We start from the raw sequence: 72,089 nt of genomic DNA, 5'->3' as shown, positions 1-72,089 counted from the left end.
CCGCCCCGCGCAGGCGGCTGTAACTCTTCGCGAGGTACCCTCTGTGGCTTAGGGTCTTCGGGACGAAGGGTTTGGCGAAGAAAAGGAGGCGAAAAGGGTCGTGGGCCCCTGCACCATAGGCCGGCGCGGCCAGGGCCTGGGCCGCGCCGCCCTAGGGTGTGGGCCCACCCTGGCTCCTCCTGGCTCCTCCTTCTGGCTTCCTTCGTCATCTTGAAAAATAGGATTTTTGGTATAATTTCCTTCCAGAGTTGATCTTCCGAAATATTGCGTTCTGACGGTGCTTTTTCCAGCAGAATCCTGGCTCCGGTGTTCGATCCTCCAATAATGATGAACGAAAGAACCCTGGTAATCAGGTGGGTATGTGAGCACGCTCTAAATATCTGACACGTGGCTAACAGACGTTTTATAAAACGTTAAGAGGGTACTGGTCACGGACCTTCTGTACCTAGATTCTTATCTCTATGCCTAGCTTTGAAAAGCAAGCGCAGGAACCAGCACACGTCGCACAGCGAACAACAAAGCACCAAGCATCAAACAGTGAAACAAGCATCATTTTTTAGCACATTCAAACCTCGAACCAATCTTGCATGCACGTACAAAACTAGCAGCAGGCTAGGTGGGACCTACGGGTAGAAAAGAAGCAAAGAGAGAGAGCCATGTCCATGCATCTATTAGTTTTGGATTTAAAAGGGCATGGCCCACCATGAATACACTAGTATGAAACTTAGTTTATCTTGCGTTTCCATGCTAATGATCTGAGGCATGTCTCTTAATACTGTATTAGATTGGACGAGTAAGAAGCTACTGCTTGTGGCAGCTTTTTTGTTGAACGCCAGCGAACAACACAGGGCACAGCGGCATATCGCTAGTTGCTTGCTATTTGCTGTTTTGCAATGTACTGGATATGTTGTAGGCTTGGTATAGTGCCTGCGCGCTTGCTAGTCAGAAGCACATGCATACAAGGCGACTCAGGTTGAAAAGGTGAGTTCACGCCGTTTGGTCGCCGTCTATTAAGCTAGAATCTTAAAGCAAATTCGACGATGGATGAAGGGTGCACACGTACACATGTGATCACCAAATTCACTCTCTAATGATGAAACATGCAAAATAGATGAAATAACATAAGTATTGTGTCCCAATATGAAATATATCAATGAATAACAGCAAATTATGATATAAAATAGTGATGCAAATTGGACGTATCACGGGGTTGCCAGAGTGACAGAAACCTAAACCCCCGTTGGTATATCGATGCAGGAGGGATCACAGGATCTCAGAGTTTAAGGCTGTGGTTAGATTTAATTCTTAATTACTTTCTTGTAGTTGCGGATGCTTGCAAGGGGTATAATCACAAGTATGTATTAGTCCTAGGAAGGGCGGTACATTAGCATAGGTTCACCCACACAACACTTATCACAACAATGAAGATTATTTAGCCGTATGTAGCGAAAGCACTAGACTAAAATCCCGTGTGTCCTCGAGAACGTTTGGTCATTATAAGTAAACAAACCGGCTTGTCCTTTGTGCTAAAAAGGATTGGGCCACTCGCTGCAATTATTACTCTCGCACTTTACATACTCGTACTTTATTCAACTGTTACATCAAAACCCCCTGAATACTTGTCTGTGAGCATTTACAGTGAATCCTTCATCGAAACTACTTGTCAACACCTTCTGCTCCTCGTTGGGATCGACATTCTTACTTATCGAAGATACTACGATACACCCCCTATACTTGTGGGTCATCAAGACTATTTTCTGGCGCCGTTGCCGGGGAGTGAAGCGCTATTGGTAAGTGGAATTGGTAAGGAAAACCTTTATCACAGTGCTGATTTTATTTCTGCTCGCTGCTATAAGTCATTATGGAGAGATCTTCTCTTCAATTTCTATTTGGGAAATCTACTACTACTGCAACGGTAGTGGATGAGGCGCCAGGTGAGGAAGTGATACCATATAAAATACCTATGAAAATTATTGAACGTGTTATGGATAACCGCTATGAAGGGGATGGAACTGTCCATCCTGGTGATCATTTACTGTTTTTGCATGAATTATGCGGGTTATTCAAATGTGCAGGTATTGCTATGGATGAAGTGAGGAAGAAACTATTCTCTTTGTCGCTGTCCGGTAAGGCGGCGCATTGGTATAAATTACTGGATAATGGGGATTCTCTTGAATGGAATGATATTGTGCCCCGGTTTTATTCTAAGTTCTATCCTCCAAGTGAAATTCATAAGGATCGGAATCGCATATATAATTTTTGGCCTCATGATGGAGAGAGCATCGCCCAAGCTTGGGGGAGATTGAAGTCTTTAATGCTCAAATGCCCCATTCATGAGCTTCCTGGTAATGTTATTATTGATAATTTCTATGCAAGACTTTCTTTTCAAGACAAGACCTTGCTGGATACTTCTTGTTCTGGATCATTTACACGCAACAAAGAAGAGTTTAAAAGGGACCTTCTTGATCGGATCCAAGAAAATACTGAAGGTTGGGAGAACGACAAGGATAGAGAATCAGGTATAATTTATGATTATAAATGCATTGAAGCTTTTATGGATACTGATAAATTTTGTAATATGAGTGCTATATATGGTCTTGATTCTCAAGTTGCTGTAAATCTTTATAAAGCTTTTGCCTCTCATTATGAATTGCCAAAGAAGAATTTTGATAAGTATCATGAACCGTATAAAGATAAAATTGATTCATCTATTAATAAATGCGTTGTAGTTGAAACTGCTGATCGTGTTATTCCTGAAGCTTATATTGAAAAACTCCTTCCCTGCTAAAATGAAAGAGTACTCTGTTATAAATAGTGCGGTTCATAAAAGTGAAAAGAAACCTGTAGAACCTGAAGAACAAATAAAAGTTGAACCTGCTGTTGCAATAATTAAAGATCTTGTGACTGAAAGTGTGGAGGATGGTCATATTATTTTCTGTGAAGATGCTTCTAATATTGTCTCACATCCTAATAAACCCAAACAAGCTAGTGTTCCTATGCTATCTGTTAAAATTGGTGATCATTGTTATTATGGATTATGTGATATGGGTGCAAGTGTTAGTGCTATTCCGTATGAGCTTTACACGGAGATTATGCACGAAATTGATTCTTGTGAACTTGAAGATATTGATGTGGTTATTCAGCTGGCTAATAGAGAAACTATTTCTCCAATTGGTATTGTTCGAGATGTGGAAGTTTTATGCTGTAAGATTAAATATCCTGCCGACTTTTTGGTACTTGGTTCTGCTGCAAGTGATTATTGTCCTATTATTTTTGGTAGACCTTTTCTAAATACTTGTGGAGCTATTATAGATTGCAAGAAAGTGAAAATTTTGACTAAATTCGCTGGTGAATCTTATGAGTTTAACTTCTCTAAATTTACTAAAACTCCTTATAAAGCTGATTTGCCTAGTAATGATTTTAAAATGGAGCAATGTGCATCTATTGTTCTTGTTCCTAATAATCCTTTGCAGCAACATTTGGAGGATAGCGAGAGCGAAATTTTTAGGAAAGAAAGAGATGAGCTTGAGGAAATTTTTCTTTGCCAACCTATTCTCAAGCATGATTTACCGGTGGAAGATTTGGGTACAACACCGCCACCAAAGGAAGATCCTGTTTTTGATTTAAAGCCTTTACCTGATAATCTTAAATATGCTCATATTGATGATAAGAAAATATATCCTGTTATTATTAGTTCTAAGCTTTCAGAGATTGAGGAAGAAAGGTTATTGGAAATATTGAAGAAGCATCGAGGCGCTATTGGCTACACTCTTGATGATTTGAAGGGGATTTCTCCGTCTATATGCCAACATGCTATTAATATGGAAGATGATGCAAAGCCTGTTGTTGAACCTCAGCGTCGTCTAATTCCGAAGATGAAGGAAGTGGTAAGGAATGAGGTATTACGACTTCTTGAAGCTGGTATTATATATCCTATTGCTGATAGTAGATGGGTTAGTCCTGTGCATTGCGTTCCCAAGAAAGGAGGTATGATCATGTTGTGCCTAATGATAATGATGAGCTCATTCCTCAAAGAGTAGTTGTAGGGTATAGAATGTGCATTGATTTTCGAAAAGTTAATAAAGTTACTAAGAAAGATCATTACCCTTTACCATTTATTGATCAAATGCTAGAAAGATTGTCTAAAAATACTCATTTTTGCTTTCTTGATGGTTATTCTGGGTTTTCACAAATTGCTGTTAAAGCTAAAGATCAAGAGAAAACCACCTTTACTTGTCCTTATGGAACTTATGCTTATAGACGCATGCCTTTTGGTTTATGTAATGCTACTGCTACTTTTCAAAGATGCATGTCTGCTATTTTTCATGGTTTTTGTGAAAGTATTGTAGAGGTATTCATGGATGATTTTTCCGTCTATGGGAATTCTTTTGATAGTTGCTTGCGAAACCTTGATAAAGTTTTGCAGAGATGTGAAGAAACTAACCTTGTTCTTAATTGGGAGAAATGCCACTTTATGGTTAATGAAGGAATTGTATTGGGACATAAAATTTCTGAGAGAGGTATTGAAGTTGATAGAGCTAAAGTTGAAGCAATTGAGAAGATGCCCTATCCGAGGGATGTTAAAGGTATTCGTAGTGTTCTTGGTCATGCTGGGTTTTATAGGAGATTTATTAAAGATTTCTCCAAGATTTCAAAGCCTCTTACTAATCTTCTTCAAAAAGATGTACCATTTGTTTTTGATGACGATTGTAAGGAAGCTTTTGAAACTCTTAAGAAAGCCTTAACAATCGCTCCTATAGTTGAACCTCCGATTGGAACTTACCATTTGAAATTATGTGTGATGCTAGTGATTTTGTTGTAGGCGCTGTTCTTGGACAGCGAGTAGATAAAAAACTGAATGTTATTCATTATGCTAGTAAAACTCTTGATGCTGCTCAAAGAAATTATGCTATAACTGAAAAAGAATTATTAGCTGTAGTCTTTGCTTGTGATAAATTTAGATCTTATATTGTTGATTCAAAAGTTACTATTCATACTGATCATGCTGCAATTAGATACCTAATGACAAAGAAAGATGCTAAGCCGAGGCTTATTAGATGGGTACTTCTTTTGCAAGAATTTGATTTACATATTGTAGATAGGAAAGGTGCTGATAATCCTGTTGCTGATAATTTGTCTAGATTGGAAAATATTGCTTATGATCCTGTTCCTGTTAATGATAGTTTTCCAAATGAACAATTGGCTATAATAAAGGTGAGCTCGCGAGACAGTCCTTGGTATGCTGATTATGCTAACTTTATTGTTTCCAAGTACTTGCCTCCAACCTTTTCAGCTCAGCAAAGGAGGAAATTCTTTTATGACTTGAGGCATTATTTCTGGGATGACCCACACTTATATAAAGAAGGAGTGGATGGTATTATGCGAAGATGTGTCCCTGAATATGAACAACAGGAGATATTGAGTAAATGTCATGGTAGTGCTTATGGAGGACATCACGCCGGAGAAAGAACCGCGCAAAAGGTTCTACAATCAGGTTTTTATTGGCCAACTCTCTTCAAGGATGCGAGAAAGTTTATTTTATCTTGTGATGAATGCCAAAGGGTTGGTAATATCTCCAGACGCAATGAAATGCCTATGAATTATACTCTTGTTATTGAACCGTTTGATTGTTGGGGATTTGACTTCATGGGACCTTTTCCGTCTTCGGAAGGTAACACTCATATACTTGTTGCTGTTGATTATGTTACTAAATGGGTGGAAGCTATACCTACAAAAAGTGCTGATGGTGAGACCTCTTTAAGAATGCTCTTAGATATTATTTTTCCTAGATTTGGAGTACCTAGATATATTATGACTGATGGAGGTTCTCATTTTATTCATGGAGGTTTTAGAAAAACTCTTGCTAAGTTTGGTATTAATCATAGAATTGCTTCTGCTTATCATCCTCAAACTAGTGGTCAAGTAGAATTATCAAATAGAGAGATTAAATCTATTTTGGGAAAGACCGTTAATAAAACTAGAAAGAATTGGGCTAGTAAATTGAAGGATGCACTTTGGGCTTATAGAACTGCGTATAAAAATCCCATGGGAATGTCACCTTATAAAATGGTTTATGGGAAAGCTTGTCATTTACCTTTAGAACTAGAGCACAAAGCTTATTGGGCTGTTAGAGAATTAAATAAAGATCCTATACTTGCCGGTGATAAGAGGTTGTTGCAATTGAGTTCTCTAGATGAATGGAGAAGTGAAGCTTATGAAAATGCTAAACTCTTTAAAGAGAAAGTTAAAAAATGGCATGATAGGAGGATCATCAAAAGAGAATTTAATATTGGGGATAAAGTCCTATTGTATCGGTCTCGTCTCAGATTCTTTGCAGGGAAATTACTCTCAAAATGGGAAGGACCATATGTTGTCGAGGAGGTGTATCGTTCAGGAGCAATCAAAATTAGCTCTCTCCAAGGCAATGCTACGCAAGTGGTGAATGGACAAAGACTCAAGCATTATATCTCAGGTGATTCCTATAATGTTGATGTTGATATTATTCAAGTGGAAACACCGGAAGCTTTCATCAAAGGACAAATTGATAGTCCGCCAGAACTCGACTTTGAATAGGTAACAGTACTGGTAATGAAAAGTATGCAATTTACTTTCCGAACTATATTTTTGCTGTTTTTGGAAAATATGAGAAATTACGAGTTCGAAACGGAGTGGAAAGGACGCACGAGGGTGTGCCACCATAGGGCGGCGCGGCCTGACCTGGGCCCGCGCCGGCCTATGGTTTGGCCGCCCCGTCGCCCCTTTCCGACTCTGGTTCGATCTGGTACTTTCCGTTTGTCGTGAAAAATTTTGCTATATAATCCCCCGGACCCCTGGAGGTCCGTATATCGTTTTCTCGACGTGTTTTGTTTCGAGCTGTTTCTGCCAGGATCTGTTTTTGGTTTAGAAGCACCATGGTCTCCAAGAACAAGGGCAAGGAGTTTCCGGATGAAGATGATCGAGATCTCGGGTGGAAAGAGGAAGACAAGGACGTCAAGGAAGAAGATGAAGAAGAGGTCGAGGAAGACTCGCGCGCACGCCCGCGTGCTACCATCGCAAGCATCAAGGTGGTGGACAACCCTTTTTGTGCAAACAAGAGCGCAAGAATTCGCACTGGAGGAGCAGTCCCACGTCATTACCTAGCTCCGAAAACATCTCCATCAGATCGCTCTAACACTGCAGGAGAGAAGGAGCCTGAGGCTGAAGAGTGGGGAAATAACTCCAAGAGCTGGGACTCGCCATCAGACAGACTCTTTAACCGCGTCGAGCACAATTCAGAGATGATTCGCAATCTCATATACAGGATTGACGAGCTTCAGGAGCTTATTGAGAAGCTTGTCAGGAATTCATCACCACCATCACCGAAGGAGTAATTCATCATCGGTATTGGCATCCCCTTGGTTTGTTCCAAGCTTGGGGGAGTGCCACGGTATCACATTATCACTACCTTTTACTTTTATTGTCAAGTAGTGTCATATCATGAGTAGGGAAGTTATCATATAAGATGGGTTGTGTTTGGAAGTATCTCTCCTTTAGTTGGTTATCTATGTATCCCTTGGTGTGAGTTATCGTTATGGAATATTAATGAGAAGTCTTATCATTTACATATTGCACATCTTATTTTAGTTTGCAATCTCTACTATATGATTCACCTTGTTGTTAGTATTGGTATCACTTTGGGAGCATTGAATAAATCTATTTGGTTTTGGCAAACTTAGCATTGGTCAATAGCAACAACACTTTGAGGTTTAAATAGAAAAGAGAAATACATGTAGATGTTTCATTGTCTTTCTTGTTAGCTCATAGCTTATTATTCTGAAGTTAAAATTGTTTGTACTTACAAGGAAGATGCATGATTGTTTCTATCACATGTATATTTGTTTGTTTCCCTCGACTCTTATGCTTGCTAATTAACCTTGCTAGCCAAAGACCTGTACTGAGAGGGAATACTTCTCGTGCATCCAAACCTTAACCCAAACCTATGCCATTTGTGTCCACCATACCTACCTACTACATGGTATTTTCTGCCATTCCAAGTAAATACTTCATGTGCTACCTTTAAACAATTCAAAACTTAGTATCTCTTATTTGTGTCAATGTTTCATAGCTCATGAGGAAGTATGTGGTGTTTTATCTTTCAATCTTGTTGGGCAACTTCCACCAATGGACTAGTGGCTTCACCCGCTTATCCAATAATTTTGCAAAAAGAGCTGGCAATGGGATTCCCAGTCCCAAATTGATTAAACTAAATAGACACTCCTCCATGGTATGTGATTGATGGACGGCACCCGAAGGATTCGGTTAGCCATGGCTTGTGTAAGCAAAGGTTGGGGGGAGTGTCATCATCATAATAAAGCTAAAATAAAAAGGCACTCCTTCATGGTATGAGATTGTTGGCAGGCACCCGAGGATTCGGTTAGCCATGGTTTGTGAAAGAAAGGTTGGAAGGAGTGCCACACAAAATGAAAATAATATGGGAGCCGCTCTTAGGAGGTTGTCGGCAAGGGGTTAGAGTACCGCTACCGATCGTTGACAACAACAAACACCTCTCAAAATGTTACTTTTATTCTCTTTATATGATTGCAAAAATTGAAAAAGCTCTAGCACATGATTTAATCCTGCTTCCCTCTGCGAAGGGCCTGTCTTTTACTTTATGCTGAGTCAGTAAACCTATTTCCCTCCATCTCAAGCAAGCATTTGAGTAGTTGTGATCAAACCATTATATTGTGATTTGCTACATCATGTCTTTTATTCTTCTTTGTTTAGTACAAGTTTTATCTGAATGAATATAGCTTTGCAAGTTATCAATGATCATGAGAAAACCATTATGATTGAGTATGCAAGTTGTTCCTTATAAACTTTAACATGGGAGCGCTGCTCAATGAGATATAATCTGTTAATTGGGCTCCGACCCCGAACGAAGTTTGCCATCACCAATTATGATTTCTTATGCACCTTTACTTGTGATTACCTTATACTTGTTTCAATATGAGTTATAAGAGATTGTTTACTATAATGTCCTGTGTGAATGAATATGATGCTTCTTGTCCGTATTTTATTCATCGACTCTTCACTCCATAAACATGTGGTCATGTCTATCGAGCTCAGTTTCGCTTGGGGACAAGCGAAGTCTAAGCTTGGGGGGAGTTGATACGTCCAATTTGCATCACTATTTTATATCATAATTTGCTGTTATTCATTGATATATTTCATATTGGGACACAATACTTATGTTATTTCATCTATTTTGCATGTTTCATCATTATTGGAGGATCGAACACCGGAGCCGTGGATTCTGCTGGAAAAAGCACCGTCAGAACGCAATATTTCGGAAGATCAACTCTGGAAGGAAATTATACCAAAAATCCTATTTTTCAAGATGACGAAGGAAGCCAGAAGGAGGAGCCAGGAGGAGCCCGGGGTGGGCCCACACCCTAGGGCGGTGCGGCCCAGGCCCCGGCCGCGCCGGCCTATGGTCCTGGGGGCCCACGACCCCTTTCGCCTCCTTTTCTTCGCCAAACCCTTCGTCCCGAAGACCTAAGCCACGTAGGGTACCTCGCGAAGAGTTACAGCCGCCTCTGCGGGGCGGAGAACACCAGAGAGAAAAGAGCTCTCCGGCGGGCAGGAATCCGCGGGAAATTCCCTCCGGGAGGGGGAAATCGACGCCATCGACACCGTCATCGAGCTGGACATCATCGCCATCACCATCATCATCATCTCCACCATCATCACCGCCGTCATCACCGCTGGACACCGCCACCGCCGTAGCAATTTGGGTTTGATCTTGATTGTTTGATAGGGGAAACTCTCCCGGTATCGATTCCTACTTGTTGTTGATGCTATTGAGTGAAACCATTGAACCAAGTTTATGTTCAGATTGTTATTCATCATCATATCACCTCTGATCATGTTCCGTATGATGTCTTGTGAGTAGTTCGTTTAGTTCTTGAGGACATGGGTGAAGTCTAAATGTTAGTAGTGAACTATGGTTGAGTAATATTCAATGGTGTGATATTTAAGTTGTGGTGTTATTCTTCTAGTGGTGTCATGTGAACGTCGACTACATGACACTTCACCATTTATGGGCCTAGGGGAATGCATCTTGTACTCGTTTGCCAATTGCGGGGTTGCCGGAGTGACAGAAACCTAAACCCCCGTTGGTATATCGATGCAGGAGGGATCGCGAGGATCTCGTAGTTTAAGGCTGTGGTTAGATTTAATTCTTAATTACTTTCTTGTAGTTGCGGATGCTTGCAAGGGGTATAATCACAAGTATGTATTAGTCCTAGGAAGGGCGGTACATTAGCATAGGTTCACCCACACAACACTTATCACAACAATGAAGATTATTTAGCCGTATGTAGCGAAAGCACTAGACTAAAATCCCGTGTGTCCTCGAGAACGTTTGGTCATTATAAGTAAACAAACCGGCTTGTCCTTTGTGCTAAAAAGGATTGGGCCACTCGCTGCAATTATTACTCTCGCACTTTACATACTCGTACTTTATTCAACTGTTACATCAAAACCCCCTGAATACTTGTCTGTGAGCATTTACAGTGAATCCTTCATCGAAACTACTTGTCAACACCTTCTGCTCCTCGTTGGGATCGACATTCTTACTTATCGAAGATACTACGATACACCCCCTATACTTGTGGGTCATCATGGGGGTGCATCCAACTTGGTTGCTCACGAAGACCTAGAGCACTTTTGAGGAGGCTCATCATTGGAATATACAACCCAAGTTCTATAGTGTAAATTCCCCACATAGTTATACTAGTAAAACATGAAAACTCTCTCATATGAATGTAGGTGCTGAACATGAGCACAAATGATGACTATGAATAATGCGGGTGCTAAAACATGAGCACAAGTGTGGATAAAAGATAGTAATGCTGCCCCCTTTTTTCTTTATTCTCTTTTTTTTCTTTTTTTTTTCTTTCTTTTCCTTTTTCTTTCTTTTCATTTTTTCATTTTTCCCTTTTTTTTTTCTTTTTGATGGCCTCCACGGCTCTTTTCATTTTTAGGGGCAACATCCTAATATGACAACACACTTTTTGGTACAAATAACTCATAGTGAATGAAATATGATGTATGAAACTGTATGCCTCTGCCGGTGTAGCAGGATGTGCAATGATCTAGCGTAACATGGGTAAACCACACATCAGCTGTATATGATCATGCAAAGCAATATATAAATAATAAATGACAACATGACATGTAATGTAAAATGGATGTTGCATGGCAATATATCTCGGAACAGCTATGGAAATGCTATGGTAGGTAGGTATGGTGGCTATTTTGAGGAGATGTATGGGCTTATGTGTAGGAGAACAAGAGAAAGTTCTCCCACGGGTTTGGATGTACCGGCGAAGTATGCACAATTCTCAATGTGAGCAAAAGGCAATGCACAAGATGCTAAGAGGCTAGCAAATTTGGAAGGTGGAAGTGCCAAAAACCGTAGCTTAACATTAGTCAAAAAGAACTCACAAACTTATTGCAAACAACTAGCAGGTTCATCATTAAGAGCATGATTAAAATTTACTCCAAGGAGGGCCGTTCACGGTGGCACAAGTACCCCGCTAGCTCCCTCGACCTTCAGCACAACTTAGTTATTACGATGAACTCTCAGACATGGAAAGCTATCAAGTCCAACTACGCCTTCAACTATTTAAATAGAGTTTGTAGTACGGCACAAGCTTAAAGACAACAATCCACTACTAATTTTAACTCATTTATCCAGCAAGCCTTACCATCTAAATATCTCAATTTTTTTGCAAAGAATCAAGTTATCAAAGCTCAATGTTCTACAAGTATTTTATTATTCACTACCACATGCAACATTTCCCGTTTCCAACCATATAACAATTTAACGAAGAAGAAACTTCGCCATGAATATTATGAGTAGAGCCTAAGGACATACTTGTCCATATGCTACAGCGGAGCGTGTCTCTCTCCCACAAAGTGAATGCTAGGATCCATTTTATTCAAACAAAACAAAAACAAAAACAAACCGACGCTCCAAGAAAAGCACATAAGCTGTGATGGAATAAAAATATAGTTTCAGGGGAGGAACCTGATAATGTTGTCGATGAAGAAGGGGATGCCTTGGGCATCCCCAAGCTTAGACGCTTGAGTCTTCTTAATATATGCAGGGGTGAACCACCGGGGCATCCCCAAGCTTAGAGCTTTCACTCTCCTTGATCATGTTGTATCATCTCCCTCTCTTGATCCTTGAAAACTTCCTCCACACCAAACTTAGAACAACTCATTAGAGGGTTAGTGCACAATCAAAATATACATGTTCAGAGGTGACATGATCATTCTTAACACTTCTGGACATTGCACAAAGCTACTGAAAGTCAATAGAATCGAAATATCCATCGAACATAACAAAACTGGCAATGCGAAATAAAAGGCAGAATCTGTCAAAACAGAACAGTTCGTATTGACGACTTTTATCGAGGCACCAGACTTGCTCAAATGAAAATGCTCAAATTGAATGAAAGTTGCGTACATATCTGAGGATCACTGACGTAAATTGGCATAATTTTCTGAGTTACGTACAGAGAATTTTGTCCAGATTCGTGACAGCAAAGAAATCTGTTTCTGCGCAGTAATCCAAATCTAGTATGAACTTTACTATCAATGACTTTACTTGGCACAACAAAACACTAAACTAAGATAAGGAGAGGTTGCTACAGTAGTAAACAACTTCCAAGACACAAAATAAAAACAAAGTACTGTAGTAAAAACCATGGGTTGTCTCCCATAAGCGCTTTTCTTTAACGCCTTTCAGCTAGGCGCAGAAAGTGTGTATCAAGTATTATCAAGAGACGAGGTATCGTTATCACAAGCTCCCCCATCCGTAGTGGTACTAAGGGCTTTGTCAATTTTAGGCCTATAATAATATTTCTTTGGTTTAGGCACTTTAGAGACATACATAAACTTTTGCTCCTTACCCACATAAGCTTTCTCCTTATATTTAAGAGAAGAAAATGTTGAACCCAAGGTTCCCATAGCTTTTTCAAGTTCGTCAATCCTATTGGTTTGATCATCATGGACAACACAAGTTCCTAGGACACTAATTCTTTCATCAATTCCTCCTAAGGATTTATCAAGTTTATCAGTTTTATCAAGTAACATTTCCAATTTAGTTTCAATACTTGGAAAAAATTTCTCTATGGTTTCCAATTTTTTAATAACATCTTCAAGAGAGATTTCAGTTTTAACTTCATCAACAGGGGGTATTCCAAATAGACTCTCAATGATACAGCTAGCTTCTAATGCAGGAGTACTTAGGAAGTTACCTCCCGCGAGACAATCAAGAACATACCTATTCCAGCTAGAGATACCAACATAAAAATTCCTGAGTAAAATAGTGGTGTAGTGTTTCTTAGTGCATCTATTATGGGCATTACTAATTCTACACCAAGCATCTCTTAAACATTCTCCCCCTTGTTGCTTAAACGAACGAACTTCGACTTCAGGATTACTTATTTTTGCAATAGTAAATAAAACAAACTAGATAAAGTAAATGCAAGTAACTAATTTTTTTTTTGTTTTTGATATAGCAAACAAGATAGCAAATAAAGTAAAACTAGCAACTAATTTTTTTGTATTTTGATTTAGTGCAGCAAACAAAGTAGTAAATAAAACTAAGCAAGACAAAAACAAAGTAAAGAGATTGCGATGTGGAGACTCCCCTTGCAGCGTGTCTTGATCTCCCCGGCAACGGCGCCAGAAAAAGTGCTTGATACGCGTACAGCACGCGTCCGTTGGGAACCCCAAGAGGAAGGTGTGATGCGTACAGCGGCAAGTTTTCCCTCAGTATGAAACCAAGGTTTATCGAACCAGTAGGAGCCAAGAAGCACATTGAAGGTTGATGGCGGTGAGATGTAGTGCGGCGCAACACCAGGGATTCCGGCGCCAACGTGGAACCTGCACAACACAAACCAAGTACTTTGCCCCAACGAAACAGCGAGGTTGTCAATCTCACCGGCTTGCTGTAACAAAGGATTAGATGTATAGTGTGGATGATGATTGTTTGCAGAAAAACAGTAGAACAGTATTGCAGTAGATTGTATTTCAGTAAAGATAATTGGACCGGGGTCCACAGTTCACTAGAGGTGTATCTCCCATAAGATAAACAGCATGTTGGGTGAACAAATTACAGTTGGGCAATTGACAAATAGAGAGGGCATGACCATGCACATACATATTATGATGAGTATTGTGAGATTTAATTGGGCATTACGACAAAGTACATAGACCGCTATCCAGCATGCATCTATGCCTAAAAAGTCCACCTTCAGGTTATCATCCGAACCCCCTCCAGTATTAAGTTGCTAACAACAGACAATTGCATTAAGTATTGCGCGTAATGTAATCAGTAACTACATCCTCGAACATAGCACCAATGTTTTATCCCTAGTGGCAACAACACATCCATAATCTTAGAGATTTCTGTCACTTCCCCAGATTCACGGAGACATGAACCCACTATCGAGCATAAATACTCCCTCTTGGAGTTACAAGCATCTACTTGGCCAGAGCATCTACTAGTAACGGAGAGCATGCAAGATCATAAACAACACATAGACATGAATTGATAATCAACATAACAAGTATTCTCTATTCATCAGATCCCAACAAACGCAACATATAGAATTACAGATAGATGATCTCGATCATGTTCGGCAGCTCACAAGACCCGACAATTAAGCACAATGGGGAGAAGACAACCATCTAGCTACTGCTATGGACCCATAGTCCAGGGGTAGACTACTCACACATCACTACGGAGGCGACCATGGCGGCGTAGAGTCCTCCGGGAGATGATTCCCCTCTCCGGCAGGGTGCCGGAGGCGATCTCCTGAATCCCCCGAGATGGGATTGGCGGCGGCGGCGTCTCAGTAAGGTTTTCCGTATCGTGGCTCTCGGTACTGGGGGTTTCGCGATGAAGGCTATTTGTAGGCGGAAGGGCAGGTCAGGGGGCCACACGAGGGGCCCACACTACAGGTCGGCGCGACCAAGACCTGGGCCGCGCCGCCCTATAGTCTGGCCACCTCGTGGCCCCACTTCGTCTCCTCTTCGGTCTTCTGGAAGCTTCGTGGCAAAATAGGACCCTGGGCGTTGATTTCGTCCAATTCCGAGAATATTTCTTTACTATGATTTCTGAAACCAAAAACAGCAGAAAACAGCAACTGGCACTTCGGCATCTTGTTAATAGGTTAGTTCCAGAAAATGCACGAATATGACATAAAGTGTGCATAAAACATGTAGATAACATCAATAATGTGGCATGGAACATAAGAAATTATCGATACGTCGGAGACGTATCACCCCTCCCCCCCAATAGGGAAGCAAGCGGTCGGCCAGAGATGCGGGCATGCGGTGGGAGTTACCAGGAAAAAGAGATTGTAGCGACGACCAACCTTCCATCGCGGGACACCGACAGTGTGCTCGAGGTGGCCCTCAAAGCTCAGCCCACAGGGCAACACAATTCACCACCAGGCGGGGAGATGGCCACTGCACATGGATGAGGGTAATGGCGCATGCGTCCAACCATAGTTTTCATCTTTTCTCTCCACTCATGGACCTTATAATATGGTGTCTCAGAAACTCGTAAAGGAACTAGACAATGTGACTAACACTAGAAGAGCAAGATCCTCATCTTTATACTTTACGTCCATGGAGAGGAAATTAGAAATGATCTCTCTAAAGATTGATAGGTGATTCATCATCGACACACATGTTCCAACTTACGCGGGAACAACTCTCATGTGCATCTTACTGGTTAGATCTTTGGACATGCACATTATTCTAGTTTTAGCCACATAGTCGTTGCAATTTTCTCCAGCAGCACTTCCAGTAACATATTATTGGATATATGAAGTTGAATCAAAGATAAACTTTACAATCCTTCTGTTTTTATAATCGATATAAGTATTTTGCATCGGACTTGCCGAATCCTTCGAGGGCTTCATCCAGATCAGAAGTTTGGACGAGAATCGTCCTCATCTTCACTCGCCACAGAGAAAATCTTGTTGTGTAGTCCAACTGCGGTAGATCAAACTTCAAGAAAGAGATGTCGCAAACCCTAGATTGAAGCACATGCTCTGATACCAATTGTTATAAATACGACAAATAAATAATGAGGAACGAAAAGGAGGTCACAACGAAGGCACGAGATTTTAACGTGAAACACCCTCACCCCCGCTGTCAGCCAATAAAATTTCACTATATCGGGGAGTGCTTAGAAACACCGTGGGTTATCTTATAATATGATAAAACCTAGGTAACGGCTTACAAGAGATATATATTGATGGTGATGACAATCTGTTGACAAGGCCAAGCCTACCGATGATGGAGCCTCCCGTCGCTCTGTCGTTAGCTTTCTTATTAATTTGAATCATAATATAACAAAGGATAACAAAAACTAGATTGCCCGTTTGAGATTGGGGAAGGAGGTCTACCAAAGCATGGCTGTCTTTACCGAAAACATTGCGTTGTTTGAAAGGATTTGTCTGCAGGAACAAATAAATCCCGAGAAGGAATAGGATTTCCCGTAAGTATGGTTGGACAGCATGTTAAGAGTTAGCAATGCATAGTTGCATACTTAAAAAATAATAATATATAAACCTATAGGAAAATCGATGCATATTTGCCTCCATGTCTGTTTAGACTGAATAATTACAAAGGAGGAGAAATGAGTCACCACAACCCCACACACTGACACATTGCTACGAAGAACACGTACTATGAATCTATGATGCTACTAGCATAATAGCAAGTCATCTTCCAAATCGACCAAGCGTATCACTGCAAATGATCTGGAGTGCCTTCTCGAGATTTGCCACGACGTCCCGTATGTCCGGCCGGTTATCCCCGTGCAGCCGCAAACAGCTTGCCGCCGTGCTCCCTACGAGCTGCAGCGCCTCACGTTGCCGCGGAGTTGGCGCCGACGCCGGACGCCTGTCAAGCACTTCACCGAGTTGCCCAGCCTCAATGCTCGGTAGCGCCCAAGACACCAACGTCGTATCGACCATCGTCTTCTTCGTCTCATCCCACGCAGGTACCGCCGGCTGGTTCCCGGTCAACACCTCGAGCATTACCACGCCGAGGCTGTACAGGTCGGTCGCCGGTTTCAGACGGCCCGTGCTGCAGTACTCCGGGTCACCGTACCCGTACGTCTGGACGACGTCCACGTCCTGGGAATCCACGTCCGGCGCCCGCCAGACCGACGCGCCGAAGCCGGACAGGCGCGGCGTCCAGCTCCGGTCGAGGAGGATGTTGGACGAGGTGACGTTGCAGTGGATGAGCAGCGGACAGGCGCGGCAGTGCAGGTGGTAGATTGCGCGCGCCGCGCCCAGCAGTACACCGACGCGCGCTTTCCAGTTCCAGGACGCCGCCCCAAGGTCCGGGGACGCGTCCAGGTGGTCTCTGAGCGTGCCGTTGTCCATGTGCTCGTAGACGAGCAGGCGTTCTTCCTGCTCGGCGCAGGAGCCCAGGAGACGGACGATGTGTTCGTGGCTGACCGGGTGGAGGATGGCGAGCTCCGTGCCGAACGTGTCCTCGGCGCTTCGCAGCCCGTCCCTGAGGCGCTTGATGGCCACCTCCCGCCCGTCGCGGAGCTTGCCCTTGTACACCGTTCCGGAGTCGCCGTGGCCGAGGACGACGCCGAAGTTTTTGGTCGCCGCCGTGATCTCCGCCAGCGTGAACACCTCAGGTCCCTCCTGAGAAACTGCGTGCTGGGAGGAGTGGCCGCGACTGAGAACCGAGTCGTTGCCCGTTCCATCCAGGCGGCGCGTTATGCCGATATGGCTGATCACGGGGAAGACGGCGAGGAAGGAGTCGATCCTGCTCTGGACGCTCCTGAACCGCTCGGCCTGCCTGCTGGCCGTGAAGAAGCGGTAGGTCCGGCCTCGCCCCTGGCAGGACATGACGAGGTCGTGCGCCTCCCTGAGTGCGCCGTCAAGTCCGGCCAGCGGCCGCATCGCCTCCGGATCCCGCACGAGCGGCAGCAGCTCCGCGATCATCTGGACCCGGCCCGCCAGGTGGCCGCACTCCACCTTGTTCTGGTGCGCCGTAATCGCCGCCTGCGTGATCTTGGAGATGAGCCCGCCGGCGTCCACCCCGACCAACTGCGCCACCGTCGCCGCGCCCTCTAGCCCGTGCCATAACGCGTCGCCAGCCATGTCTTTCTGTGAACTATCAAGAATCACGATGCTACTGCGTGGTTTGTAGGAGTACTAGAGAGCGCGGGAGGTAGACGTAAACTGAGCGTGGCCGAGAAGAAAATCCCAAAGAGTGCTGCCATTATCAGATCCGTAATGTGCCAGCGATCGAGAGGGACAAAGGGCCTTGACTTCAGTTTTCTTTCTCACAAGTTGCCAACTTGGCAAGCAGTATACTAACTGTTTTATCTGTCTAAACTAGATGGAGCCAACGCTGCCAATGCCGGGGGCGTTGACGGAGAGCGAGAGTGATGCGGACATGCCAGCGAATAACTGGAGATCAGCGCCCGCTCTTGTTCTGAAATATTGCATTTTCTCAAGAAAATGGGTACTTCGCCCGCTGTTATTCTGAGATAACGCAGTTTCTTAAGAAAGTAGCTACTTCACTCATGGAGCCCACATGTCTTGTAGCCAGAAGCAGTCAACAAGCCCCATGATTGGCCTCCCAAAGTAAGACTGACGAGTTCAATATACGTGCGTGTGACGTCAGATTTAACTAGGTTTAGACATTGATGCTCTTCGGGCACACAGACTGTCATATGACAAGTTGCAACCACTGAACATATACATATGTGCACCTTCAACGCATTACCCAATCAACTCGGAATTAATCTACTCACCTGACATCTCTATCAAATGCAACCAAATCCTAAAGCCGATCTGATTTCTACCTAGCTATATATATCTAGGGAAGGGGAAATGAATATACTTCAACTTGGAGGGCAGGAAACAATCAGCTACAACCTGAGAAACAAACAAAGATTGACACTACCATGAACAAGTGGCAAAACCGCGTATGGCCTTTACGTGAACTTGGAGACTGGAGTAGTGCCAGTCTTACAGGAACTAGTGACGCGTCCTCTTTTTGGACATGCTTTTTTTACATGACATTGTGACGTTCTTGTTGGTGTCTGCCTAGAGCGGTGCGCAACAGAAGGGGTGTGTCGAGGCAAATGCCAACGATGGAGTTAGGGGTAGATAACCCGATCGAGGTCATTGCTTTTGACGTACCCTGGTAGGTTTGTATGCAATGTACCTTGGAAGTGCTAAATAATTAAAGATATTTGTATGCAATGTCATGCCAATAATTTGCAGCCCATTTTGGACAAGACAAAAAGAATATGAAAAATAGGTAAAATTTTCATTCTTTGGTATGAGATTCTATTATGCGTACGAGTTACCAGTTTAAGACTAAAAAAAATGATAAACTTGAATTTGAACAACTTTTGAAAAACTTGATCCACGATATGGTCTGTTATGCACGAGCATTCACAATAATGTGCATGTATTGCGCACAAATGTGCATCTAGGCATGGAAAACAATGTTGTCAAATAGAGTTTCCAAAAAATTACAAAATAAAAAAATTCATATTTAAATGCAACAAATGGTTTTTTTTGTAACATGAGTACAGATAGTATGGTGCATAATGGCACTAGCAATCGTATCATATCAAGTAGACCATATTCGATGTATAATGCCTAAGTTTTTTCAATTTCCAACATTTTTAGCTAATTTTAGCTATGTAACTGTTTTATGTATCTAAACTAGATGGAGCTAACGCTGCCAATGCCCGTGGTGTTGACGGAGCGAAGAAGCAGTCAACAAGCCCCGTGATAGGTCTCCCAAATTAAGAATGACAAGTTTTATATACGTTGTGTGTGACATCATATTTAACTAGGTTTAGCCAATAATGTTCTTTGGTCACATAGGCAGTCATATGACAAGTTGCAATCACTGAACCTATACACATGTGCATCTTCAACGCATTACCCAATCAACTCGGAATTAATCTACTCACCCGACATCTCTATCAAACACAACCAAATCCTAAAGCCGATCTCATTTCTACCCATATCCAAGAAATAGGAATTGGAAATGGAACGGGTCAATTTACCCGTAGCTTTATCCTGGATAATCTCGAGAATGATGTAACTATGTTTTGATATTAATAAAGCTCTCCGCAGCATAATCCTGATGATTAGTAACCCTAAACAAGTGGCAAAACCACGAATGGACTTTACTGGAATTGGAGTAGTACCAATATTACCGGAACGGGTGACGTGTCCTCTTTTCGACATGCTTTTCTTACATGGTATTGTCACGTTCTTGTTGGTGTCCACTTCGGGCGGTGCACAACGGAAGGGTTGTCTCAAGGCGAAGGCCAGCCATGGATGTAGAGGTAGAGGGCCCGGGGTCATTGATTTTCACATACCCTACACAGGAAGTGTTAAATAATTCAAGGTATTTGTATGAAATTGCATGCACGCAATTTGCATCCCATTTTTCACAAAGACACAAAGAATATGAAAAATAGTTCAACAATGTCATTCTTTGGTATGGCATTCTCTTGTGTGTACCACTTAATTCCACAAAAAATGATAAACTTTAATTTTACCAAGTTTTGAAAATATCATGTATGAGTATTCATGACTTCCAAACAAATGACCAAGGTGATAACTGTTACATGTAATATTTGTTTTCCATATGCTTGTATGCGGATATGTATTCTGTAATGCCTTTGAGCCCTATATTAATAGGTAAACAGGTGTGGACTCAAGCACCGTTTCCTGCCACATTAGCTGACATGGTATCAGAGCATCTCCTCTCCACGACCTATCTTCCGCCACCACAATACCAAACCCACTACAACTAGAAAACAATGACCCCAAACACACCCTGCCGCCGCCGCCACGACCCAAGATCCAGCCACCACAGTCTGCCGCCGCCGCCATAACACCAAAACCCTATCCGCCGATGTCGCTTTTCAGCCACCGCCAGACAAACCCAACCACCCATAACCCTAAGATCCCTTTGTCGCCGCCATCATGAGCTCCTCCTCATCGACCTCTGTTTTGGCCTCCGCCTTGGGTGCTCCTCCTAGTCAGCAGCTGACCTAGAGCACCTTCCTCCTATGGAAAAGCACTCATCATCCATGTGTTCCGTGGTGCCAACGTCATGGGCCTCCTCGATGGATCTGACCATGCGCCGGCCAAGACCATTGAGGTTGAAGACTCCGACAACAAGAAGATCTAAGTTGAAAATCCCGCCTATGTGGCCTAGGTTGCTCGAGATAAGAAGGTGCTGCATTTTCTTCTGAATTCGCTATCACCAAACATTATCTCGCACGTCCTCAGGATGGACTCCACTGCTGATGCATGGGCTAACATCAATGCCATTTTCAAGACTGCCTCTCGAACCAAGGCTCAGCTTTTGCGTGGAGAACTCAATGACACCAAGAAGCTCACGATGACGGTTGATCAGTACTTCACCAAGATGGAAGGGTTCTCCTCTGAACTCGCTGCTCTCGGCAAGCCCGGTCCATTGAAGAAGACGAGCTCCTAGGCTACTTGCTGCATGGTCTGGACAAGACCCAGTACAACTCCCTCATCAATTCCGCGAATGGGAACCCAGGTACTACAATTGATGAATTTTATGATCATTTATGCTCATATGATATGCACAATGGTGTCAACGGAAATGGCACTTTTGTGTCTTCGGTGAACCTAGCCCAACATGCAGCTGGCCTTGACCAACGCCCTCGTCACACGCCCCCACCACGTGGTCGCAACCATGACCGTGGCTCCTATCGTGGGGGTGACAATGGTGGCTACCATGGTCGCCGCGATTATGATTGTGGGAACTGGCGCCGTGGAGATCGCCGTGACAGGCGATGTGACGAGGGTGGCTACTGTGACCGCCACTCTGATGGTGGTGCTGGGCGCCATCCTGACCGTGTCCCCAGTCCCCACTCCCTACGTCAACACGGAATGTCAAATCTGCAGGATTCATAGCCATCCCACCAGTGATTGTTGGTGGTGCTACTGAGATGTCAAGGAGAAAGATGATGGTGATCATGGTGAAAAGTGTGCACATCTTGCATCCTATGGCGTTGACACGAACTGGTACACCGACACGGGAGCCACTGACTACATCACCAGCGATTTGAAGAAGCTCCTCATCGCCAACAAGTACAATGGGCAAGATCGTGCCTGCATCGCTGAATGCGTAGGTATGCACATCAGCCACATAGGTCATTCAACTTTACGTACCCCTCATGGTTCTTTTGATCTTAACAACATTCTTCATGCTCCTAGTGCATCTTAAAATCTTTTATCAGTTCATCGATTTACTCTTCATAATCATGTCTTTATTGAGTTTCATGCTTTCTTCTTCTTAATCAAGGAACAAGCAAAACGAAGAGTTCTGTTTAGGGGGCCCCTGCTATGGTGGTCTCTATCCTTTGGTGCCTATGTTTCACGAGACCTCCAAGCATGATTTCATCGCAACAAAGACATCATCCTCTACATGGCATCGCCGTTTAGGACATCCATCTTCATTTGTGGTTCAACAAGTTCTTAGGAAGAAATAAAATAGTTTACACCCCTGAGAGTACTCCATATGTTTGTGAGTCTTGTCAGATGGCCAAGAGCCACCAGTTACTATACCCCATATCCACTAGTGTTTCCACTGCTCCCTTGGAGTAAGAATTCTCTGATGTATGGGGCACTGCTCCTCTCTCCGTGGGAAAACATGCATATTATATAAGCTTTATTGATGATTTCAGTAAAGTCATATGGATCTATTTGCTTAAAAAGTGTTCTGATGTTTATTAAGCCTTTCTAAATTAGCAGCAATATGTTGAACGCAAGTTTGATAGGAAAATTATTACTGTGCAAACTGATTGGGGTGGCGAGTATGAGAAAATCAATGGATTTTGCTAGAAAGTTGGCACCACGCATCATGTCTCTTGTCCCCATGCCCATCAACAGAATGGTTCAGCTAAAATAAAATACCTTCATATAGTTGAAGTTGGTCTTGCTTTACTTGCCAAAGCTTCTATGCCTCTCAAGTTTTGGGATGAATCTTTTATCACTACCACATTTCTCATAAATTTACTTCCTAGCAAGGTTCTTAATTTTGAGACTCCCACAGAATTCCTTCTTCATGTTACTCCCAATTATGATGCTCTTAGAATCTTTGGCTATCCTTGTTAGCCTAATCTTCATCCCTACAACAAACGTAAACTTGGCTTTCGTTCAAAACTATGTATTTTTTATTGGTTATAGTCCTCTTCATAAAGGAGTTAAGTGCCTAGATGTGTCCACATGCCGCATATACATTTGTCGTGATGTAGTCTTCAATGGAAATGTCTTTCCTTTTGCCTCCCTACATCCCAACACCGGTACCATTCTAAAAAATGAAATTCTAATTCTGCCTACATCATCTCCATTACATTTGCATGAGGGTGAACGTAATTTCGATAACAATATGTCTCCTATTGTGCCTATTGCTCACTAACAGCAGGAAATGATGCTGAAACAAGCTCAGAAATTGTTGCTGAAGATTGGCCAAAAATGACGAAACGAGTGCTGAAAACAATGTTCATTCTACTGGACATTCCATGGTCTAGCCAGATCGGGAGGCATGGTATTTCGAGGTGGATTCTCCTGCCTCCCCGCCTCGCACCTCCCGCCCGCACGAGAACAGCAGCTGGTCACCACAAGTGTGTGCTCGCCACACGCCCCTGGCCAGTGCACCTCTCTTAAAAAAAACCTGGCACACTCACGACGCAGCACCCGCTGACATAGGCATCCCCAATGGGTCTGCCGAAGATGGTACCCGGGGTTTACTGAAGGCCCACGACTCGAAGAATAAGAAGAATCGGAAGCCCAAGTTATTATTAAGGAAAGCTAGAGTTGTATTAGGAAATAATATTTGTAATCTGGCGGGATGGGTTGGAAACCCTCCCGGACTCTGTAACTTGTGTATTACGAATCCCTCGACTCCGCCTCCTATATAAGGGGGAGTCGAGGGACAAAGAAAGGATCGATTCATTGTCTCACGAAACCCTAGTTTTCACATCGTCGAGCACTTTTCGGCTGAAACCTTCGAGATCTACTTGCCCTCTACTTCTGACTAAAACCCTAGTCTACAACCTGTAGGCATTGATAAGTTAATCCCTTGTCACCCACGGTCCCCTACGACGCCGTCCTCCACTATGGCTCCTTGTCACTGTCTGCGGCAGATACCCCCCCTAGAGAATCTTTTGCGGCTGGAGCTAGTGGGGGAAATCGGTGCAAACTCCAACTCATAAAATGAAGAAAATCCACCACTGCCATCTCCATTTGTGCAACATGCTATGGTGCAAACCGTTTTACAATCTTCTCAAGAATCTCGTACTCGTCTTTAGAAAGGTATACGGAATCCAAAACAGTATACTTATGGCACTGTTAGATATGTCATGTTCTCTTCATCGTATACACTTGTGGAGGCTATGAATAATTCCAAATGGCATCAAGCAATGCAAGAAGAGTATGATGCACTGATCCAGAAGAAGACTTGGCACCTTGTTACTCCTAGTAACAACAAGAACTTGATTGACTGCAAGTGGGTATACCGTATAAAAAAAATCAGATGGCTCTATTGACAGATACAAAACACGACTAGTTGCAAAAGGTTTTAAACAAAGGTATGGCATTGATTATGAGGATACCTTTAGTTCGATGGTTAAGATTGCAACCATTAGGACTATTTTATCTATTTCTGTCTCTCTTGGATGGAGTCTAAGGCGGCTAGATGTCAAGAACTCATTTCTTCATGGTGTTCCAGAAGAGGAGGTCTATATGAGACAACCTCCAGGTTTTGAAAATCCTAATGACTTACAACATGGTTGCAAGCTTGATAAGGTTTTATATGGATTGAAAAAAGCATCTCGAGCATGGTATTCTAGGTTGAGTTCCAAGCAGTTGTGTGATCTTGGATTCACTCCTTCGAAGGCTGATACTTCACTGTTCCTCTGTGACAGGTTAGGTATCACTATGTATATGTTGGTTTATGTTGATAACATCATAGTAACCAGCTCTTCTGATCATGCTATTACAACTCTGTTTCGAGATCTAAATGAGAATTTTTGCTATTAAAGATTTAGGTGATTTGGACTACTTTCTTGGCATTGAGGTAAAAAGGACACACAATGGTCTAATATTGACATAAGAGAAATATGGCAGGTACATTCTTGACAGGGCCGGCCTACGTGGTTGCAAATCAGCGCCTACACCGGCCTATGTCTGCTACAGAACATCTATCTCTTACTCATGGCACACCTCTGGGGTCCTGAAGACAACAATCAGTATCGAAGCATTGTTGGGGCCTTACAGTACTTGACACTGACACGTCCAGATTTGTCTTATTAAGTTAATAAAGTTTGCTAGTGCCTTCATGCCCCAATTACAGAACATTGGACAACTGCAAAAAAATAGTATACTTAGATATGTGCAAGATACTTACAAGTTGGAATTACTTTTACAAAGTCCCTCCCACTTTTCTTAGTGCCTTTTCAGATCTAGATTGGGCAAGCTCCCTTGATGGCAGACGATCCACTGATGATTTTACTATATTTGTTGGACCAAACTTGGTCTCTAGAAGTGCCAGAAAACAAGCCACAATGTCAAGCTCACTGAGGCAGAATACAAAGCCTTCACAAATGTTACAACTGAGTTGATTTGGGTTGAAGCTCTCATTGCTGAACTTGGAGTAAAGTTAAAGGAAAAAACCATATCTTTGGTGTGCTAACTTAGATGCTACCTTCTTGTCTGGAAATCCAATGTTCCATGCATGCACCAAACACATCAAGATATATTTTCACTTTGCTAAAGAACGAATTGTTGACAACCTCAACCTTCATCAAGTTCATCTCCAGCAAAGATTAAGTTGCAGATGGTTTTACCAAGGCACTTCCTGTAAAAAAGTTAGATGAGTGAAACGTAATCTAAACATTTCAAAAGGTTTAGATTGAGGGGAGCGTTAGATGTAATATTTGTTTTCCGTATACGAATACGTATTGTGTAATGACTCTGGCATTGGAGCCCTATATTAACACGTAAAACCGATGTGGACTCGAGCACCGTTTCCTGCCATTTAGCTGACAATAACCACATATTCATCGAATGGTTTATGATAATGTGCATATATTGCGCACAAATGTGCATCTGGGAATGGAAAACAATGCTATCAAATATAGTTTCCATTTTTTGTTACTAAATATTCATTTTAATATTTAAATGCGATAATGGGGGTTATGTAAAAGGAGTAAAAGTAGTATGGTGCATAATGGCATCACCCAAATTTTCACACAAAGTAGACCATATTCAATGGATAATGCCTAAGTTTTTGAATTTTAAACATTTTTAGATAATTTCGGCCATTTGAATGATATCATGTCAATTTTCCTGAAGAATTGTTGTGAAACTAATTGGCATGATTGTAGCATCATGTTAAAAAAATTACGAACATATTATAACATTGCCACAGTAATACATTTTTTCGCTACACATGCGAGGGTTCTACCCCAAAGGGATCAACAACACATATCTGGACGGCCGGCGGGGTGCCAGATATTTCCCCCAGTCGGTCACCCGACGCCTAGCACTGTCCTAATTACACTCCACACACACACATTTCAGTGAACACGTCCTATGATGCATGCTACTGAAACAGTACAAAGTCATTGTCCTAATCGACCAAACACATCGTTGCAAATGCCTTCTCCAGATTTGCCACGACGTCCGGTATGGCCGGCCGGTTATCTCCTTGCAGCCGCAAACAGCTTGACGCCGTGATCGCTACCAGCTGCAGCGCCTCGCGCTGCCGCGGAGTTGGCTCCGTCGCGGGGCGCCTGTCGAGCACGTCGCCGAGTTGCCCGGCCTCAATTGGCGGTAGCGCCCAGGACACCAACGTCTTTGTCCCCTCCCACACGGCTACCACCGGCTGGTTCCCCGTCAACAGCTCGAGCATCACCACGCCGAGGCTGTACAGGTCGGTGGCCGGTTTCAGCCCGCCTGTTCTGCAGTACTCCGGGTCCTCGTACCCGTACGTCTGGGCGATATCGACGGTCTGGGACTCCACGTCCGGCGCTCGCCAGACCGACGCGCCGAAGCCGGCGAGGCGCGGCGTCCAGCTCCGGTCTAGAAGGATGTTGGACGAAGTGACGTTGCAGTGGATGAGCAGCGGGATGGCGCGGCAGTGCAGGTGGTAGATGGCGCGCGCAGCGCCCAGCAGCATACCGACGCGCGCTTTCCAGGACGTCGTCAACGGGGACGCATTATTATTCAGCTGGTCTCTGAGCGTGCCGTTGTCCACGTTCTCGTAGACGAGCATGCGCTCTTGGTCCTCGGCGCAGGAGCCCAGGAGGCGGACGATGTGCTCGTGGCTGACCGGGTGGAGAATGGCGAGCTCCGTGCCGAACGTGGCCTCCGCTCTTCGCAGCCCGTGCCTGAACCGCTTGACGGCCACCTCGCGCCCATCATGGAGTTTTCCCTTGTACACCGTGCCGGAGTCGCCTTTGCCGAGGACGACGCCGAAGTTTTTGGTCGCCGCCGTGATCTCCGCCATCGTGAACACCTCAGCTCCGTCCGAATCCGACTCCGACACCTCATGAGAAACTGCTGAGTGCACGGAGGAGGAGCTGGCGCGATTCAGAACCGAGACGCTGCCCATTCCGTCGAGTCGGCGAGCTAGGCCGATATAACTGATCACCGGGAAGAGGAAGAGGAGGGAGTCGATCCTGCCCTGGACTTCCCGGAACCTGTCGGCCTGCCTGCCGGCCGCGAACAAGCGGTACGGCCGGCCTTTCCCCTGGCAGGACTGGACGAGCTCGTGCGCCTCCGTGAGCGCGTCGCCAAGCCCAGCCAGCGGCCGCATCGCCTCCGGATCCTGCACCTGCGGCAGCAACTCCGCGATCATCTTGACTCGGCTCGCCAGGTTCTTGCAGGCCCTCTTGTTGCGCTGCGCCGTATCCGCCGCCTGGATGATCGTCGAGATGAGCCCACTGGCGGCCACTAGCCCGGTGATTACCGCAGACGCAGCCATGACAGTTAGCCTACTGTGTCTGTGTGCTAGCCACAATGATGATGCTGATCGACAGGGCTGCATGGTTTCTAGTATATTTAACAAGAGCAAACGGATTCTACGGGAAGGCGTACGTCGTAGTGTACGCGGATGGGAAGGAACTTTCATGAACGAGCTAGGAGACTGCGCATATAACTGTATTATTATCGTCTTTCTCAAGTCACGCCACGGTCCGTCTGACTTGGTAGCTAGGGACATTGCTTGCAACCAATTCGGCAAATGCATCAATCCTCAACCATCTGCATCGGCAGGGACAACTTCAATTTTCTTTCTCACAAATCGCCAATTAAAACTGTTGAGTGTATCTAGTAGATGGAGCTAGCATTGCTAATTAAACTTTTTTGAGATATCTCCGGGGAGAGTTGACATGAAGCGTGATGTCGACAAATCATCAAATTAAGTGGAGAGCACCGCCCTGTGTTGGTTCCGACATACAGTATATACTTTTCTATGAAAAATGACTACTTCACTCTTGGAAGCCACACGTCTTGTACCATGTCCTCCATCGTGGTGTTGACGACGCTCCATGCGTTGGGCGAATTGGCCATTAGGATAGAATTATCAGTTTTTTTTTATTATTTTGGATAAAAGATGCTTTGTTACAGAATAGGTTTAAGCATTACACCCTGTCTCTGCATAGCTAAAATGCACACAATCATCCAAGTAAATTACAAATCAAAGAAAATATTGCATGAGCATAAAATAATACAAGAGACAATCAACTAGTCCATAATAGGTGCAATCCGACGATTATGCAGCCATCCATGTTGGAAAATAAACTCCTTAGTCATAATCTCCAACCATGTAGACACCTCCGTAAAGAGGTCGCGGTCCTCCAATCGCTGAAGCGAGGACCATAAATAGAGCAAAGTCATACACCGGTAAATGACATGGATAAGAGAAGAATTTTTATCGTTAAAAACCTTGTCATTCCTTCATAGCTATAGTGGCCATATAACAGCAATCACACTCTAATAAGAGTTTTAAACCTAGAATCCACACCATTTAGCTATTTGCCAAAAAGCTTAGAGGAGGGTATAAGATAGAACATATCTAAACGATTGACCATATAGACCTGATGAACCGACACTAGAAGAAAATGTGTTTTATTATCTCATCTCCGTGACCAAAAACACATTTCGTACAACCATACCAGTTACGTTTTGAAAGGTTATCTTTAGTAAGAATAACACCCGACAAAGCTACCATGCAAAAAACCTTGATTTTCAAAGGCGTCTTCATCTTCCAAAAGGATTTATTGTTGTGCACCGGTTGAATGGGTTCGATTAAAGGTTATACATGGAATCTAAAGAGAATACAACACTCTTGTTAGTCCCCATCGGAATTCATCAGTCCCTTGTATCAAATAGACTGAAGCTAACATTTGTAGCAGTTTATTTCAAGAAGCTAGCCGGGGTACAATAAAATCATGCCTGAACGTCATACATGGCAGTAGGGAAAAGGCTGAATGTATTGAATGCGGAATGCAATACGTTTCAATAATCCAGATACTGAGACATGTCAGCATATGCACATGGGCTTCCAAATGGCGCAAGCTTGTTGGTCCAGGAGCCGGGAACAAATAGACCAGGGAGCCAAATAACATTTCCGGTTTTTTTTTATTCAGAAACCTAAACTCTGATATATTATAACTGGTGTAGCTAGCACAACTTTTGTACATATAAGTTTAACAGAAGCCAGATCGTTCACGCTAAAAGAGACTTATTATTCATTATACTAAAAAGTTCACGACAGTTCAATCAAAGGAAAGCTCGATGCATGCATTTTTTAGGCTTAATTACAATTTACCAGGTTCGGGAATGAGCTAGGAAAACCACACACACACATATAGCAAGCCTGCAGTAAAATGGAACTTACAAAGAGGAACACATACACACACTCACAAGACAAAGAGGAACATGTATTTTGCTAGCAAATGAGATGGAGTGCCTTCTCGAGACTTGCCACAACCTCCGATATTGCCGGCCGGCTATCCCCATCCTGCCGCAAACAGCTTGACGCCGTGTCTGCTACCAACATCAGCGCGTGTTTCTGGCTTGTAGTTGGCTCAGACGCGGGGCGCCTGTCAAGCACTTCGCCCAGTTTCCGGGCCTTAATGCTCGTTAGCGCCCAGGGTACCAACATCTTATCGATCATCATCCTCTTGTTATCCTCCCAGATATTACCTACCACCGGCTCCCTCCCCGTCAACACCTCGAGCATCACCACACCGAAGCTGTACACGTCGGTCGCCGGTTTCAGAAGGCCTGTTCTGCGGTATTCCGGGTCTTGGTATCCATTCGTGTGGACGACTTCCACGGCCTGCGACGGCGCGCCGGGGGCTCGCCAGACCGACGCGCCGAAGCCCGACACGCGTGGTTGCCATCTCCGGTCAAGAAGGATGTTGGATGAAGTAACGTTGCTGTGCATGAGCTGCGGCCTGGCGTGGCAGTGCAGGTGTTCGATGGCGCACGCCGCGCCCAGCAGCACCTGGACGCGCCTCTTCCAGGACGCCGCCAGCTCGGACGCATTGTTCTGGAGGTGTTCTCTGAGCGTGCCGTTGTCCATGTTTTCGTAGACGAGCACGCGCTCTTCCTCGTCCGCGCACGAGCCCACGAGGCGGACGATATGCTTGTGGCTGAGCTGGCGGAGAATGACGAGCTCTGTGCCGAACACGTCGTCCGCGCGTCGTCGCGGCCCGTTCTTGAGGCGCTTCACGGCCACCGCCCGCCCGTCGAGTTCGCCCTTGTACACCTTTCCAGAGTCGCCTTCGCCGAGGACATCGGCGAAGTTGTTTGTCGCCTCCTTGATCCTCGCCAGCGTGAACTTCCCAGCTCCCTCCGGCTCCGACTCCGCCCGAGAAACTGCAGGCAGGGAGGAGTGGGGATGTCCGGCGGTGCTGTTCGGAACCGGGACGTTGCCGCGGTTTATGCCGATCAGGAAGACGAGAAGGAAGGAGTCGATCCTTTTATTGACGTCGTCGAAACTATCGGGCTGGAAGATGGCCTTGACGAAGCGGCGGGTCCGGCTCTGCGTGATGAGCTTGTGCGCTTGCTCGAGCGCGTCGCGAAGCCCGACCACCGGCCCCATCACCTCCGGATCCTTCAGCCGCAGCAGATGATCGGCGATCGCGTAGACTCGGAGTGCCAGGTCGTCGCACTTGTCCTTGTTATGGTGGGCATTAGCTGCCGCCTTCATGATTTTCAAGGCGAGCCCAACCAACTGTGTCACCGACGCCGCGCAAGCTATTCCGGCCATTAACGCCATACCAGCCTACCGTGTGTACGTGTCCGTGTAATATCCAGAATGAGGATGCTGATCGAAACAACTTCGTGGTTTCTAGTGCTATTTATATCACATATGCTCCCTCTACCCAAAAAACATATTCTTAATTATTAAAAAAGTTAACAATTTTTTTGCCCTTACATCTCGACAATCTATATGCATTCATGTGGTTTCGTGAAAAAAAAAACCATATTTTTATGATCGATGTAAAAACGACAATACATGTCATAGAAAAAATCTTATTTTTAGCACCAAATTTTATCTTTTTTAGTTAGCCCAAATGACAAGTCGATTTTTTATGGAAATGGCTTGTGAAAATGTACACCTGAAGTTTTCGTTTCAACTTTAATATTTCAAAATATACTAAAGATGTAATTTAAAATAAAGGATCACCAAATAGCCAAAACAACACTTTCAATATACTATACAATAACAACAAGAATAATATACGGATCCTTTGGGTACAAGTAACTATATCGTGCCCCAAGAAACTTCCATCGAGGAGAGAGTATATTATACAAGTCTCTCTCAAGACACATCACGACCTGTCTGACTTGGTAGCAAATGTATCATCGATCGGGAGGGACATGACTTCAATTTTCTTTCTAACAAGCAAGTATAAAAACTGCTACTCCCTCGGTGCACGAAAAGATGTCTCAACTTTATATAAGATTTTATATGGATATCAAGATCATTCTTGGAAAGAAAATGTGGTAAGAAGCATATTCATGCCTTTTGATGCTGATGCTCTCCTCAGAATTAGACTCCCAAATTATGATGGAGAAGACTTCATATCCTAAACTTCAGAGAATCATGGCTTATTCACTGTCCGAACTGCTTATATTTTGCTTTTTTGAACCGGTACGCGTCCTCGCGTCGTCCCCTAGGTCGACGCTAGGGCAAACCCTAGCACCGCCAGCCGCCGTCCCCCCTTCGCATCCCTCCTTCCGCCGCTGCCGTTGGCGCCGGCCACGGTGGCGGCGGGCCTCGACGCCAAAGGTGGTCAGGGGGTGGTGGTGGCGGCGATCCGTTGTGGCGGCGCGCACGGCGTCCGGGGCGGAGATCCCTTGATGTGCAGCGGCGGCTGCTCCCTCCATGGCCTTCTGGCTATGGGTGGTGGTGGTGGTTGTGGGTTTAGTTCCCACATAAACATGTCGTCGGTTCAGCTGACGGCGCGAGGAGGGGGCAGCGACCTTGCGAGGCGTGGATGATGTGGTACCGGCGTCGAATACCGTGTGGCGTGGCAGGCCAGATCTGAGATTTGGGTCGTGTGGGTCTCGGATGGTGCGTCCACCGATTTCTCCTTCGTTTTCGCTAGCTAGCAGATGGTGGCGAGGGGGCATGTTCGTCTGTTTCGCAGGTTGATGTATATTTAACAATAGCAAACGGATCCACAATGATGATGCTGCCCCTGATAGACAGGGCTGCATGGTTTCTAGTATATTTAACAAGAGCAAACGTATTCTCTGAGAAGGCGTAGGTCGTAGTGTACGCGGATGGGAAGGAACTTTCATGAACGAGGAGACTGCGCATGTACTGTATTATCGTCTTTCTCAAGTCACGCCACGGTCCGTCTGACTTGGTAGTAGGGACATTGCTAGCAACCAATTCGACAAATGCATCAACCTCAACCATCTGCATCGGCAGGGACAACAACCCCCGACTTCAATTTTATTTCTCACCAATTGCCAATTAAAACTGTTGAGTGTATCTAGTAGATGGAGCTAGCACTGCTAATTAATTTTATTTTGAGATATCTCCGGGGAGAGTTGACATGAAGCGTGATGTCGACAAGTCATCAAATTAAGTGGAGAGCACCGCCCTGTGTTGGTTCTGACATTCAGTATATACTTTTCTATGAAAAATGACTACTTCACTCTTGGAGCCCACACGTCTTGTACCATGTCTTTCCATCGTGGTGTTGCCGTCGTGGACGACACTGCATGCATCGGGCGAATTTGGCAACTAGGATAGAACTATCAAGGGCGTCCAATTATCAGTTCCTGTCTCCCGTGTGTTCCGTATACTACGGGAAAAGTATATACTGTATGTTGACCAAACCCTAACGGTAGCTTGCACGGTGTTTCGACCTCGTTCATGAACATGCTTGTGGCGAACAAAGTCGACATCTCGACCGGTCACCACTACACTCATTCGAGGAAGGATTCGAGGAAGGATACGAGGGCAACTTTGGCCTAGCAGTACCGACGAGGCTGCCGAAGGAGAGGATCTTGAAGAGGAGGGCGTGAAGCGTTCGAGGAGGCTGCCCTTGCCGACGGCAAAGGGGCATTCAAACGATCCACGAATTTCACAGAGAAGAACGACATTGCCCTTTTGAACACATAGGAGAGTGTTTCTCTCTACGTGGTCGATCACCGGCAATGATCAACAGAGAATTGAAGACAAATTTCGCCGGTTGCTCCACAATGTGATCTCTATCAAGTCGGTACGATACAATCAAGAAATGTTGCTCCCGTTGGAGTGCGTGTTTCTCTCTACGTGGTCGATCACCGGCAATGACCATCAGAGAATTGAAGACAAATTTCACCGGTTGCTGCACAATGTGATCTATATCAAGACAGTATGACACGATCAAGAAATGTTGCTCCCGTTGGAGTGCGTGCTTGGAACAAGTGAGGAATTCACCTCCTAGTAGTTGTACCATTGACGACTTTGTTAGTTCTTCGTGAACTTCTCCCGGTTTCGGTTTGCTTGCTATCAAAAAATCGTACTTGCATGTAAACTATTTTTGTTGTGAGTATTCTTTAAAAGAGTTAATCCTGTTGACATCGCTGGCTTCTCAGCGCCCGGCCGATGCCTTGCTGATGTACATAGTCGTGTGGGACATTGTCGTGTCTCGTGTGGGCCTTCGGTAATACGTGCCTCGCGCTGCTTCCTTTGACGGTGCCGCTCGACGAGTGCGGGGTGCCCCGTTCCGGAGGTCGGCCTCGCATTGTCGCACCCTCCATCCACTTCCCAAACCTAGCCACACAGGCGATTTGCACAAAAATAACCCAAAAGTTAAAGAAAAGCACAGACTGACCTTCCGGCGAAACTATTTCACCAATCTAACCCTTTTGTGTGGCGCCCCTCTCATCGGCGCCACACATGCCAGTGTGGCGCCCCTCCTGCCGGCGCCACTCTCCCAGCCGACGTGGCGCCCTCGACGCTGAGCTGGTGCGCCCATCCGACGTGGCAGCATGTGTGGCGTCCCTCCCAACGGCGCCACACATGCACTTGTAATTGCCCAAAACATATTGTGAGACAATTCGTCTGGGACTTAGCCGTTTTGCGAGGCTCTATGTGTGGCGCCGATGCCACGGGCGCCACACATCCACTTAAGTGTGGCGCCCGCGCCCGCCCCCAGCCCGACCCAGCCAGTTCTTCTCTGTTTTTCTTATCTTCTTCCAGGAAACCGCCGCTGCCGCCCGACTCCCCTTCGCCCCCCCCCCCCCCACCAAATCGACCAAGGATTCGTCAGATCTATCCGGCCAACTCCTTCCTCATCCATTCCTCAAGGTATTCCCCTTCGATTCCCTCCGATTCATCCACTAGTGTTGGTGGATTTGGTAGATTTGGGTATGAACCCTAGACATGGAAATTTATGTTGGTGGATTTAGATATGAACCATTGATATGTTAGTGGATTTGGATATGAACCCTAGATTTGGATATGTTGGTGGATTTGGATATGAACCCTAGATTTGTTGGAACCCTAGATATGAAATTTTACATGTATGTGTTGAAATTCTATGTATGTATATGTTGAAATGTCTAATATTTGCCTAGTAAATGCATTCAAATGTGTTACATATGCCTAGTATTCTTGATGGAATAACTCATATTTGTTAGGAATGCCTAGATATGAATGTATATGTATGTATATGATGTATGTGTGATGGCTCATGTACGTGTTGCTCATATTTGTTATGAATGGCTCATAATATGTTGTATTTGTGTAAACATGTATGATGGTGTGGCTCCTAGATGAAGAGTACGACAGGGATCACCGGGCTGTTCATATGACGGAGAGGACAACGGATCTTCACCCTTTGAAGATTCGTTACCATGGCACAGTGGATATACCGTATGACGAGAGGTACACAGAGTTCATCCAGCCTACCGGTCTTATGCCGTTCATATCCCTTGTAAGCCGTGGGGGGCCGAACATGAACCCCTCGGCACTCACCGCCCTTGTCGACCGGTGGAGGCCGGAGACTCACACCTTCCACTTGAGGTACTTGTTGTTTGAATTTAATTGCTACGATGTAGACTACATCTTCTGAGATTGCTACTTGTTGTGTATGTTCTGAGATTGCTACTTGTTCTGAGATTGCTACTTGTTGTGTCCAATGAAAACTGTTGGAGTTTGGTAGGATTTTCCATGTTTTTAACACAAGTCAATGTGTGGTGCCCTCCACACTGGTGCCACACTGCACTGTGTGGCGCCCGTGGCATCGGCGCCACACATGCCAACTTATATCAACTATTGGGTCGAAAACATCCAGGGGCTCCGGACGATAAGTCCTTAGCCGTTTTGGCGACCCTCTTTGTGTGGCGCCCGCGGCATCGGCGCCACACATAGAGCCTCGCAAAACGGCTAAGTCCCAGACGAATTGTCTCACAGTATGTTTTGGGCAATTGCAAGTGCATGTGTGGCGCCGTTGGGACGGGCGCCACACATGCTGCCACGTCGGATGGGCGCACCAGCTCAGCGTCGAGGGTGCCACGTCGGCTGGGAGAGTGGCGCCGGCAGGAGGGGCGCCACACTGACATGTGTGGCACCGATGAGAGGGGCGCCACACAAAAGTGTTAGATTGGTGAAATAGTTTCGCCGGAGGGTCAGTCTGTGCTTTTCTTTAACTTTTGGGTTATTTTTGTGCAAATCGCCCCACACACACACACTCCATTTTTCTCCTCTTTCCCCCTACGGCGGTTTCTGGCCGCCGCCCCGTCCAGTTAAGGTCGCCGCCCAGTCGTCAGATCGGAGGTCCACGGGTGAGAAGGGAGCGGAGGAGGAGGGAGGTGTGCCGGAGGGCTTGAGCGCCTACACGACGAGCGGCGGCAACGACCACCACCACCAGGCACTCGACGAGTTGGATCGTTCCCTCACCATGGCGTCGGAGAAAGAGGCGGCGCTCGCCGCCGTGCCCAACGAGAACCCCACCATGTGAATCTCCTGCACCCCCTTTCCCCGCACTGATCCGTCGCAAGCTTAGTTGTTCCTCTGTTGACTGCTCGATCTGCTGGAGCCTGGAGCGCCCTTCATTGATATACGCTGTGGGATCGTAGATTTGGGTTGTGATTTTTTTCAGTACCGCCCCGATTAATTGAGTGTGGATTGCAAGATTAGTATTTATAAATGGGTAGTGTCTACGGAATTTGGGGCAGCTGGTAAGTACCCGAGCTTCCTCTACGCCCACCACATCTCCCAAAGGTCGTGGGATGGATTGGCGCAGCAGGCCACGTCCACCGCAACGCACCACACGCACGGTCTCCGCAGTCGACACCACCGCCTACCCAACGCTCCGTCCAATTCTGGCCGGCGATGAGGTTGACCTACCGGCAGTTGTTTGAGGCAGGTGGAGGTGCTTTCTGGCGTAGATGGCGGAAGCGACGAGGTGGCCAGCGCCAGATCTTCGTGGAATGGGCGCGGTGGCGTTAGCGGCTTTGAGGTGCGGCGATAGACGCCATCTGGGTGGTAGAGGTGATCCAGCGGTGGTGCTCGGGAGTTGGAGGAGCTGGAAATTGGCGGTACGACGAATTTCGGCGTGACGAGGCGCTGCACAAGGCGTTTGGTTGTGTTCCACTCGCCCTCAACTCCTGATCCATCCTTACAGGTAAGGCTAGCTCCTTGCTAATCGTGGTCTTGCTTGGCTACCAGATACAATCTAGGTACGAGTTTCTTCGATCGATTTTATTTCTTATTCTAATAATGGACGTGTCCTACCAACCCAGGGTACCAATATACATGGCATGAAGGAGGTCGGTAGATCAGTATGCCCGTTGTTATACAATGTGTTGAACAACCATGTTTATGCTTCCATGTTTTCAGTAGGGTCAGTTCACATGCCTTTTCAATAGGTCCCACCAGATTAAAGACATGAGCTTATTAATCTTTCTGAATATTTGCAAAACTACTATTTAAATTTTATGGCACTACGAAAACTAATTTTAGCCTACAAATTCAGTTCATCAACCCTTAAAATGTTGTTTGAAACTGCCAAAATAAAATATGCATAATCGCTGATGGTTTTCATTTTCACACAGATATCTGCATGGTCGTTGATGTAACTGATGATGCCAGAGGTGCTCTACATGAGAGAGGAGAGTGATGAGATGAACCCCTGCTACCGCCGCCTCTCTGCATTGTTGTAGCGTGCTTCCCCGACGGACAAGAGGGACATCCTCGCCGAGGTACTTTTCTGCGTCCACTTCCGCGATCCACCACATACATATAGTGCTGGCGTGTTCTTCAAGTCCATCCTCGACGAATCATCGTGATGCTTTTGATTTGACTCACTCAATTGCATTCAAGGGAGCATAATTTCTATGCCATTAGGAAACCACATCAGCTTTCTGGCAATAAGTCTTTAGGTTCTTAGCCATGATTGGTCCATTACCTAAAGAAAGTTATGGTTGGACGAGTGTGTTCTTAGGAATTCATTGTTGATTGGGGTTGTTTCACAATTGATCGATACAGATCAGCTTGCTTTGATGATGGGTTGCCGATATTCACCATTAGAAAGGAGAATCTGGTGCTGGTTGTGACTTGTGAGGCTTCTTAACAGCAACATGTACAACCACCAATCTGATGGACTAAAGGTTACTACCTTCCAACCATGTTCAGTCATTTGTTTGATAGGTTTTAAAAGCTTCAGCAGCTTCAAATAAATGGAAATTCCAGTTTAAGAAATAACTAGCTAGCTAAAAGAAAGCAAAGCATTTCTAATATTGTTACCAACTTTAAAGTTGTGTTCTGAAAAAATATTTTTTATTGTGTGCTTCGACGATTCATACAACTTGGTAGCATATTAGTACCAAAAGTTTGTTGCTCTAGAGCTGGTGTGTAGGTACTGTCACAAACTGATATATGTATGTTATTGTTTGTTGCTACAATGAACATACAGTCATTTTATTTTAGATCCAGTCATTAGCTCAGATCTGGATTACTGCATCGTTTTTTTCCATTTTCCCAACATATGGGATCAGACCTCTTGGTTAGGTTCATACGTTCACAGATCAGCATAGGTTATTTCATCTTTCTATGATAGAATCATTTGTTTGATGTTTTGCTGAATAGCTTATATCTGAGTTTTGATAGTTTTTTTCTACTGATATCCAGTCTAGCAGTTGGGTCATACCTCTCGGTGTTACTCACGATTGTATTTAGTTCCTTTGCCATCCTCATTCCCAATACTCATTTATTTTTGTATTTCCTAGGTTCCGGTTCATGCCAAGCTACGCCACGGGTATCGCGAGATTCAGTAGAGACATAACATTCTCTTCTATCCCCATAAGTGAGATCACAACTTATTGTTGCTACCTTATATTAATTGAATTAGTGTTTGAAGCATAAGCATACATAGCACAATTTCTACATTACAGTGGACTTTTGCGATTGGACTATAAGAGCAAGAAGGATAACCTGCCTCTTGCTCGCCTGATAGCAAATTTGATTATGGATATGTAATCTTAGGGATCTTTCTTCACTTCAATTTAGATTTTTCTTGAGATCTAAACCTACAATGTTGATGATCCGGTAAGGTGTATCTGTGTGCATAATTGCAGTGGATGGGATGGAAGGCAATAAATACTTTATATAAAAAAGGTGAAATATGGGAGGAAAATACTCAATAAAGAAATTTTGGTGGCCAAAATCATCTTCTACATGATGTTTTCATTAGTTTTCTGTTATATTATCACATAATAGGAAAGTGTTTTGCTCTTAGATGCAACAATTACTATTTTTACATTTTGGTGAAACCTAAACTCATACTTTCTTAGTGTTAGCCTTTTGCATATATGGTGCACTGAAACTTATATGGTTATGTTTTGTCTGTGCGACTCTGCAAATTTATAGGCGCAAATTTACAGGGTTGTTGGAATGTGTCATTGCCTCATTGGCATACCAATTATTCATTCCACGTAGGCCTTGCTTTATCCTTCATTTTGTCTCTTTTGTTGCCTGAAGATATAGACACCACCACATTTTATCTTTGTTCGCTTATTGTCTCTTCTTGGACCCTTGAGCATGAACGCTTCTTCACATCAGATGCTTGCTGATTTATTTTTTGTGTGATTAAAAGCATTGTTGTGTGAGCGGAACCTGCATTATTGCCTTGGTATGTGTGCTAGGTCTGTTGTTCACATATTTTACCACAGCCATAAAATGTGCTTGATGGACCTCAACTGTGACCTTTACCTACATAATTTCTCATTACACATTATTACTACCTCTGTTCCTAAATATAAGATGTCTTGGGATTTCAAATTGAGCTCCCAAAACATCTTATATTTAGGAATGAATAGAATAATTCTTTACTTATGTTTCTTTGTGGTTTGTAGCGGTTGTATTTCACCGTCGACTATGGTAGAGTTTCAGGTATGGGTTTATAGACAGCTGTTTCTTGATCCTCCGCATACGCTATATGCAACCCATATCGCAAGAAAATATAAGTGGAGCAAAAATAAAGAACAGCTGAAAGCTCACAAAACAGCCCAATGCAAATTTTATCCCCCAGCTGATGGAGGCAGCTTGGGGTAAAATAAAGGCCTTTCCACCGATTCAAATGGACGGTGATATTTAGAAATGATGACTATGTCCTGGGCCAATTTCTATATGAAACTGGGTAGCAGTCAACGAATGGAGGCAGCTTGGTCTAACAAAGAACTGTTTACCTGTCTAAATGGAAGTCGAAAGACTTTTTTGAATCTGCATCCCTCTGTGGATGATGACTTTCGTGGGGTTGTCTTATAAATTGGGCCGTCGTCGTATCTATTCCACCCACAGTAAAGAATAATAGAATTCTGCCCCAATTTAGAAATGAAGAGTTTCTCAACACTCACCACTACTGTAACCATCTGCAACATGTGTATTCTCCCAGTGGAACCCTGCCTCAGGTCATCGTGGACGGCAATTCCTTCGCTCCTGCAACCCCTCAGTGTGGCAATGAGAGCAACCGTGAGAGAAGCGCTGGCCTGAGTGACCTCTCACGACCTAGGAGGTCGTCCCCGGCTAAGCTGCCGCTGGCTACACATATATATATGGCTTGGAGCCCCTCCAGTGCCAACGCTGACTCCAGTGGCTCCCAAATTCTTCAGTTGTGGCTTCTGTTCTGGCCCGTGAATCTTCTGCTTGGGAGATGCGGTAGAAAAGGAACAAGAGAAGATTCATCGTGCTAGGTGCTCCCGGTCCCCGACATATGTCAGCTACAAGTTATTTTGGACTTCAGTTTTCTGATATTTAGACATGGAGCCTAATAGTTGGTGTAGAAGACATATATACTGGTCCTTGGCAAAATTCTGCAGAACGTTTTTTTTGTCAAAGTAACACAATCAGCATAAGTGTTGCGGAAATCAACAGTTATAGAGTAGTAGAGTAGTTTATTATGTTTCCTTTTTTAGATATATGTGTTTTGGTGTCATCCTCCAGAATTCTGCAAGTGTCATCAATTATATTTTGCCAATTGTTGCATCATCAGCATTTTTGTATTTTTTTTGTGTTTATGAAGGCATATTTAGTACACATGTTGTTTAGTCCTTTTGATGCCAATAAATATAGTTTTTTTTTACTTTATAATACTTGAGCATTGCATTGACCATGTTGTGCCAGAACGGCATGTAGCCGGCGAGGCGAAGCTCGCATGTTCATCTAGTACAGTATAGCATTGCAGCAATGGAGGCACAAGGATATTGCCACAAGCAAGAACACATTTTTTTACCATCCACAACTGTTGGAAGATTAATCAAGAACATAGTGAAAATTGGACATTGATGGACCAAGAGGCTCCTCCTCTACGAAGGTGCTCCCATTACTTTGGACGACGATGATAGTGATGATCCACTGAGAGGAGGGAGAAACAAATGGAGGCCGGATGGATGAAGACGTCTAAATCTAGAAGTGAAGAGAAGCTCCAAGATCGAGAAGCTAATGAGCGCCAAGCAAAAGATAGCACAAGAGCAATTTCAAACTAGAAATGAGTTGGCCGAGAAGAAACAAGTCAATAAAATAAGGAAGTGTGAATCAATTAGAGAAGAGGAGAAGCAGAGTTTGAAGATTGAAAGATTCGACTTGAGAAAGAAAAGGGATGAGAACAGGGTGATGATGATGGATCCATTGAATATGGATCCACTCACAAAAGAATGGTGGAAGATTTTGGGGGCCGAGATATTGGAAGGAAAAAAGGAAATAAGAGAGATTGTTGTTGCTCGTGTTGCTTTTGTTGTTCATGGTGGTGATGGTGGTGCCGCTTTTATTTGTGGTGGTGGTGGTGCGACGGCGTTGGCGGTGCTTCTCTGGTAAGTAGTGCTGGTGATGATGGTGTTCGTGTTTGTGTTGATGGCGGCTGCAATGGCCCTTCTACTTCTTGTTGACCCACCATGGTTTTCTGTCCAAACTTCCGTGCATCGTATGCCACCCTGTATGGACTATCATTCGTTCAAAACTTTGCTGATATTTCGAACTATTTATGTTTTAATTTTGAAAATTGATACCTCGGGCTTAAACCATGTTTGTGTTGAAAACCCTAATTTAAGGTATAATAAATGTGCTAGGCAGAACAGATCTAATATACTTGTACTGCAAAACTGATTGTTGTACAGATATGCGGCCACGACAATTTTGGCTCCGCAAAAACCCGATGCTCTAATTGTTGGAGAGAGAGAGAGAGTCACACCACTACACCACCCTTCTTTCTTTAGGGACTTGGACGAAAAGGCTCCATGAAATTCTTTGCAAAATCTCATGACCCTATTTCTGGTTGTTACTTTTTTTGAGAGTGAAAATTATTTCCATTCACTGACATGCTTGAACACCATTGAACTGCAAACAAGTCACAGCTGGTGCATGCGGATCTCGACGATCCACCTTTTTTTCGCTCAGCCAAAGGAGACGAACAAATAGCCCGAGAGTCGGAGACTGTAGCTCATCCGGCCACTGCGTACATTCGATAATTTCCTGACAACAGCCGCGAATAGCCATGCTGTGTTTGGATCCAGTGAATTAGATCTGGCATTGAATTGGTCTAGAAATTGCAAATCTAGGATGGAAATGCATTAACTTCCAATTCAAAAATTCGGTTGTTTGGATGTGCTTGGTGTTTGCTGTTGGAATCAAAAGATTTCCCCAATTCTGATTCATGTTTAGATGTACAAACCATTAAATTAGATGATTTGTTGAGGTCAGGGAAGCCTGGCTCAGGTACCGCTTCGATTTAATCCAGGCAAATACGGATTGGTCAACAAAGGGAAAACCTCCGCGTGGGTGCGGGCTGGAATTGGCATGTGATTCCAGACCCAGATTCTGCGTACCCAAACGCTCGAGTTGAGGGCTCTAATTCCAATTCCACAAATACCGGTCTAATTCAATGCATCCAAACATAGTGAGGGATTTCTTCTTTTTTCAATGAAAAACACTTGTAATCGGCCGACCGTTTAGAGAGAGAAGATCGATCGTCGCTCCCGCGCACGAACGTCCGTGTGCATGTAGCTTCTTTCCATGCTGTAAGTCCGTAGCTAGCTTTCCACCTCCTTGTGCCTTCTTCTCCTCGGCCAGACGGCCGTGCCAACTGAGCGCTGCATGCAAGTAGGTACTCCTAGCTAGATATTCTCGCACACTATTCGTGCATGCATGGGCAGCTTGGTGGCCTTGGTGCATTCATACACAGCCGCTGCTAGCCAAAAATTCCGTACCTTCTCGCCGAGATCAACGCTGCTATATGTACGACTATTTCCCTACGAATCTTGTACGACGAAGCTGCTCTATTTGCTGCATGCGTACGTGTTAAATAAATCATACTACGTTAAAACACATTTGTGTCCATATAGCTCAGCCAATGGTAAGGACGACTTCACCGATAATGCCGATGGCGCCGTTGATGGTATGTATGGTGCCATGGACCATGCCACCGACGCCACCGATAGTAGGACCAATGCCGCTAACCATGTCATTAATGTGAGGACGATGATGTTGATTGTTCCGACGACTAGAGAGATGGTGATGTTGATGTCGCCGCCGACAGGATTGACATATGGAATGCCGATGGGAAACTTGGGGATAGTGGCGATTGTGTCGATGGAGGGAGTGCCGCTGATCTTTGATGTTGCATACATTTCCCGATATTTTGTGGAACACACCCTCGATATATGTTGTGAACTCACAAGCGATATGTTGTGAACACACGCGTGAGATATCGTATGATTTTTTGCAGTGTATGATATAAGCGTGTTTCTCGGGTTTCGATGTTGCATAAGTGTGTTCCATTTGTAAGAAACTCGTGTGTGTTTTGTTGTGAAAGCAAGGTTTTTGTGTGTTTGCTATATGTTTGTGTTTTCCTCATATTTTTTATATTTCATATGTTCTTTAAACTTGTAACAATATTGTATAAGATTTGTTAAGAAAATGCACGCGGTCAGTGATGCCGAATGGGCGAAATGTAGTCTGCCATGGATAATTTTTTCCGCAAACTTTTTAGATGTTGTATATGTTAACTACTTTTGTAACAAACGATTATCCGTTTTGTAGCGAAAACACATGCGAGATGTATTGTTTATCTAGGTGGTTACCACAAGTTTATGTTTCCCCATATTATTCAATGTTGTGTAAGTTATTTGAAATTGTAACAAGCTTGTATGAATTTTGTTAGAAATATAGAAGCCATGTGTTGCAAAGGTTCGGTACAATTTATGCGTCTTCTTGGATTTTTCGACTATGTTTACATGATTTTAAAATATATCAAATACATACTATTTTTGTTGTAATAGATGGTAATTTTTATTGTAAATCAATGTGTAGCAAATTAATTGTTTCTTGACCACTTTTGCATTATTTGCAAACATATGGTTTTTTGTTGTAATTGTTTATGACTATTGTTAAAATAGTTGGTGACTTTTGTTGTTAAACAATTTGTGCCAAATAAATTATTGCTTAACCACTTTTTTATTGGTACCCACACATGGATGTTTGTTTTAATTATTTGTTGATTTTTTGTTAAACAACTGGCTATTTTTGTTGCAAATCAATCTATAGTAAAAAATGTTGTTGTAAAAACTTTATTGTAAAGTTAACTTTAATTAATGTTGCCATGTTGTGTACTTGCAACATTAACATAGTACGTACGTCGCCAAACCAGCAAGTCTCCTCGCCCTAATAGTCTCAAGACGATTAGAACGGGGAACCATAAAGCCATCTTGTACGTGTGCACCAAACCAGCAAGTCTCCTCGCCCTAATTAACATAGTACGTACGGCGCCATGGAGAAGTCGGCGGCCGCCACACTCCCTGAGGACGTCGTGCTCGAGATCCTCGTGCGCGTCACGGACCCTGTCGCCCTCTTCCGCTGCGCTACGGCGTGCAATTGGTGGCGCGACCTCGTCGTCGAACCCTCCTTCCTCGACCGCCGCTGGCCAGAGAACTCGCCCGACAGGTCGCTCCTTCTCGGCTTCTTCATGCAGCTACAAAGCGTTGGGAAAGGGATTGCGGGGCCTCTACCAGACCCGGCTTGGGCCTTCCGTCCGGCGCCGACATCGCCGCTCGGTGGTCCTCCTAACCGCTTCCTCGCGTCACACTTCCCCATCGTCCTCGACGGTGGTAGCGACTTCTCGAACCATGTGATGGCGCCTCTCGCCTCACGCCATGGACTCCTTCTCGTGCGCCTCCTCCCACCAGGTGGCACCTCCGCTGATCCCGCCCAACTAGCAGTGTACAACATGTTCGTCAGCGGCACCTTCCACGTGATCCCTCCACTCGCGTGCCATGGACTTTCCTACATCCGCTGCAGCGCCGTCTTAACAAGCGCGGACATACAACTGCAGCGGTCATTGCCGCCCTTCTTCAAAGTGATAATTATCGGCATGGACAAGCAACGCTACTACAATCTCTACTCCTTCTCTTCCTTCGAGGCGAGCTGGAGAGGGACAGAGATTTGGTGTTCCTGGGCACAAGTGCTTCTGCTATTTTAGAAAAAATAAAAATCATATTTATGTGTATCAAAAAAATTAGAGACAAAAATCATGGTGTAGCCAATGAATTGTCCCATAAACTTGCAAAATTTTAATTTCAAATACAAAAATTCTGGGCTACACAAAAATAACAAACGTGTGGATCTAGGTGTGCATATTTCAAATATCCAAATTTTAACAGATTTTGTCTTTTTTGTGTAGTCTACAATATAAAGAATTTTATATTGAAATTTTACACGCTTGTAGGTTACGTCATTTATTATGTCTAGATTGATTTTTCAGATTTTTTTAAACAAATATGTATGATTTTCGATTTTTTTTAAACAGCAGGAGCACTGGTGCCCATGAGCCAAAGACACTTTTCGGCTGGAGAGTGCCTATACAGTGCCGCAACTTGCCACCGCAACCTGTCCACCAATTGACCATACCACGTGCCACGGTGGTGTGTCAGGGCAGTGTATGTTGGCTTTTTGTCGACTTTTACCACTTTTACATCCTTAGTGTGAGCATGGGCACACACCAGGTCTCGCTAGTGAAGGTCCACGGGACCTGTGACGCGCCCCACACTTAGGACATGAATAATGGTTAACAAGACCGTTTTATCTTAACTCAATAACCCCCATGTATTATACAAAGATGTTATCGTCGTTTGAACCATTACGCCCAGTCCAATTCCCTTTATTCTTCGATACCTTCACTCGTCCAAGATATGATCATCGGTACCACGGTACCTAGTTCGATCTTGTTACCGACAAGGCCATCTCACCGAGTGGGCCCAGAGTATATATCCGTCAGGCAGATGAACAAATCCCACTCTTGACACATACTTCTCAGCCTATACCTTCGGAATATGCGAGAACACCTTTATGAACAATCCTGTCACGGAATGACATTTCATGCAATCAAAGCAGCCTCCGGTGATCGCGATTAGATATGATCTCGCTTTCACTAACATCGCAACGTGGAACTTAGTGACATGATCGTGTTACAATATTTATGTGTTGGTTATGTCCATCATATCATTCACCTAATGATATGGCTTCATTGTTAATTACGTACGTGTCCATGATTGGGAAATCTCGATCATCGATTGATCTCAATTAACTAGTTTGCATATGCATACTAGGAACCCTGCTTTGCTTGTAATAGATACAGTTATAGCATGACACGAAACTACTATAAAGTAATGAGATATTATAATAAATAATGAGATATTATAATAAATACTTCTTATTATTTTCCTCTAGAGCACTATCTCCAACAGTTTCCTACTTGCACTAGACTACAAATAATACGTGTTTGTTTACAAATCACAACATTATACACTTATATGTTGTTGATCACGCTTGGTCATGGAAGAGGTTGTTAACAGTCCAGATCATGTTCTTTGCAAATCACTATGTCAACTTTCTTGACACCATTCTATCGTCACAATGATATTTGTTTTGTAATTTATACGTTTGGCTGCAGTGGTGAGACTTTCCTTCCTATGTGCAAAATGACGGTCTGTTCAGTCAATTGGAATTTCAGTCATTTTACAGTTAGAAATAGACTCAACTGAAAGTTAAATTTTCTTGCCAAACTATCAATGTAGATTTGTTTAATCGACAGTGCACTACATGCAACTTCGATGTCTAACCATGTTTATTTCAACTTACGACGATCATCCTCATTTTCTGGTTTGTCTAGCGGCACTAGAATTACGTGGTTTTCAATGGAGAGGCGGCCTCGCAGGTGGCTATTAGGAGGAAGATTAAGGAGGAATATGAGAAATGGCGCCTCGTTAATTAGGCTCTTCGGTGGCTCTGTTTTTTCAATATGATTGATTGTGTATTCTCCGAAACAGTCGCTAATAGCAGATCGAGTAATTTCCTTGTCCTCCTCGTTTCTTATTTCTGCTACTACAATATATTGAAGGAATCAGGCCACGCTACGTTTGATTCAGGAACCGAATAGCATACAAAAGAGTCCGCCCGGCAGATTTATATCGCAGATTGGCAGAGCACGACTGCTTGTTGGTCAAGACGATTACAACGGGGAAACATATAACGCGGTCGTACGTGCAGCAAAGCCAGCAGGTCGCGTCGCCCTAACATAGTAGCTCGCCATGGATATGGAGAAGTCGGCGGCCGCCCCGCTCCTGGAGGATGTCCTGCTCGAGATCCTCGCGCGCGTCACGGACCCCATCGCCCTCTTCCGCTGCGCCACGGTGTGCAGGCAGTGGCGCGCCCTCGTCATCGACCCCACCTTCCTCAACCGCCGCTGGCCGGAGAACGCGCCGGACAGGTCGTTCCTCCTCGGCTTCATCGTCGTCCAGTCTCCAGGTGTTTTGGAACAGATCACGGGGATTTGGCCAAACCGGCTTTTCTTCCTCCCGGCGCCCCCATCGCAGCACGGTCCTCCCCGCCGCTTCCTGGGGTCACACTTCCCCGTCCTCCTCGACGGTGGCGGCTTCTTCCCAGGCCATGTGATGGTGCCGCTCACCTCACGGCATGGTATCCTCCTCGTGCACTTCCGACCCCAAGGTTTTTCTTTTTCCTCCGCTGATCCAGAACCAAACATCGTCAAACTGGCAGTGTACAACATGTTCTCCGGCGCCTATAGGGTACTCCCTCCACTAGAGTGCCACGGGTTCTCCGACATCGTCTGCAGCGCTGTCCTAACAAGCGCAGACTGTCGCAGGGACCCACAATACTCGGCCTTCTTCTTCAAAGTGATTATTATTGGCACCGGCGAGCAACTCTACAATCTCTATTCGTTTTCGTCCTCCGAGGCGAGCTGGAGCGCCCCTATAGAGTGCCGCAACATCCCAAAGAGGCTAAGTGTCTACAAGATAACTATGCCATGTGGCACCGTCGTGTGTCAAGGCGGAGCACATTGGCTCTTCCGTGACTCCTCACATTTGTACACCCTTAGTGTGAGCCTGGACACGCACCAGGTCTCCTTCGTGAAGCTCCCGACGTCAATATCGCTCCAAAATATGTTTGGCAGCTTGCAGCTTTGTGCGGGCACCGACGGGACACTCACTCTATTAGCCATGTGTGGGCGCCGACTGGAGATCTGGACAAAGGAAAACAATGAACCGCAAACATTGCATGACGATACACGATGGCTCTGGACTCAGGTTATCAACACACTTGTGCCAAGTCGAATTTGCCCGGAGCGATGGATGTACATGGGAGTGACAAGTGGCACGTCGCTCCTCTTAGGCAGCCAATGGTGCACGTACACGATCGACCTCGAAACTATGACACTTGAAGAAGAGACTGGCCAGTTTAGATTCCTTGCACATAGGAGCAGTGTGCCCTTCGAGATGGATTGGCCATCCTTCTTCACATCTCGGCTTAACAATCACATGGACTTCGTGTGAGCAAACTCTATATTGTTTTGGGCTGGTGTTTAATTATATCTCTGCTTGCAAAGAGAAGTGTCTAGCACTTATATTTATGAACGAGTTAATCTATGAATTGGCGTCTGCGAGATGATATTTTACTAACGATAACATCATATACAAAAAAAAAAATCAGTTGAACCAATTTTAAGGAAGCCTATCTTACTGACTTGCTTGCGAAACTGGGAAAGCTTCACAACAGTTCGCTCTGGCGAACGAGGTGATGTACTCTTCCCTGAAGTCCATAAGTGTTGCGAGAACTGAATATTCAGAGAATAGGTAGTATATATTCGGTAGTTTTTAACAACATGTGAACGGAGTGAGCTAAGGCAAATTCAGATCGGCCAGCCGTGCAATTAAGGATATAGCCAGAGGAACTTCATTTTCATGGATCAGCCGGAGGACATTTCCAAAGAGGAAACAAAGCATTTCTACAGAGAATTTCATAAAGTGTAGCAGGCCTTGGGGTGTTTTTTGTTTCTATTTTTGAGGGAACTTGGGGTGGTGACCGAAGGAAGGGATGGCGCTGGGAGGCCCAAACTTCACAGGCCCAACCAGTGGCACCTACGGGCCGTATCTTTCTTTCCTCTCCCGTGTGTGAGTGTCCTCTCCTTCCGAAGATAAAGAGATAGGAGCCGAGCCGAATCATTCGTCGTCACCGTCGCCGTTCTACAGCTGCCGTCATGCCGTGCCTTGGCGCCGCCGCACTCGCCTCAGTGCAGCTCCCACGCCCCCACCCCGCCTCCCGCCTCTCACGCGGCGCGTCGCCGCCGTTGCCGTTCCCCTTCTTGCACGTCGGCCCCCGGGACACCGCGCGCGTTCCTGGTGCTGCTGTCTGCAGCCCGTCCCAGTCTTCTGCAATTGGTGTCTCCTCTGAGGTTTTGAGGTATGAGTTCCCTCTATATCTGCCCTATTTACAGTCCAAGCAACGAGGAAAAGTGGAGGGATTAAGTAGACTGATAAACAGTACAGGGGCTTGGACTCATGGGTATTTGTAGAGTGTTTGTCGACAAAGTAGCTTGCTACTAGGTGGCTAGGTGCTCAAGAGCAAGGCTCCGAAATTTGCTACTAGCTGTATTGTAACAATTTCTAGAGGTTACACTAGTCTCTGGACACCCTTTATAGTTGAAATTGTTATGTTTAAAAGTTCAAACGACAGTTTCAGTTCGTTTGAACTTCTTCTCTGGTGTTCAGAGTGGCATTTTTAATCTCTTCCCCTCTCTATGTTCCTCTGTACATATCTCTAGTCTTTTCCCTTTTTTCCGGCTTTCCCCTCTTGTTCTTCGGTTCGTGTAATGTTTTGAGCTGCCTTAGCTCCTTTAATAAAATTTAGGTAGGGGTTCCCCCCCTTCCGACTCGTTCAAAAAAAAACAGTTTCAGTTCGTACAAGTCTTTCTTTCCTAGACTAGTTTTGAATCGTTCCGTACTTTGCAAGCATATGCCACTAGAATTCACAGTATAGACACGAATTTGTTGTTGAGACAAATAGTACAGACACCATATTTGCTCATGGGATTGATGGAAACAGTTAACACTGGGTAGATTTAAGTCAAGTTCTGATCTAAAGAGTCATGGAGTCAGTCAGTCAGCCAGACAATGTTGATGTGCATAATAATTTCATGGTACAAAAACTGTGCCCTTATGTTGTTTTAACTGTCCAAGAAGAAATTTTGTCAACTTGATTCGCTCCAAGAACATCGCTCAAGTGAACCAATGTAAAGTGGACTAGAACCTTGTGATGTCACCAGTAGCAGCCATGGTCGAGAACCTTATTCTTAGGGCCTGTTTGGTTCCGCCACACTTTGCCAAGCCAAAGTTTGGCAATTTGGTATATGTTTGGTTCTTGCCACAATTTAGAGCTGCCACACTTCACTATCCATATGGCCCACTTGTCATAGAGTGATTTTTTTGCCAACTTTTGCCACACTTTGTGGCTTCCAAAATCCTAGGCACACTTTTGTGGCTGCCACACTTGCCAAAGTTAGGCTTGGCAAAGTGTGGCAGGGAACCAAACAGGCCCTTAATGTAACATATGTGATTTGAATCATTTCTTGTGCTCATATACATCCGCATTAAATTGCAAAGTATAATAGTATAAATCATGCAAATAAGTAATTTCTTGGAGAAACTTGAATATTGCCATGGTCAGTACATGTCATTAGATTCTTAAATTATTACATTGTTGCCAATTGCAAGTGCACTAAAAAGACTTTTGCAGTTCCCAGGAGGAATGTACTATCCACACTACTATCCACTTCAGCAGTCCTGTTTTTCGGGCCAAAGCGGATCACCTTAGCAGAGACCACCGGCGGTGCATTCAGGGAGTACATCGACACCTTTGATGGCTACTCCTTCCTGTACCCCAAAGGATGGATCCAGGTCCGAGGAGCTGGTGCGGACATATTCTTCAGAGACCCGGTTCTCCTCGATGTGAACATGTCTGTCGATATATCCTCGCCTTCCTCATCAAATTACAAAACCGTCGAGGATCTAGGCCCTCCGGAGAAGGCTGCAAAGGGAGTTCTAAAGCAGTACTTGACAGAGTTCATGTCCACCAGGCTAGGTGTCCGACGTGAGTCAAATGTGTTGTCAGCCTCGTCAAAGATTGCTGATGATGGCAAGCTCTACTACGAAGTTGAGGTAAATCAAAATAGTCAAATGTAGAAATCATGATCCAATCAAGAAGTACATTTAATGATGTTTCCACCACATGTTGGCTAAATCCTGCTCGAACTCTTACGATGTACTGCTATGTTGTGCTTCCAGGTGAACATAAAGTCCTACGCAAGCAACAATGAGCTAGCAGTGATGCCGGCAGACAGGGTGCAAAGGCTGGAGTGGGACCGGCGTTACCTGACGGTCCTTGGCGTCGAGAACAATCGGCTGTATGCCCTCCGGCTGCAATCACCAGAGCGGCTGCTCTTGGAGGAAGAGGGAGACCTGAGGAGAGTCATGGACTCCTTCAGAGTCAACAAGATCGAAGCGTAATGAAGATTGTAGAGAAAACAGAAGTAGCAATCATTGCTTAACTTTGGATGCCACCGTCGGGTGAACGTTAGTAATTCGGTGTGGGGCACGACATGATCTTGTTGGTCCATTCAAATCTGAATGGTGGTGATCTTGTTAGGAAAAAAACATAAGTTGTCGTGGCCCACGTGGCAACTTCAGAACCGCGCTGCGTTGTGGAGCTCGAGAGGGCACATTGTTCATTTTTAAGTAGAAAATCAAGGTTGTCTCTCAAAATCAAAGAGTATGTACTTAACTTCTTCCTTTATTTCAACACTCTTAGGCAAGATAGCGCAACACATAACTCAAGTTACAAGCTCAGTTTGTCGGAAAGAAGTTACAAATTCAATTTTATGGCAACCTACTACTAGCCAAATGATCTAGCAAGTCCCAATACAGCTTCTCCACTTTTGGTACACTTGATACTGCCCGTCGCCAAGGGAGACACGAAGAAGCCCGGCCAATCTATTTCAAAGGGAATAGCGGTGGAGACAGGATCGCATAATCGGGCAGTAACCTCCTCCATTGTCCCAGTTTCGAGATCAGCAACGTACATGTTTCCTCTGGAGTCTTTGATGAGCAATGTGCCGCTCTTCTCGCCTACACACATACATCGCGCGTTGTCGATTTGTGTCTTGTGTGGTTGCTGTAGCTCGATCACGCGATCGGGGAGCCACTTTGCAGTGCCATGTATGCTATCCTCATCGCCTTCACTTGTCCATATCTCTACCCGGAGGCATGCCCTATGCAGGAAATTCAATGAGAGCCTGCGGTCCGTGGTGGCGCCAAGCCGTGGCTCGTCATAGAGCTCGCAGACGCGAAGATACATCGGGAGTAGGATCTTTGTTGTGGAGACATCACCGGTCCCGACATTCACATCAAGGGTGCAAATGTCCAGACGGTTACGAAAGAGCCAGCGTGCCTGGCCTCGGCACACGACGGCGCTGAAGTGGGTTTGTTGCTTCCCTACCACTGGGTTCTTGCACTTTCTAGGCGCGCTCCAGCTCGGCTCGGTGGACGAGAATGTGCGGAGATAGATGGAGTGACCATTCCACTCGATGATGTTGATGATTAGCACTTTGAAGAAGGTCGAGCTCCCCACCGTGGACCGTTTCTGTTCATCCGAGCAATAGTCCTGACCACTTAGAATGGCACAGCAACAACTTTTGTCGCTGAAGGGTCTGCTGGGTTCTAACGGTGGCAGCAGCTCGCTGGTGCCGGCGAGCGGGTTACACACGGCTAGGTGGACCATGGAGTTCATACCCGTCCACTCTTGTGAGCCAAGGCGCACGAGCACGAGGCCACTGCGCGAGGCCAGCGGCACGGCGCGTTCCATAGAGCTGCCGGCTTCAGGGATAGAAACGACGAGGAAGCGACGGCGGGGGCCGAGCGGCGACATCGGCGCCGGGATAAAAGGCGACAGCACAGGCGGGGGGTGGATGATGAACGGTTCTGGTTGCCCCTGGAAGAAGCCGATGAGGGAGGACGGGCGGCGCGCTCCTTTCGGCCAGTCGGCCACGAGGCCCCGCCACCGCTTGCAGGTCGCGGCGCAGTGGAAGAGCGCGACGGCGTCCGCGACGCGCACCAAGATCTCCACGAGGACGTCGTCCGGGACCGTCTCCATCTTCGGACGATAGCTAGAGTCTTTGATTCGCATTGGGTGGCCGGGCTGCTTCTTTTTCCTGCCTAGCTATATGTATGCGTGTGTTCCGGTTTTCTTGATAATCTTCCGCGTGTTCTTTTCAACTTCTATCTCAACTCATCTTTAAATTTAGGGACCGTGATTAGCGTCCTAACGGAACGTTTTACATCTCTTACTTGTTTTTTTGGTATAATTTTGAGTATGTACATATACGTGCCCACGTACATGCTCAGCGTGGCTTACAAGAGTCCTTGCCCTAAAGTTTCTCCTAAACTCTCGGAGCCACCCTTCCGGAGGCGATTAGGGTTTCTAGGGTCTTGGGGGCGCTTGTTGATCTGATTGAAGAGGCGCAAGGGGGATCACTGACATGGACATGGCTTTGTCCGTGTGTGGTGGGGAGAAGGGGAAGGAGGCTCTGTCGCCAGGCGGCGAGGGCGAAAATGGAGGAGTTGGGCCGTCTTGACATTACGGATGCGGAGGCCACTCCTCTGGTGGTTGATGATAGGGAAGAGGAGGAGCAAAAGAAGTGGATGCTGGTAGGGAAGATTCTAGCCCGTAATACTTCTCACATCCAAACCATTGCCAGTGCCCTACGCCCTGCATGGGGAAACCCTAAAGGGCTGGCGGTGTTCCGCTCGGTTGGGGCGAACATGTTCATCGTTGTTTCCGCTTCTCAGCGTGATCGGGAGCGGGTATGGGATGGATCACCATGGCATGTCAACAAGTGATTCTGTCAGAATTCGAGGAATGCATGAAGCCGTCTGAACTGTTATTTGAGTGGCTATGGATCTGGGTTAGAGTGATGGATCTTCTGTTCAACCTGCGCGACAAAAAGTGGTGGCTGCCAATTGCAAGGCAAATTGATGAGAATGTGAAGGACGTCCAGTTTGATCATATTGGGGGCTACCTGAGGGTTAGGGTTACACTTGATGTAGCCAAACCTCTCCGAAGATGGGTGTTGATAGATTCGGCAAGGAGAAAATGTGTGGATCTCTATGATATTCAGTATGAGCAGGCCCCACACTTTAATTTGTTTCTCCTGTGGCTGCTTTGGACATGCTGATCCACTTTGTCCGACGCTAGGGACAAGAGATGCCAATGGTAACCTCCCTTTCGGGAGGGGTTTAAGGGCGCGAAAGGAGGAAGAAGGCAAGCTTTAGTGGAGGATCATCGGGTGGGCAGAGCACATTCAGAAATAATAAAGCAGATACCCAAGGATCAAGCAATGTAATGGAGGCTAGGGGTGAGGCCACATCCCCACTAAAGAAGAACACGGCGCAAAAATGCATAGTTGGGACTACACCTAAAGTGTACATGAGGGTGGAGACGCCGCTCCTCGAGAATGGTTCTCGCCAAATGGATGGTGTTATTGTGCCATTTGTGAATCTATCAGAGGTTGTAGCTCATTCAGTAGCGGATGATGAGGGTAGAGGAGAACCTGATCCTAAGAAGAAGAAACCTACTCTGACTAACTCAGACAATTTGACCGAGGCTGCGATGCAGCCCTGCCTAGAGCAATGAGTTGCTTAAGTTGGAACGGTCAGGGGCTTGGGAACCTAGCAGCTGTTTGTGAGCTTCGCAATATTGTGAAGCAAGAAAGGCCTTGTCTCCTGTATGTTATGGAGACGAAGATTTCTGCGAGGCGAGTTGAAGAGTTGAAAAATACGCTTGGTTTTCTAGGTTGTTATGCGGTGAACACTGAGGGTTTGAGTGGTGGTATTGGTCTGTTTTGGACAGAAGAAGTGTTTGTTGAGAAAAATTATTTAATTCATGCCATATTGATGCAATGGTGAGGATGAAATATGATGATGCTCCAAGTTGGAGATTTACTGATTTTTATGATGTGCCAAAGGTTGCGGACATGCACCATAGTTGGAGTGACCTGCGCACATTGGCGAGAATTGAGCATCCGGCCTGGCTTTGCATGGGGGATTTTAACGAGACACTTTATGCCTTAGAGCAATTCTCCAGGGCAGCTAGACCGGAGTGGCAGATGAGAACATTCAGAGAAGCCACTGAAGATTGTTCTGTCCATGACCTTGGATGGTCTGGTATGGAATACACTTGGGACAACTGGCAATGGGTGTTGCAAATGTTAAAGCACGACTTGATCGGGCCTTTGGTGATGAAAATTTTGTTAACAGATTTGCTCACACACAAGTTCGGCATATAGTCTCTACGGAATCAGATCATTGTTTTGTTAATGTGGTTTTCAGAGAACATGTGGTTGAGGAGAGAGGACGGGGTACTAAGCAATTCAGGTATGAAGATGTCTGGCAGACCCACGTCGATTATGATAAGCTGGTACTTGACAAATGGTAGCGAGGGGCTTGTCAGCAGGGTTTATGCGGCGTGGTTAAGGCCTTGTTTGTGCTGCAATCAAACCTTAGTGTTTGGGGTGCAAATGAATTCTGGTGTGTCACTCGGAAGGTCTGTAAACTACGTGATTAGCGTTGCCTACTCGATGATACCCCGAAGGAGGGATCCGCACGAAGGGGGAAGAAGTAGGGGCCATAGGGAGGAGAGTCATTGGAATGGTGGTACGCGGTTTACCAAGCTTCAGAACACGCTGCTCGGAGGCAGGGCCTACTGCTGATTGTCTGGAATTATCTGGGCGCTTTCGCATTATTACAATGAGTTGTGGTTGTGTCTTTAGGGCTCCCGGGATCCAGCTTATAAAGGCACCAAGATCTAGGGTTTACACAGAGAGTTCTAGACAAAATACAATATTTCATAACTACGGAATATTACATTGCCGTGCACGTCAAGGATCCGCCTATACCTAATACGTCATACTGGATCCGGATATCTTCATGGGCCTTGCCATATCCGACTCCTGGCGAAGGTCGGGCTAGATCCGGCTCCTTGTTCCTAGGATGGACATCTTCCATTTTGATCAACAACAACTGGGCCGCCCGGTAGGCCATATGCCACCACCACCATCTGTGGGCCACCCGGCTTGCCAGATGTAGGCACTGTTGATGGTACCCTATGAAGTATATCCACAACAGTAGGTTCACCATATATTACGTCTTGCTCATGCCTCTGAAATCTCCGCTTAGCTTCCCGGAAGTCTTGGAAATCTTGAAGAACTCCGACTTCTAAAATATCTTTGCAGCTCCTTTCCCGGAAAATCTTTTCTTCCACAGGACTTCACCATCTACCAAACTTTGAAAATTGTTCTCTGGATAATCATCTCGTATAATTTAAACTAAGTACCTCAGAGTTTCCCGGATCCCCCAAGGAGATCAAATGGTTCCGCCAACTCAGGCTTCAAATTCGGGTATTCCAACGGTAACTTATAATCCCTTTGCCGAATTTACCGCTAGGGTTTCGTACACATGTCGACCATCCTACGGAGCGACGCTTGCGTTTCGACCACAGGATATCCGGAGCCTTAATCTCATTCCCCGGCTATAAATATCACTGCGGCATGGTTTACCTTCTCTAATCTTGTCATTCTCCCATTGTGTTGCTCTCACTCCAACGCCGCCTCCGAGCTCCTCACGCAGCCGTGCCGAAACCTCACCGGAGTTTCGCCGGAGCATCACCGCTGCACCGTGTTCATCAACAGTTCTTTAGTCAAGTGAGCCACCGCACAAAAACCTCGCTGCCGGCCAGCTCGACCACTGCGGACTCCATTCTCTGGTAATTTCTCTGGCCACAAGATTTTCAATCGGAGCTCGTAGGGATGAATCAAGTGAACTGGCAATCTTTACTCACACTAGACATTTGTGCAGATGTGTCTGATACGTCTCCGACGTATCGATAATTTCTTATGTTTCATGCCACATTATTGATGATATCTACATGTTTTATGCATACTTTATTATATTATTATGCGTTTTTCGGAACTAACCTATTGACGAGATGCCGAAGGGCCAGTTGCTGTTTTCTGCTGTTTTTGGTTTCAGAAATCCTAGTAAGGAAATATTCTCGGAATCGGACGAAATCAACGCCCAGCATCTTAGGATTGCATGAAGCTTCCAGAACACCCGAGAGTCGCCAGAGGGGGGCCACAGGCCCACCAGATGACAGGCCGGCGCGGCCAAGGGGGGGCCCGCGCCCCCCTGTTGTGTCGTCGCCTCGTTGACCTTCTGATGCCGCCTCTTCGCCTATATAAAGGTCCCTGACCTAAAACACGATACGGAAAAAAACCACGGTACGAGAAACCTTCCAGAGCCGCCGCCATCGCGAAGCCAAGATCTGGGGGACAGGAGTCTCTGTTCCGGCACGCCGCCGGGACGGGGAAGTGCCCCCGGAAGGCTTCTCCATCAACACCACCGATATCTTCATCAACGCTGCTGTCTCCCATGAGGAGGGAGTAGTTCTCAATCAAGGCTCGGGGCTGTACCGGTAGCTATGTGGTTCATCTCTCTCCTATGTACTTCAATACAATAATCTCATGAGCTGCCTTACCTGATTGAGATTCATATGATGATGCTTGTAATCTAGATGTCATTATGCTAGTCAAGTGGATTTTACTTATGTGATCTCCGGAGACTCCTTGTCCCACATGTGTAAAGGTGACAGTGTGTGCACCGTGTGGGTCTCTTAGGCTATATTTCACAGAATACTTATTCACTGTTATGAATGGCATAGTGAAGTGCTTATTTATATCTCTTTATGATTGCAATGTGTTTTGTATCACAATATATCTGTGTGCTACTCTAGTGATGTTATTAAAGTAGTTTATTCCTCCTGCACGGTGTAATGGTGACAGTGTGTGCATCGTGTAGTACTTGGCGTAGGCTATGATTATGATCTCTTGTAGATTATGAAGTTAACTATTGCTATGATAGTATTGATGTGATCTATTCCTCCTTTCGTAGTGTGAAGGTGACAGTGTGCATGCTATGTTAGTACTTGGTTTGGTTATGTTGATCTGTCATGCACTCTAAGATTATTTAAATATGAACATTGAATATTGTGGAGCTTGTTAACTCCGGCATTGAGGGTTCGTGTAATCCTACACAGTTAGTGGTGTTCATCATCCAACAAGAGGGTGTAGAGTCTAGCATCTATCTATTTATTCTGTTATGTGATCAATGTTGAGAGTGTCCACTAGTGAAAGTATGATCCCTAGGCCTTGTTCCTAAATACTGCTATCGCTGCTTGTTTCTTGTTTTTGCATCTTTACTTCCTGCAATATTACTACCATCAAGCTGCACGCCTTGACAAGCACTTTTCTGGTGCCGTTGCTACTGCTCGCATTTATTCATACCACCTGTATTTCACTATCTCTTCGCCGAACTAGTGCACCTATTAGGTGTGTTGGGGACACAAGAGACTTCTTGCTTTGTGGTTGCAGGGTTGCATGAGAGGGATATCTTTGACCTCTTCCTCCCTGAGTTCGATAAACCTTGGGTGATCCACTTAAGGGAAACTTGCTGCTGTTCTACAAACCTCTGCTCTTGGAGGCCCAACACTGTCTACAAGAATAGAAGCACCCGTAGACATCAAGCACTTTTCTGGCGCCGTTGCCGGGGAGGAAAGGTAAAGGCACTCATACTCCGGTCCCAGGTAACTAAGTACTTTTCTGTTGCCATTGTGTGTGTGCTCGAAGCTATTTCCTTTAGATCCTGCAATTGCATCTTTTTGTTTCTTGTTTACACTTGTTAGGCATAATGGACAACAATGAGCTTCTTATTCTATTTCCTGATTTAAGATATGGATGGTTTGATGCGAAAATTAAAAACCTATGGAACATATTAGTATGAATGCTTTGAACACCATTGTTGCTAATGATATGGAAAATTCTAAGCTTGGGGAAGCTGGCTTTGATGAGCATGATAGTTTTAGTCCCTCAAGCATTGAGGAGAAAATTTACGCTGATGATACGTTGCCTCCTATTTATGATGATGATAGTAGTCTTTTAGTACCGCCTGTTATGGAGGATAAATTTGATTATGATTACAATATGTCTCCTATATTTGATGATGAGAATAATAATGATAGCTACTTTGTTGAATTTGCTCCCACTATTACCAATAAAATTGACTATGCTTATGTGGAGGGTAATGATACTTTATGCATGTGAATAAAGATGTTTTATGTGATACTTATATTGTTGAGTTTGCTCATGATGCTACTGAAAGTTATTATGAGAGAGGAAAATATGGTTGTAGAAATTTTCATGTTACTAAAACACCTCTCTATATGCTGAAATTTTTGAAGTTACACTTGTTTTATCTTCCTATGCTTGTTACTTTGCTCTTCATGAACTTGTTTATTTACAAGATTCCTATGCATAGGAAGCATGTTAGACTTAAATGTGTTTTGAATTTGCTTCTTGATGCTCTCTTTTGCTTCAACTCTTATTTCTTGCGCGAGCATCATTAAAATTGCTGAGCCTATCTTAATGGCTATAAAGAAAGAACTTCGTGGGAGATAACCCATGTGTTTATTTTGTTACAGTACTTTTATTTTGTATTTGAGTCTTGGAAGTTGTTACTACTGTACCAACCTCTCCTTATCTTATTTTATTGCATTGTTGTGCCAAGTAAAGTCTTTGATAGTAAGGTTCATACTAGATTTGGATTACTGCGCAGAAACAGATTTCTTGCTGTCACGAATCTGGGCCTAATTCTCTGTAGATAACTCAGAAAATTATGCCAATTTACGTGAGTGATCCTCAGATATGTACGCAACTTTCATTCAATTTAGGCATTTTCATCTGAGCAAGTCTGGTGCCTCAATAAAATTCGTCTTTACGGACTGTTCTGTTTTGATACATTCTGCCTTTTATTTCGCATTGCTTCTTTCGCTGTGTTGGGTGGATTTCTTTGTTCCATTACCTTCCAGTAGCTTTGGGCAATGTCCAGAAGTGTTAAGAATGATTGTGTCACCTCTGAACATGTGAATTTTTGATTATGCACTAACCCTCTAATGAGTTTGTTTCGAGTTTGGTGTGGAGGAAGTTTTCAAGGGTCAAGAGAGGAGGATGATATACTATGATCAAGGAGAGTGAAAGCTCTAAGCTTGGGGATGCCCCGGTGGTTCACCCCTGCATATTTTAAGAAGACTCAAGCATCTAAGCTTGGGGATGCCCAAGGCATCCCCTTCTTCATCGACAACATTATCAGGTTCCTCCCCTGAAACTATATTTTTATTCCATCACATCTTATGTACTTTACTTGGAGCGTCTGTTTGTTTTTGTTTATGTTTGAATAAGTTCATCCTTGTGTGGGAGAGAGACATGCTCCGCTGGTTCATATGAACACATGTGTTCTTAGCTTTTAATGTTCATGGCGAAGGTTGAAACTGCTTCGTTAATTGTTATATGGTTGGAATCGGGAAATGCTACATGTAGTAATTCTAAAATGTCTTGAATAATTTGATACTTGGCAATTTTTGTGCTCATGTTTAAGCTCTTCCATCATATACTTTGCACCCATTAATGAAGAAATACATAGAGCTTGCTAAAATTTGGTTTGCATATTTGGTCTCTCTAAGGTCTAGATAATTTCTAGTAAAGAGTTTGAACAACAAGGAAGACGGTGAAGAGTCTTATAATATTTACAATATGTCTTTTATGTGAGTTTTGCTGCACCGGTTCATCCTTGTGTTTGTTTCAAATAACCTTGCTAGCCTAAACCTTGTATCGAGAGGGAATACTTCTCATGCATCCAAAAATCCTTGAGCCAACCACTATGCCATTTGTGTCCACCATACCTACCTACTACATGGTATTTCTCCGCCATTCCAAAGTAAATTGCTTGTGTGCTACCTTTAAATTTCCATCATTCGCCTTTGCAATATATAGCTCATGGGACAAAATAGCCTTAAAAACTATTGTGGTATTGAATATGTACTTATGCACTTTATCTCTTAGTAAGTTGCTTGTTGAGCGATAACCATGTTCCTGGGGACGCCATCAACTCTTTGTTGAATATCATGTGAGTTGCTATGCATGTTCGTCTTGTCTGAAGTAAGGGCGATTTTCACAATCAAATGGTTTGAGTATGCATACTGTTAGAGAAGAACATTGGGCCGCTAACTAAAGCCATGAATCATGGTGGAAGTTTCAGTTTGGACATAAAACCTCAATCTCTTATGAGAATATTATCTGTTGTTGAATGCTTAAGCATTAAAAGAGGAGTCCATTATCTGTTGTCTATGTTGTCTCGGTATGGGTGTCTAAGTTGAAGAATGATCAAAAGCGAGAAATCCAATGCGAACTTTCTCCTTAGACCCTTGTACAGGCGACATAGAGGTACCCCTTTGTGACACTTGGTTGAAACATATGTTATGCAATGATAATCCGTGTTAATCCGAGCTAATTAGGACAAGGTGCGGGCACTACTAGTATACTATGCATGAGGCTCGCAACTTGTAAGATATAATTTACATGATACATATGCTTTATTACTACCGTTGACAAAATTGTTCCATGTTTTCAAAATAAAAGCTCTAGCACAAATATAGCAATCGATGCTTTCCTCTTTGAAGGACCTTTTTTTTACTTTTATGTTGAGTCAGTTCACCTATTTCTCTCCACCTCAAGAAGCAACCACTTGTGTGAACTGTGCATTGATTCCTACATACTTGCATATTGCATTTGTTATATTACTTTACATTGACAATGTCCATGAGATATACATGTTATAAGTTGAAAGCAACCGCTGAAACTTAATCTTCCTTTGTGTTGCTTCAATACCTCTACTTTGAATTATTGCTTTACGAGCTAACTCTTATGCAAGACTTATTGATGCTTGTCTTGAAGTACTATTCATGAAAAGTCTTTGCTTTATGATTCATTTGTTTACTCGTGTCATTACCATTGTTTTGTCGCTGCATTCATTACATATGCTTACAATAGTATGATCAAGGTTATGATGGCATGTCACTCCAGAAATTATCTTTGTTATCGTTTACCTGCTCGGGACGAGCAGGAACTAAGCTTGGGGATGCTGATACGTCTCCGACGTATCGATAATTTCTTATGTTTCATGCCACATTATTGATAATATCTACATGTTTTATGCATACTTTATGTCATTATTATGTGTTTTCCGGAACTAACCTATTGACGAGATGCCGAAGGGCTAGTTGCTGTTTTCTGCTGTTTTTGGTTTCAGAAATCCTAGTAAGGAAATATTCTCGGAATCGGACGAAATCAACGCCCAGCATCTTAGGATTGCATGAAGCTTCCAGAACACCCGAGAGTCGCCAGAGGGGGGCCACAGGCCCACCTGACGACAGGCCGGCGCGGCCAAGGGGGGGCCCGCGCCCCCCTGTTGTGTCGTCGCCTCGTTGACCTTCTGACGCCACCTCTTCGCCTATATAAAGGTCCCTGACCTAAAACACGATACGGAAAAAAGCCACGGTACGAGAAACCTTCCAGAGCCGCCGCCATCGCGAAGCCAAGATCTGGGGGACAGGAGTCTCTGTTCCGGCACGCCGCCCGGACGGGGAAGTGCCCCCGGAAGGCTTCTCCATCAACACCACCGCCATCTTCATCAACGCTGCTGTCTCCCATGAGGAGGGAGTAGTTCTCCATCGAGGCTCGGGGCTGTACCGGTAGCTATGTGGTTCATCTCTCTCCTATGTACTTCAATACAATAATCTCATGAGCTGCCTTACATGATTGAGATTCATATGATGATGCTTGTAATCTAGATGTCATTATGCTAGTCAAGTGGATTTTACTTATGTGATCTCCGGAGACTCCTTGTCCCACGTGTGTAAAGGTGACAGTGTGTGCACCGTGTGGGTCTCTTAGGCTATATTTCACAGAATACTTATTCACTGTTATGAATGGCATAGTGAAGTGCTTATTTATATCTCTTTATGATTGCAATGTGTTTTGTATCACAATATATCTGTGTGCTACTCTAGTGATGTTATTAAAGTAGTTTATTCCTCCTGCACGGTGTAATGGTGACAGTGTGTGCATCGTGTAGTACTTGGCGTAGGCTATGATTGTGATCTCTTGTAGATTATTGATACGTCCAAAACGTATCTACTTTCCTGAACACTTTTGCTATTGTTTTGCCTCTAATTTGTGTATTTTGGATGCAACTAACACGGACTAACGCTGTTTTCAGCAGAACTGCTCTGGTGTCTCGTTTTTGTGCAGAAATCCAACTTTCGGGAAAATCCTCGGAATTTATGCAGAAGGCCCTATTTTCCCAGGAAACTAACGGAGCCAGAAGGACAAGTCAGGTGGAGGCCCGAGGGCCCCACACCATAGGGCGGCCCGGCCCAGGGGGGGCCCGCGTGGCCCTGTGGTGTGGCCCCCTCGGCCGGCCTCCGACGCCCTCCTTCGGACTATTTATCGGCCTCGACCTAAAAACGCACGGGGAGAAGTCGAAGTCGCCAGAAACCCTCCAGAACGCCGCCACATCGCGAAACTCCGTCGCGGGAGCCAGAAGTCTCCGTTCTGGCACTCCGCCGGGACGGGGAATTGGAGGAGATCATCACCGCCATCACCGCCAACGCCTCTACATCAACCAGCCATGTTTCCCCCATCCATGTGTGAGTAATTCCCCCGCTGTAGGCTGAAGGGGATGGTAGGGATTGGATGAGATTGGTCATGTAATAGCATAAGATTGTTAGGGCATAGTGCCTAGTGTCCGTAATTGGTACTTTGATGATATTGTTGCAACTTGTTATGCTTAATGCTTGTCACTAGGGCCCGAGTGCCATGATCTCAGATCTGAACATGTTATTGTTTCATCATGATATTCATTGTTTATGGTCTTACCTATAAGTTGTATACACATGTCGCTGTCCGGAACCGATGGCCCCGAAGTGACAGAAATCGGGACAACCGGAGGGAATGGTAGCGATGTGAGGATCACATGTGTTCACGGAGTGTTAATGCTTTGCTCCGGTACTCTATTAAAAGGAGTACCTTAATATCCAGTAGTTTCCCTTGAGGCCCGGCTGCCACCGGCTGGTAGGACAAAAGATGTTGTGCAAGTTTCTCATTGCGAGCACGCACGACTATATATGGAACACATGCCTATTGATTGCTTTGTACTTGGACACCGTTTTATTATTATCTGCAAATGCCCTGCTATGATTGTTACATGAGTTTCTCTCATCCATGCAACGCCCGTCATCCGTCCCCGTGCCTACAGTATTTTAATCCTGCTGTTTACTAAAATTACTACTGCTGTCTCTGTTACTCGTCTGTTATTTCACTACTGCCATCGCTATAAAGCTGTTACTGATAAACTCCTGCGAGCAAGTCTGTTTCCAGGTGCAGCTGAATTGACAACTCCGCTGTTAAGGCTTCCAAGTGTTCTTTGTCTCCCCTTGTGTCGAATCAATAAATTGGGTTTTACTTCCCTCGAAGACTGTTGCGATCCCCTATACTTGTGGGTCATCAAGGCTATTTTCTGGCGCCGTTGCCGGGGAGCATAGCTTTATTTGGAAGTTCACTTGGATTGATATTGTTCGCTGCAAATTCTCCATCATGGGTAAACCTCGCGATACTAAGATCGCCATATTACCATCCACTACAAGAAAAGGTACAATTCTGAATACCTCTGCTGCTCTTGATTCACCATCTGTGATTGATAAACTTGTCTCATAATATTGATAATGTTTCTGCTGTGCTTGATGATAGTGGTTCGTTGGGATCTTTTCTAGATGCTACAATTGCTAGGTCTAGACAAATTGAAAATACTGAAACTCCTAATGCTACTACACCTGTTAATTCACCTGAACTTGATTATTTTAGTGATGATCCTGATGAAGATTATGTGGAGCTTAATGATGATTTTATTGAAAAATGCAATGCTACTACTGATGCAAGAAAAATTAAAAAGTTGCTTGCAGAACATGCTGTTAGATATAAACTGTCTCCTGATCCTAAATTTGCTACATCTCCTATAAACATTAGGGATAAAGATTATGATTTTTCTCTTGATCTATCTCATATAGCTATTGTTGAGAAAACACCCTTTTGTGGTACTGAAAAAGAAAGTGCTGTTGAACACATGACTGAGTTATCTACTCTTAGTAGCTTGTTTTCTGATGATGTCAAGATGCGTACTTACTTTGTTGCTAAAATCTTTCCATTCTCATTAAAGGATGACGCTAAAACTTGGTATAATAATTTGCCACCTAATTCTATTAAAAATCCAAAAGAATTGCTTGATGTTTTCTTCCGCAAATACTTTCCTGCTAGTGCTCAACATATTGCTTTGCAGAGAATTTATAATTTTGACCAGGGAGATGAAGAGAAATTGCCTGAGGCTTGGGCGAGGTTTTGCTCTCTTATTAGAGCCCGGCCTGAGCATGATCTGGAAAAGCATGATTTACTTGATATATTTTATAGTGGACTAACCATTGAATCTAGGGCATACCTGGATAGTTGTGCTGGTTGTGTTTTCAGGAAAAGAACTCTAGACGACGCTGAAGAATTATTGGCTAAAATAAGCCGGAATCATGATGATTGGACTACGCCTGAACCAACTCCAACTCCAATATTGAAGAAGAGGGGTTTAATTAAATTGAATGATGAAGATATGAGGGAAGCCAAGAAGTCTCTCAAGGAGAAAGGTATTAAATCTGAAGATGTGAAGAATCTACCTCCTATAGAAGATATATGTGAGATAATTCCCCCTTCATCCATGATTGAGGTAAACTCCCTTCAACGCTTTACTAGGGAAGATATTCCGTATTCGAAACCTCCTGCACAATGCTTAGATGAGTTTGATAATTATATTGTTAAGCAAGAAAATTTTAATATGAGAGTAGAGAATCATTTAATGGAAAATTCTCGAGCTATTAGTGAATTGCATGATATTGTGGAGAGAACCTCCAATGATGTTAAGATGCTTGTTAAACATTTTCATATGATTCAAACTCAAATTGATCAACTCACTAAAGTGCAAAATGACTTGTTGGGGAATAGTTCTAAAGAGAAACATGCTTATGAAGTAACAACTAGAGGTGGTGTCTCTACCCAGGATCCTCTATATCCTGAAGGGCATCCCAAAAGAATTGAACAAGATTCTCAACACATTGAACCTAGTGCTCATTCTAGGAAGAAAAAGAAGAAGAAACATAAAAATGTTGTAGAATCCTCTGAACCTGTTAATGATCCTAATAGTATTTCTATTTCTGATGCTGAAACTAAAAGTGGTAATGAACATGATAATGATAAAGATAATGATAAGAATGATACTCCTGATAAAGAAGAGGTAGAAGATGAACCTGAAAAGCATGCTAAAAATAAAAAGTACACTAAAGAAGATTTTATTGCTGAGAAACATGGTAATGAAAGAGAACCTTGGGTGCAAAAGCAAATGCCTTTTCCTGCTAAGAAATTAAAATCAAAGGAAGAAGAACACTATAATAAATTTTGTGATTGGATGAAACCTCTATTCTTGCAAATCCCTTTGACTGATGCTATTAAATTGCCTCCTTATTCAAAGTATATGAAAGATATTGTTACTAACAAAAGGAAAATCCCCAATGAGGAAATTTCCACTATGCTTGCTAATTACTCTTTCAATGGCAAAGTTCCAAAGAAGTTGGGCGACCCAGGTATACCTACTATTCCTTGTTCTATTAAGAATAATTATGTTAAAACTGCTCTATGTGACTTGGGAGCCGGTGTTAGTGTTATGCCTTTTTCTCTTTATAAGAGACTTTACTTAGATAAGTTGATACCTACTGATATATCTTTGCAAATGGCTGATAAATCCACTGCTATTCCTGTTGGTATATGTGAGAATGTTCCTGTTCAAGTTACTACTAACTGCTTGATATTAACTGATTTTGTTGTGTTGGAAATGCCGGAAGATGATAATATGTCTATTATTCTTGGGAGACCTTTTCTTAACACCGCAGGGGCTGTTATTGATTGCAATAAAGGAAAGGTTACTTTCAATGTTAATGATAAGGAGCATACCGTTTATTTCCCCAAGAGGATTGAGAAAGCGTGTGGAGTTAATACTATTTCTAATGTGAGAACTATCAAAGTGGGAACTATTGATTGTCCTATATATGAGCCTAAAGAAGAATATCAAACTCTCATGATTGGATCCATATCAATACAATTCAAGGTAACATGATTGATTTGAGGTTTATTTCTTCTTATGCTATGTAAAATTTATTTGGTGACAAGACTTGATCAACCTTGTTAACAAATACCTTTTACATGCATAGAGAGGGTAAACAACATCTCTTCCTTCCTCCACTTGCTCTAGTTGCTGTAGCATTTTTAATTTGCAAAGTTCCTTAGTTATTTGAAGATTTCAAATTTTTTCCTTACCAGTAATAATAAACTAAATACCCAGAAATGTGCATTTTTCAAAGTTTTCAAAAATTCACAAAAATTATACCGTTGGTCCTATTTTTCGACAAGGCACCTGGGAGCACCAGAGGATGACCTGTGGGGCACCAGAGGGCGCCAAACCACAGGCCGGCGTGGCCAAGGAGGTGGCCGCGCCACCATGTGGTGTGGGCCCCCCGTTGCCCCACTTTGTCATCCCTTTCTCCCAGCACCTTCTCTCTCCCGAAAAAACTCGTACCAAGTTCCTCTCACTCGCGTTTTTGCTCCAAGAGCTCCAGATTTCTCGATCTCTTTGCTCAGCCCAGATTTCTGTCTGAAATTTGGCACATTTGCTCTTCGGTATGTGACTCCTCCACCCATCCAAGTAGAATTTTGTTTGGTTGAGTATATCTTGAATATTTTGCTGCTGTAGGTAACATGTTTAGTGAGCTTGCATGCTTGTTCTAAGTGGTAGAAACTAGTTTTGATGCATGATTAGTACTCTAGCAAGTTCCTATGATAGTTTCCCTCAATTATATGTCACCAAATCAAATTTTTATATTGTTTGTTGAAATTTCAGAAAATGGAGTGGAATAGATATCACTTGAACCAGCAAGAATTGGAAGTCCAACAAGTTATGATAGTCAATCGTGAAGAGGGAGTATACCCCTCTTACTACCCGTGCGCGGATTTCATGAGAAGCGCGGGGATATTTGAAGATGTTCAAACTCTAATTTCTCGTGCAGGGCTGAGTGACTTTGTTGAAGGAGAGCCAAGACAATATGTAAAATTAACTATGTCTTTTGTGCAGGACTTCAAGTTCAATTGGTCGCGATCTAACCCCACGGTCCAGTATAAAATTTACAATAAAGCAGTCAACTTGCCATTTAGTGCTTTTTGTGCAGCAATTAGAGTACCGCAATGGGGGTCATGCGAGAAGATAAGGGGATCGCCGCAAGAACTCTCGGATCTCTACAAGATGATTTGCGATGGAAGGAGTTTCTCAGGTGATAGTGGTAAAATCACTAGTATTCAGCTCCCGGCTATCCGCTACTTTGCCTATTTTATTACCAAATGCGTTCTTGCTAAAAGGATTGGTGGTAAACTTTCTATCCCGGATTTGGCTTTTCTAGCTGCGGCACTGCAAAATAGTAGGACTTATAATTTGGGGGCATTGATAGCCTATAGACTTGCTACTAACCGTGAGAAAGGTGGAATTTGTGGAGGTCTCATCGCCTCTCGTTTACTATCTTTTCATAATGTAGAACCTCATCATTTTGATATTCCATTCCCCATAGAAAAACTTGACATAGCCTCTATGATTAAACATGAATTTGTTTCTGATTCCTCCAACTTGGGTAACCTGTATTACAAGATGATATTTTATAAGAAAGTCTGGAGAATAACTAAGAAAACTGAGAAATTAGTAAGATTGCCTGCGCCTGTTCTGTCTAACCTTGATTCCAGGGGAGATTGGTCGGTCACAGAAGGTGCACTGGATGCACACATAGAGAGAGGAGGCCATCATGCAAGAGACGACATAGAGGTCGAGGAGCACCTCGACTCATCATCCGATGCAGCAAGTTCCTCGCATCAACATGGTAGATATGCGGAGCCTCCACGCTTTTCTTCTGCACAGGAACTTTACTATGACTACTCCATGGACTACCCACCGGCGAGGAATAACGACCCTTGTTGGGGTTGAACTCCACTTAGGCCAAAAGCCTAAGCTTGGGGGGAGGTATACCAGCATCACTCATTCTTTGCATATTATGGTTGCTGGATACTTGCACATTCTTGTTTTGTTCGTTTGAGTGGTTTTCTAATGAGAGGAAGATGATATTTGGGGAAGTACTGCCTGAAAACAGATTCTGGAACGTTACCGTAAAAATTCTCAAACATAGCCAGAGCGTCATTTTGAGCTGCCAATTTTTGTGCAGGTTCCCCAGGTTGTTATCTAACTTTCATTAGTTGAACACTTTTCGATCTGAGCAACATAAGATTTTTGTAAAAATAGATTTCTGTACTGCTGTCAAGTTTTGGCAGATTTCTGTCATCCTGCTGTTCTGTGTTTCTTTTAATTTGCTATTTCTTGTTCTTGCTTTGTTTCCTTCCCAAAACACAAAAAGACCAAAAATATTTCTGTTGTTTCTCTTCACCATTTGTTTGCTTTGGTTTCTTGCATTTGTTTCACTTTATTTGCTATTGCTAGTTTGCTATAAGAAAACCCAAAAAGATTTTACTTTGTTTGTTTGTTTCCTCTTGTTCTTGTTTGTAATTCGAAAACACCAAAAATATTTGCTGTTCTTCCTTGGTTTGTAAAGTTCTTTATGAGTTCAATGGTCTTTGGTGGCTGGAGCGTGGTTTTCATTTCATATTATCCAAGCTACACAAGTGAAAAGGCAATAATGACGATATACGGCAATCTGACTGTGGTGAGAGGCTGGTATGAACTCTATTTGTTTTCATTTTTGTACATATACTCATCCATGTGAGCATGCTTAGTTGGTTCATGTGAGGTATATGTTATTTGAGAAAGTCTAGTAGTTCATGATCTCTCATGTTTAGCTCCAATTTATTAATATGAGTAGCATGTCATGGATGTTTGCTTGCATTGTTTTTATTCATAAGTAAGTATGGCATTGTGGTATCCTCCTCTGAATAATTCATTTATATCGACTTGGCACATGCTCACGCATGCATATGACTGAACAAAAAAGTCAATTAAGCCTCGATGATCTATATTGCTTCAGAGTTCTTGTATCACTTTTATGCCTCCGTTAATTTATTTTGCCGCAAGCATGATTATGACAGTTACTGCTCTCTTGATTTGTCGCTCCCTAGTCTATTGCTAGCCTTCACTTGTACTGAGCGGGAACACTGCTCGTGCTTCCAAACACCTGAAAACCAAGTTGTTCCAAAAGTGTCCACCATAAATACCTATGCATGGCATTTCAAACCATTCCAAGTAAATTCTCATGCGCTACCTTTAAAACCTTCAAAATGCTTCTCAATTTGTGTTTATGTTTCATAGCTCATGAGGAAGTATGTGGTGTTTAGCTTTCAACCTTGTCATTTACTTTTGACGGACTCTCATATGGACTAGTGGCACATCCGCTTATCCAATAATTTTGCAAAAAGAGCTGGCAATGGGATTCCCAGTCCCGAATTAATTAACTTAAATAGACACTCCTCCATGGTTTGTGATTGTTGGACGGCACCCGAAGGATTCGGTTAGCCATGGCTTGTGTAAGCAAAGGTTGGGGGGAGTGTCATCATCATAATAAAACTAAAATAAAAAGGCACTCCTTCATGGTATGAGATTGTTGGCAGGCACCCGAGGATTCGGTTAGCCATGGTTTGTGCAAGAAAGGTTGGAAGGAGTGCCAAATAAATATGCAATAATTCATGGGAGCCGCTCTTGAAAGTCCGGTTGGCGAGGTAGTTAGTGTACCCATTACCATTCGTTGACAACAACAAACACCTCTCAAAATAATTTTGCTCCTGCCTTTATAAAAATGAAAAGCTCTAGCGCATGTTAATCCCTGCTTCCCTCTGCGAAGGGTCAATCTTTTACTTTTATGTTGTGTCTCCATTATTTCTTTGAGCACTATCTTGAGAGCACAACTGTCATTCTTAGTATAATATGCTTGTCTCAAAATATGATTGATTGTGGTATAACTTTGATGCATTTATCTTTTGACAATCACTACTTCTAGTCTTTCTATGAACTCCAGAGGTGCCCGGGCATTTATGTTTTGCCAATCAAATACAGGCAAGCGAGATACCACTTTATCATACTCTCTTATGAACATTGCAATCCTGCTTATATACATGATTCATGATGCTTATTATTAATTGTTGGTACCTCTCCATGATTGACATAGCTGTTAGATGATCTTATTTACATGTATCTCATTATGAACTGCTTAAGTATTAGCCATTGCATGAGAATATATACATCATATGAGCAAATGTGTTCGTGAAAGTTCTTTTATCGCTCAGTTGTTAACTGAATTGCTTGAGGACAAGCAATAAGCTAAGCTTGGGGGGAGTTGATACGTCCAAAACGTATCTACTTTCCCGAACACTTTTGCTATTGTTTTGCCTCTAATTTGTGTATTTTGGATGCAACTAACACAGACTAACGCTGTTTTCAGCGGAACTGCTCTGTTGTCTCGTTTTTGTGCAGAAATCCAACTTTCGG

General features: G+C 44.1%; 4 protein-coding genes and 1 long non-coding RNA gene across 5 annotated transcripts; 2 read left to right on the top strand and 3 right to left on the bottom strand.

The window, feature by feature from the left end:
• Positions 1–16,615: 16,615 nt before the first annotated feature.
• LOC127325582 (probable serine/threonine-protein kinase PBL22) lies at positions 16,616–18,350 on the bottom strand. Its single transcript, XM_051352366.2, has one exon. It carries the CDS (start codon positions 18,195–18,197, stop codon positions 16,794–16,796), a length of 1,404 nt encoding a protein of 467 aa, XP_051208326.1. The 5' UTR covers positions 18,198–18,350; the 3' UTR covers positions 16,616–16,793.
• Positions 18,351–26,533: 8,183 nt separating this feature from the next.
• On the bottom strand, positions 26,534–28,139 carry LOC127325587 (putative serine/threonine-protein kinase-like protein CCR3). Its single transcript, XM_051352367.2, has one exon. It carries the CDS (start codon positions 28,102–28,104, stop codon positions 26,749–26,751), a length of 1,356 nt encoding a protein of 451 aa, XP_051208327.1. The 5' UTR covers positions 28,105–28,139; the 3' UTR covers positions 26,534–26,748.
• Positions 28,140–30,072: 1,933 nt separating this feature from the next.
• Positions 30,073–31,401, bottom strand: LOC127337497 (PTI1-like tyrosine-protein kinase At3g15890). Its single transcript, XM_051364245.1, has one exon. It carries the CDS (start codon positions 31,399–31,401, stop codon positions 30,073–30,075), a length of 1,329 nt encoding a protein of 442 aa, XP_051220205.1.
• A 4,928-nt stretch (positions 31,402–36,329) lies between these two features.
• Positions 36,330–42,125, top strand: LOC127325591 (uncharacterized). Its single transcript, XR_007867303.2, has 4 exons — positions 36,330–37,267; positions 37,698–37,844; positions 38,131–38,252; positions 38,871–42,125. It is a non-coding gene; the product is annotated as an uncharacterized lncRNA (long non-coding RNA).
• A 7,456-nt stretch (positions 42,126–49,581) lies between these two features.
• LOC127325600 (psbP domain-containing protein 1, chloroplastic) lies at positions 49,582–52,272 on the top strand. The gene is made up of 3 exons (XM_051352384.2): positions 49,582–49,884; positions 51,224–51,638; positions 51,765–52,272. Exons 1-3 carry the CDS (start codon positions 49,682–49,684, stop codon positions 51,984–51,986), a joined length of 840 nt encoding a protein of 279 aa, XP_051208344.1. The 5' UTR covers positions 49,582–49,681; the 3' UTR covers positions 51,987–52,272.
• Positions 52,273–72,089: the final 19,817 nt, after the last annotated feature.

This window comes from Lolium perenne, chromosome 1 (assembly GCF_019359855.2).
Source record: "Lolium perenne isolate Kyuss_39 chromosome 1, Kyuss_2.0, whole genome shotgun sequence".
NCBI lineage: Eukaryota > Viridiplantae > Streptophyta > Magnoliopsida > Poales > Poaceae > Lolium > Lolium perenne.
This window is presented reverse-complemented; position numbering and strand designations above follow the sequence as displayed.

What these genes read in the sequence shown, in the direction of transcription:
- LOC127325582 (XM_051352366.2), bottom strand. Translation starts at nt 18,197, where the DNA reads ATGGCTGGCGACGCGTTATGGCACGGGCTAGAGGGCGCGGCGACGGTG.
- LOC127325587 (XM_051352367.2), bottom strand. Translation starts at nt 28,104, where the DNA reads ATGGCTGCGTCTGCGGTAATCACCGGGCTAGTGGCCGCCAGTGGGCTC.
- LOC127337497 (XM_051364245.1), bottom strand. Translation starts at nt 31,401, where the DNA reads ATGGCCGGAATAGCTTGCGCGGCGTCGGTGACACAGTTGGTTGGGCTC.
- LOC127325600 (XM_051352384.2), top strand. Translation starts at nt 49,682, where the DNA reads ATGCCGTGCCTTGGCGCCGCCGCACTCGCCTCAGTGCAGCTCCCACGC. An exon ending in GTCTCCTCTGAGGTTTTGAG is followed by an intron (nt 49,885 to 51,223) that starts GTATGAGTTCCC and finishes TGCAGTTCCCAG; the next exon opens with GAGGAATGTACTATCCACAC. An exon ending in AGCTCTACTACGAAGTTGAG is followed by an intron (nt 51,639 to 51,764) that starts GTAAATCAAAAT and finishes TTGTGCTTCCAG; the next exon opens with GTGAACATAAAGTCCTACGC.